Below are 72,089 nucleotides of genomic sequence, written 5' to 3'. Positions count from 1 at the left end.
TTTGAACGAGAATAATACGGTCTGAGGGACTCCAACCTTAAAAAAGTTCAGACTAATAAACTCAAGGAAGTATTTTCTTTAGATTTACGTTTAATAAGTATATATGTTATTTAAATGAGTTTATATAGGCAAAGGAAGAGGTATATGTGATGATCAAACCTTGTTGAATTTCTGGTTGATGTTGATGAGATATTCTTGCATGAACAAAGATAAAAAAGGATAGAATCAGTGTGGTACCAGCTAAATACACTCCAATGATGAAGTAGTGAAGTATAGATGATGGTGTTTGGGCAATAACAAGCAAGAACAAATGATGAACTTCAAAGAATATGGAAGAACAAAGTAAGATCTTCTGAGTTATTCTCAAGTATTTGTGTGTAGTTTGTAGGGTTTTTGTGAATCCTTTCTTTGTGCATATAAATGAGTTTATATAGGCAAAGGAAGAGGTAAGGGCTAAGTTACATGCATAAGAATGAACGAATTAAGAGATGTCACGTCATCAGTCAGGAATAGTAGCATACACAGCTACCTAGTGCCTTTGCATTGAATGCAAGCATGGCTTGTTCTAGTGGGATGGCCTAATAGTCATGGCTAAGGGCTGGGTTGTCAAGTCTGTCAGGAGTAGATGATACATCTCTTTTTCCTTCTGCAATATTGTTGTTGCTCTTAAAGCTAAATGTGGTATGAATAGTATTATTCTTTGATGATAGTATATATTATTCTCTATCATCTTTTTTGTCCTTTTTATTTTTTATATAGGAACTTCACCAAAATTTTGAATTATGTTGTAAAAGTATGTAGAAAATAGGATTTGTGGAAAAGAGAGGCATAGAGAATATGACATGTGTCTATTTCATTCATCTTATAAATATCTTTATATAGAGTTAGAGTTTACTAGGGTTTTGAACATTTACTAGTATGCCCCTACAACTAATTACAGAAATAGCCACACATAATAATATATTTACAACACTTCCCCTTGGATATTTCATGTCATTAGTGTTGTCTCTGCTATGTGCTTCTAAGTTGTCTCGTTAAAACCTTGCCAGGTAATAAAAATCCTGTAGGAACAAAAACAACTCTGGTCGAAGGAAAAAGAGTACAACGCGCGTGAGTGTGGAGTAGTCGCATCAAAACCTCGAAAGTACGTAAAGTCATATCTTCTGGATCATAAGCAGATAGTATGTCAATGGGAGCAGGGTGCATTAGAACTGCTACACCAAAACCTTACCCGGTAAACCCAATGAGAAAAACCCGTGGTCGAAGGGAAAAGATGAGCATATGGATATATATCAGATCAACACATCTTCAGGATGTAGTATGAATAGGGTGACCATGCCAAGATGTGCCTCATTAAAACTTTGCTAGGTAACAAAACCCAGTGGGACAAAATAACCCTGGACGAAGGACAAAAGAGTACACGATGGTCAAGTGAGAATGCTTCGGGATACTCCCCTTGATGTCGACTCTTTCTGAAGACTACATACTAGGTAAATCAGCCAATCTACGTAAACCAATACCTCGAACATGCATCAAGAATGTGGACTTTGACAGTGACTTGGTGAAGAGGTCTGTATGGTTGTCTTGAGATCGGATCTGATTGACTTCAATCATCTGATGCTCTTGTTGTTGTTGATTGAAGAAGAATTTCGGTGCAATATGTTTAGTGTTGTCTCCTTTGATGAAACTCGTCTTCATCTGCTGGATGCAAGTGACATTATCCTCATAGATAATCGTTGGTTCATCAGTGGTGGAATGCAGCCCACACGTACTTCGAACATGTTTGGAAACTGCTCTTAGCCATATACATTCACGAATTGCTTTGTGAAGGGCTAGAATCTCAGCATGATTCGAAGAGGTAGCAACAAGGGTCTGTTTCGTAGACCTCCAAGATATTGCTATATTCCCAATGGTAAAGACATAACCAATTTGGGAACGCGCCTTGTGCAAGTCTGATAGATACCCTGCGTCAGCATATCTAACAAGGCGGGCATCATTCCGAGGATCGAGGGGTTCGATCCATTCCTTGATGCGTAGCTAGGGATAGAATAAGTCCATATCTGTCGTACCTCTAAGGTAGCGGAAAATTTCTTTTATACCATTCCAGTGGCGGCGTGTTGGCGCACAGCTATATCTAGCTAACAAGTTCACGGCGAATGAGATGTCTGGTCTAATACATTGAGCCAAGTACAATAATGCGCTTATTGCACTTAGATATGAGACTTATGGTGCCAATATCTCTTCATTATCATATGCAGGACGAAACAGATCCTTCTTAGGATCTAGACTACCGACGATCATGAGCGTGCTAGAAGGCTTTGCTTTATCCTCATTAAAGCGCCTTAACATCTTTTGGATGTAATTCGATTGACGGATCAAAATTCCATCTGTACAGTGCTCGAGCTCTAGGCTGAGACATAAATTCGTTCTCCCAAGATCTTTCATCTCAAATTCCAACTTCAGCTGTTTAGCTGTTTCCTTGATCTCTTCAGAAGTACCAATTAGATTCATGTTAATGACATAAACAGCTATAATCGCAAAATCGGAACTTGTTTTCTTAATAAACACGCAAGGGCATAGATCATTATTCACATATCTCATCTGATCAAATACTCACTTAGAAGGTTATATCACCTCCGTCCGGATTGTTTTAATACATAAAGTGAACACATCAAACTAATGGAGAGTGTGTTCCGTGGTCTGGAACTATGTGCATTGGGTGTCTTAAGTCTTTCGGGAACTATCTGTATCAAGATCCCTATAGAGATAATCAGTGACCACATCCATAAGCTGCATACTCAGTTTTTTGGAAACTACCAAACTGATAAGGTAGCGGAACGTTATGATGTCCATTACAGAAGAATACGTTTCCTCGTAATCAATCACAGGGAGTTGAAAAAATCCTTGCGCCACTAGACGAGCCTTGTATCTCACAATCTCGTTTTTCTCATTACGCTTCCTTACAAATACTCATTTAAATTCTACAGGTTTAACATGGGGAAGGTGTAAGAACGACAGGCCCAAACACCTTTCCCTTTGTCAAGGAATCTAATTCGACCTAGATTGTTTCTTTCTATTTTGGCCAGTCGTCTCGACTTTGACATGCATAAACGGAGCGAGGTTCGATGTCATCGCCAGTTATAATTTTGGTAGCTACTGCGAATACAAATATATCATCGATGATAATCTCATTTCGATTCCAGAGCTCACTTAAGCATGCATAATTTACAGAGATCTCTACGTTCTCGGGAGTGGATTTAAACGTTGGAGTGTCCCCCAACGTCGTCTCTTCTGGGACAGACCTATAATCCGAAACTATTTCATGAGATGGATCGATTGAGATCGCGATGTCAAGGGAACTCATTTGTGCCAAATTTATCCTCTTCTAGGGATAAGAGTCCTTCGAACCTAGTGGTCTACCTCGCTTCTGGACAGAGACATATGACTGGTTAGCCGCTATAGCCGTACCTCATCCATCTGGGACGAAACGTCCTTCGGGGACGGATATCCTTGCAGGCACATTTGCAGCAGGTATATGTGATCTCGTCACTTTAACTAGATCAGAGAATGCGTCTAGCATATTATGGGCTATATTCTGTAGATCTAGAATTCTCCGCACTTTGCTATCACATTGTGCGGTTTGGGGATTGAGATGAGACATAGTGGGGACATTCCACGTTAATTCACGTTGTTCTTTAGGAACGGTGACGTTCTTTTCTCCCTCTAACGGCGGGAAGATTGTTTCATCAAAATGACAATTCACAAATCTGGCGGTAAAGAGATCGCCTGTCAAGGGATTTAAACAGGGTATAATGGATGGAGATTCATAATCGACATATATGCCCATCTTTCGTTGAGAACCCATTTAGTACGTTGTGGCGGCGTAACTGGCACGTAAAATGCATACCCAGATACGCGTAAGTACGAAACATCAGGTTCGTACCCAATTACCGGCTGTAACGTGGAGTAAGGTTAAGTAGCAGTAGGTCTTAACCGGACCAACATGGCTGCATACAAGATTGCATAGCCCCACGCAGAAATTGGAAGTGATAAGACGAATATTATACTACATGTATATACCTCTTTCACTTAGTTTTTGTGCCATTTTGTTAGAAGATTTTAAGTGTTTTTGATACTTTTTCACATTTTCTGTCTCAAGAGCAGCATAATGGCATTTGATGAAAATATATGCAAACAGAGGAAATTTTGAGTAAAGTCGGCTGGAGATGAAAGAACACATCTTGAAGTTCATTGTGTGATTTTTGTAGATTTTTCCACCCAGCCAATTGATACAGTTTTTCAAGCGAAGTCAGCCCAAATTCCAGACTGGACAGATTGGACCTCCAAAGCTTGCAGGTGAAGAAAATCCACTCTAAAAGCATTATTCAAAGAAACGTTCTTCTTGACTTTGGAAGCTGACGTCCATACCTTTCTAACGCCATCTTATTCGTCCAATTCTAAGATGATTTGGTCATCCAACAATCAAAGGCGGTGCACTGCTATGATTTCCAACCAAGAATAGGAAAGTTTAAATTAGTAATTTATTATTTTAAGTTTCGCTCACCGCCAAGGACTGCTTGGACGGTCTTGAGGTCCCTTTGAATTTAAGATTCTGTTTTCAAAAACCTATAAGAGGGATGCTATAGTAAAAAGGAAAGGGGGGAGAGACGAAGGGAAGAAAGAAATTCTGGGAGCTGCGTGCAACAGGGGACATTCAACCTCTGTATTTTCTGTCAAGCGTGTCTTTACTTTTTTATGTTTATTTTTGTTTAATATGACTATGCAGAACTAATTCCTTTGCTAGGGTGAGGCCGTGAGCCTTAACATGAATACGTAGAGTTTTCTTTTGGTTGCTTAAGTGTGGTCTATGTTTACTTTGATATTTTCAATCACTAAGTTTATACTACCTTTGTGTCTTGATGATTGATCATCATTAGGGTGTTTAGAAATGTAATTTGATGCAATTTTGAATGAATGTCACATTAAAATGTTTAGAAATGTAATTTGATGCAATTTTGAATGAATGTCACATTAAAATTGGCCATAGCTTCTTGTGATTGAGAATTGTAATTCTTCTTAAGGTGAATGTCACGCTCTTAAGGATTGCATGGGTTATCAAAAGGTTTTCACAGAGTTTAATGAATCACTAATGTTAAAATTTGATCTAAATGTCATGGATGAATTGCATGTTGTGGTATACGTTTTAGCTTGAATGTCGCGAGTAAAGCTTACATAAGGGAAACTAACCTTCAAAGTGGCTTGTGTTCCATCACTTAAGTAATTGAGAGAGATACGTAGGATTTTTAATGGTGAAGGTTGAACCTTAGTGCTTCGTCAATTTGATTTTCTTAAGTTGTTCTCGCTACCTCTTGTTGCTACTTTAGCTTGTTTTGTTAGGTCATTAGTCTATAAATCAATTCCCCATTTTAGATACTTTGTCTACATCACGTAGATTAGGACTTTAGTCTTGTTAATTTAGTCTAGTTTATAGAGTTAACTAAGTTGAATATCCCAAAACTCATCAACTATTTATACCAGTCCCTGAGGAGATCGACCTTGCTTGAGCCGTTCTATACTACAATAACCTTGTTCTCTTGCAAGTATTTTGTATGGTTTGATCCTTGTTTTACGGGTGGTAAAATCATTATCAAGAAATTGGCGCCGTTGCCGGGGACTGTGCCAACAGTTCCCGAGTTTTTGTGTTTATTTTTCTTAGTTAGCTAATTACTTGTTACATTCTTAAAAAAAAAAAAAAAAAATTTTGCTGTTTAGTTGGTTCCTTTATTATTGTATTTTGTGTTCTTTATTTGTGATATATTATTTTGGTTGTATCTTTAGGTTATAGGTAGTATATGGTGATTCGAACAAGGTCCCAGAATCAAGCTCTTGCTGCCTACGACCCTGAACCAGACAGAACTGCAAGGAAGTTAGCTAGAGAAAGATATTTAGCACAAGATTCCAGCCTACGTGATATTTCTCTTGCCGATCTGTTTCGTGAATCTGAGAATAGTACATATATTGTCAAACCATCTTCATTGCCATTGTCACAGAGACCACTTGTCTTAGCCATGGCTCTTGCTCTACCTGTGGCAGGACAACCTTTGAGGAATTCATTGGCAGCAAGAGCCAATGCGCTGCCAAGATGCATCACCTATCCAGCTGTGGAGGACGGCACCACCTTTGAAATCAAGCCTCACATCCTCAACATCTTGTCCTCATTCTATGGTTTGCCAAACATCGACCCTAACATGCATCTGGCTGACTTCCTTGAAGCTTGGGACAATACCATAATCAGGGGTTTCTCTTCTGAAGCTATCAAGTTACGCCTTTTTCCGTTCTCCTTAAAGGACAAAGCCAAGACATGGCTACATTCACTCCCTGCAAATAGTATTACAACATGGGCACAACTGCAAGACAAGTTTCTTAACAAGTTTTTCCCTTCTTCCAAGACTCTTGCGCTTAAGAAAGAAATATTAGCCTTTGCCCAAAAACCAAATGAGTCGTTCCATGAAGCATGGGAAAGGTACAATGAACTCTACGTCAAATGCTCTCATGCTGGGTTTGATGCCGACCTTCATATGAACATCTTTTATGACGGTTTCAATGTGATCACCAAGAGTCAAGTGAATGCATCCGCTGGAGGGTCTTTAATGTCTAAATCAGCAAGGGAAGCTTTTGAGTTGTATGATATGATGGCATCTGAATCCCAACAATGGACAGAAGAACAAACCCAAAAGAGAGGAGTTTTCGAAATGTCTCAAGGTTTTCCTCATGTTTCTGCCCAAATTGCTAAGTTAGAAAAGACGTTCAACACAAAGATTGATGCTTTATTGCAGGCTTCTTCAATACCAAGTCCACAACAGTCATGTGCCATATGTAGTGAACCAACTCATAACATTACACAGTGCCCCAACAAAGACAGCTTCCCAGAGCTCGTGCAAGAGCATGTCCATATGATGAATAATTACAATAGGCCTAGGAACTACCCCTTCTCCAATACATATAACCCTGGGTGGAAGAACCATCCCAATTTTGGTTGGGGTTGCAACCAACAAGGCCGGACATATCATCAACAACCATATCAACAAGCAGCCGTGCCTCCCAAGCCTTCCATTGAAGATCAATTGTCAAAATTCATGGAGGCTACTCAAAAATATATAGAGAGCAATGCACAAGATATGCAAAATGTGAAGGCATCCATTAAAAACCTGGAGCAGCAGGTTGGGCAGCTAGCCCACCAAAACAGTGAGAGAGAAAAGGGACGGTTTCCTAGCCAACCCGTGCCAAATCCGAGAGGCCAAGAGCACTGTAAAGTCATCAAGACATTAACGAATGGGAAGTGCTATGACAACAGACCTAGGGACTTGAATAATGAAGATTCAAAAGAGGAGGAACTCTTGGAAGAAGTGCCAGTTAGCTTGCCAAACCCACTGCCATGCCGAATCAAGAACTTAGTGACAGCAGTGATATCCCAACCTGACCAGCAGCAGGGTATGCCAAAGCCCAGGCACGGCCAGGCCACATTCCGCAAGTTTCTAGCCCCCTTTTTGTACCAAGTGACAGCCCAGTTTACGTGCCACCACTGCCATTTCCTCAAAGGCAGCAACAACATTCCAAGGACCAACAAGCCATAGAGTTCATGAAGACTTTAGCTAAGGTCCAGATCAATTTACCCCTGCTGGATGCAATAAAAGAAATTTCATCTTATGCCAAGTTCCTCAAGGAGTTGTGTGCCAACAAAAAGAAATTTTTAGAATATGAGAAGGTGATTTTGACAGAGCAATGCAGTGCAGTCCTTCTTCATAAGCTTCCACCTAAGAAGAAAGACCCAGGGAGTTTCACTATATCTTCCACAATTTGTAATCTTGAACTTCAAAAAGTTCTAATTGATCATGGCGCTAGCATTAACCTTATGCCTTACTATGTATTTCAAAAGCTAGGGAAAGGAGAGCTGAAACCTTCCTCAGTTAGTTTGCAATTAGCGGACAGATCTGCCACTTACCCAATGGGCATAATCGAAGATCTCATTATCAAGGTGGATAAATTCTATATCGCAGCTGACTTTATAGTGCTTGACATGGTAGAGGATGATGACATTCCTCTCATTCATGGCCACTGCCCGGACACTTATTGATGTTGAAGCGGGCACTTTGACATTCAGAATACAAGACCAGTCAGTTGTATATAAATTGTATGAGGCTGCCAAACTCTCATCTGAGCTTGAAGAGTGTTTTCGTGTTGATGTCTTGGATGAGATAGTACATGCCCATTTTGTTTCAAGATCTTCTCAAGATGAGTTACAAAACTGCCTTACCAACCATGATGCTAGTTTAAACATGGAAGACGAAATCGTGGACCTCATTGCTGCCCTAGACAAAGCACCACTTCAGTACCCAAAGTGGCGACATGTGTATGAGAGTCTTGGAGCACCTAAGCCGGCCCTCCCTCCTTCCATTGAGCAAGCTCCCAAACTGGAGTTCAAACCATTGCCATGTCATCTCAAGTACGCTCACTTAGGGATGAATGAGACTTTACTTGTCATTATTGCTGCTGATCTTAATGATACTGAGGAAGAAAAATTGCTAAGGGTGCTGCGCAAGTATCAAGGTGCGATTGGGTGGACTATCGCTGACATTAAGGGCATTAGTTTGTCCATGTGTATGCATAGGATTTTGATGGAGGACGAAACCAAGCCCACTATTGAAGCTCAAAGACGTCTGAATCCTATTATGAAGGAAGTTGTCAGGGCTGAGGTGATGAAACTACTGGATGCAGGCCTTATTTATCCTATATCTGACAGCAGGTGGGTGAGCCCTACCCAAGTGGTGCCGAAGAAATCTGGCATTACTGTGATCAAGAATGACAACAATGAGCTCGTGCCTACAAGAATGACCACCGGATGGCGAGTTTGTATTGATTATAGGAAGCTCAACGCTACTACTAGGAAGGATCATTTTCCTTTGCCTTTTATTGATCAGATGCTCGAAAGGTTAGCTGGGCATTCACATTATTGTTTTCTTGATGGTTATTCAGTTTATAATCAAATTCCCTTTTGGCACCTTTGCTTATAGGCCTATGTCTTTTGGTTTGTGCAACGCCCCGGCCACTTTTCAACGGTGTATGACGAGTATCTTCTTAGACATGATTGAGAGAATCATTGAGGTTTTATGGATGATTTTTCAGTATTTGGCGATTCTTTTGATATATGCTTAGATAATTTATCTTTGGTTTTGGCAAGATGTAGGGACACTAAGTTTTGAACTGAGAGAAGTGTCATTTTATGGTTAAACAGGGTATCGTGTTAGGGCATTTAGTCTCAAGTAAGGGAGTTGAGGTGGACAAAGCCAAGGTTGATGTGATAGCCAAACTGCCGCCACCTGCCTCTGTGAAGGATGTGAGATCCTTTCTTGGACATGCTGGGTTCTATAGGAGGTTTATTAAGGACTTCTTCAAGCTCAGCCAGCCTTTATGCAACCTCCTTGCAAAAGACGTCCCATTTGTGTTTGACGGAGCATGCCTTAACGCCTTTAATGCATTGAAACAACTTTTTATTTCAGCCCCCATCATTACAGCCCCGGATTGGAGTTTGCCTTTTGAGCTTATGTGCGATGCCTCCGACTATGCTGTAGGTGCTGTCCTTGGTCAGCGACGAGACAAGCTCCCCCATGTTATATATTATGCCAGCCACACCTTGAATGATGCTCAGCTAAAGTATGCTACTACGGAGAAAGAATTACTTGCGGTGATTTTTGCTCTTGAGAAGTTTAGATCTTACCTAATTGGTGCTAAGGTCATCGTATATTCCGATCATTATGCTCTTAAGTATCTATTGTCTAAAAAGGATACCAAGCCAAGATTGATTAGATGGGTCCTACTTCTGCAAGAATTTGACTTGGAGATCTGAGATAAAAAGGGTAGTGAAAATGTGGTGGCAGATCACCTCCCTCGAATTGTCAATCCCAGCAATGAAGAGGAGGATTTACTTCCACTCCATGAAAGTTTTCCGGATGAGCAGCTTTTCAATATCTCCCACCATGTTCCATGGTATGCAGACATTGTAAATTATTTGGCTTGTGGAGTTGTTCTTCAAGAATTCAGTTCTCAACAGAAAAAGAAGTTCATTTCCACAGTCAAATTCTATTATTGGGATGAGCTCTATCTCTATAAGCATTGTTCAGATCAAATCATTAGAAGATGTGTACCCATGGAGGAGCAAGAGAGTATTTTGAAGTTTGCGCATCACTATGCATGTGGGGGGCATTTCGGCCCAAGAAGGACAGCAGCCAAAATATTGCAGAGTGGTTTCTTTTGGCCTTCTCTTTTTAAGGATGCATATACTTGGTGTCGTGCATGTGATAAGTGTCAAAGAGTTGGCAATTTATCTCAAAGAAATGAGATGCCCCAGCAGAGTATTTTGGTGATTGAATTGTTCGATGTGTGGGGCATTGATTTCATGGGGCCTTTCCCCTCTTCACATGGCAATCTGTACATTTTGGTCGATGTGGACTACGTCTCTAAGTGGGTAGAGGCAATAGCCTCTCCAACATGCAAAAGTTCTGTGGTGTTGGGTTTCCTGCAGAACACCATTTTCCCATGGTTTGGAGTCCCTCGCGCTGTCATTAGTGATGAGGGGAAGCATTTTTTAAACCGCACCATCGCTGCCCTTTTTGCCAAATATCATATAACTCATCGAGTCGCCACTGCTTACCATCCACAGACATCTGGACAAGCTGAGGTATCTAATAGAGAGCTCAAGAGAATTCTCGAGAAAACTGTGAGTTCATCTCGAAAAGACTGGAGTTTAAAGCTCAATGATGCTTTGTGGGCCTACAGGACAGCATATAAGACACCAATTGGGATGTCTCCTTTTCGTTTGGTGTATGGGAAAGCCTGCCATCTGCCTATGGAACTTGAGCACAAGGCATATTGGGCTATTAAGCAGCTAAATTTTGACTCCCAAGCAGCAGGAGAGAAGAGGAAGTTGCAGTTGAATGAACTTGAAGAAATAAGGAATGAGGCCTATGAGAATGCAAAGATTTACAAGGATAAGACCAAGAAGTTTCATGATGCTCACATCCTTCGTAAAGAGTTTCATCCAGGCCAGAAAGTTTTGCTTTTTAATTCAAGGTTAAAGCTTTTTCTTGGAAAGCTCAAATCACGTTGGAATGGTTCATACCTTGTCACTCAAATCTATCCTCATGGAGTTCTAGATATACAAAATATGCATACTGGTTTTGTGTTCAAAGTTAATGGACACCGCCTGAAGCTTTACAAGGAATCCCCATATGATCTTGCCAAGGAATCAATCTCTTTGAAAGAACCTAATAACTGAGCCACAGTGCCTTCAACAATGTCTAGCTGTAGACATTAAATCAAGCGCTTCTTGGGAGGCAACCCAAGCACCTTTCTTTTCTTTTTATTTTTAGTGATTTTCTGCTTATTTTACGTATTCTTTTGCATCTAAGTTCTAATTCTGGTATCTTGCTGTAAGTATAGTTGTTACAAGCTCTCCAGCAGGTTCCTAAGTCTTCTTGTGGAATGGAGAAGTGACTTTCATACTCACATGACCGAGAAAAATGTTAAGTACCAGCTGAGAAGCCAAAAGCCTACACTTGGGGGTTGAAGTACCCAGATTTTGCATTGAGGCCTTTAGAGTAGCCTCCCCCCTACCATGAGCTTCTATACTTCCAATATGATGTGTAAGAGTGAATTTTGCAAGGAACATCATAGAGGAAGTCCATCTTGGGCAGCTGTTTCAATTAGAAGTAGTTTTGAAGTTTCCATGTGCACAAGTTCAATTTCTCTGTTATTTTCGGCTAAGGAATGGTTCCTCCAGGTCAGTTGTGACCCTACGAAGCTGTTTTGGACTAGAGCACATGGCACTACAATTTTGCCTTTTTGGCCTCATTTTGGTCATTTTCAAATTCTGAGCTTTATGTGAATTGTGGTGTTTTTTGTGGGAATCTGCTGCTAGAGACATGTTCAATGTGGGCACTATGATGTTTATGAGAAAGTTTGGGGGTGCCTTCGACCCTACATTGTGAATTGGGGTGCTGAGAAGTTCATTTTTTGGCAAAAACTGTTGTTGCTGTGTTTTTCAAGTGTTCTTCAGCTTCCGTCACTAAAGACCTTCCGCAGGGGCTGTTCATCAGATTTTTCATTGCAAAAAGGATTCTGCCACTCTTTAGCAGCGGTTTTCTGGAAAAAAACACCGTCACTAAAGGCTCTCACAAAAAAAAAAAAACAAAAATGCTGCTGCCTACATTCCTCCTAGTCTCGGGTTTGGGCATCCTTTTGCTTCATCTCACCTCCACTTTTTGCAGCTCTTTGTCCCACACATATCCACCATCATTCTCCACTTTCTCATTCAATTCCTCCACACGCTGGAGCCATAATGGGTGTGTCCTCTTCCTTTTGCTTATTTTCCTTTTCATGCCCTCTCTATAATTTGCATTATTTGTTTTTCTTCTTTTTATCATTGAGGACAATGCTTGGATTTAGTTTGGGGGTGGAGAATATTGGTTGTTACATGTGTTTTCAATTTTCTTTTACTTAGAGACAAAATTAATTTTATAAATCATATAACTAAAGCAAGAAATTGATGAGTTAAATAAGGTTTAATTGTTACATACATATTTGTGGAGACTTTTAATACCCTGTGAGCTTTTGCAACCATTCTTTATTTCTGAGGGATTACAAATCAACTCTATTTTTCTGTCTGTGCTCATTACTGATATATAGATGATCTCATTATCTTTCTTTTGATCAATTGCTATGAATACCATCAATATGGACCTTTGCATGTTAACAAGGCTTTTCATGAAATTAATTATCATTTTGCTTTTAGGAAAGGATAGTAGGCAATTTTTTGAACATTAGCTAACCTTTCAAGCCAACCTTGATACAATTTTATCCTTAGTCACCCAGTTGAGCCTAAAAATAAAGCCTTTTCTTTGTTGAACGTACCTTATTATCCATGCCAACCCTCAAGTTTGGGGGAATCACTATCCTACCCTATCTAAGGAGTTGTAGAGACTCGCTATGGTTAAAAGAAAAGAAAGAGAATTTGCGCAAGGCTTTAAAAGAAAAATGTGTTGTGAAAGATCAAGAAGTCAAAGAATACATCTATGCCATACCCCCCCCCCCCTTAAAAAAAGAAAAAAAAAAGAAAAAAAAAAGAAAAAAGAGAAGAAGTAGGGGTGTATGTGTGTGAAATTCATAAAGTTGAAAGTTTAAAAAGCTAGTCTTTGCCGCAAAGTTCAAAAATACCAAAGAACCATGAGTTTGTTTTCTATCACTTCCTTAGATCTTTGTGTTTCCTTTATCCTTCATTCCTTTAACCTTCACCCTCAGCCGTACATTACAACCTAAAAGAAAAAAAAAAGTCCTAACTTGATCTTAAGAGCAATATGGTATGATTACGGGGAGTTAGTTGAGATCTGGTTCAAATTCTTGGTAATTGGTATCCTTTCATGAGATCATAATTTTAATTTTTACTTTAGTTCGTTTTTCATGATATATATGTGAGATTTAGTTTTTCTTATCTACATCAATCTACTTACGTATGTTTGAGAGAGATATTTAACCAACTTCTGAGTTGTTTTATTCTGAGAGAAATACTTGTGAGAATTCGAAGTTGAAGCTAAGAGTTATATGACATTTTGATTCTTATTTGGCTTTGAAATGGATTGTGGAAGTTGTTGGTTCATTCTTTATAAAACCTCTGAGTTGGGAATTGAAGCAAGCTAATCTCTAATTGTTTTAAAGGTGACATAAGTTCCTGAGACTAATGAAGGCGTAAAAAAATAAAATAAAAAATTTGTTTTCTAAAGCTTGTGTTTCTGTTCTTTGCTTTTTGTTTTGCTTGAGGATCAGCAAAAATCTAAGTTTGGGGGTATTTGATAAGATGAATATTATACTACATGTATATACCTCTTTCACTTAGTTTTTGTGCCATTTTGTTAGAAGATTTTAAGTGTTTTTGATACTTTTTCACATTTTCTGTCTCAGGAGCAGCATAATGGCATTTGATGAAAATATATGCAAACAGAGGAATTTTTGAGTAAAATCGGTTGGAGATGAAAGAACACATCTTGAAGTTCATTGTGTAATTTTTGTAGATTTTTCCACCAAGCCAATTGATACAGTTTTTCAAGCGAAGTCAGCCCAAATTCCAGACTGGACAGATTGGACCTCCGAAGCTTGCGGATGAAGAAAGTCCACTCTAAAAGCATTATTCAAAGAAACTTTCTTCTTGACTTTGGAAGCTGACGTCCATACCTTTCTAACGCCATCTTATTCATCCAATTCTAAGATGATATGGTCATCCAACGATCAAAGGCGGTGCACTGCTGTGATTTCCAACCAATAATAAGAAAGTTTAAATTAGTAATTTATTATTTTAAGTTTCCCTCACCGCCAAGGACTGCTTGGACGGTCTTGAGGTCCCTTTGAAGTTAGGATTATGTTTTCAAAAACCTATAAGAGGGATGCTATAGTGAAAAGGAAAAGGGGGGAGAGACGAAAGGAAGAAAGAAATTCTGGGAGCTGCGTGCAACAGGGGACATTCAGCCTCTGTATTTTCTGTCAGGGGTGTCTTTACTTTCTTATGTTTATTTTTGTTTAATATGACTATGCAGAACTAATTCCTTTGCTAGGGTGAGGCCGTGAGCCTTAACATGAATACGTAGAGTTTTCTTTCGGTTGCTTAAGTGTGGTCCATGTTTACTTTGATATTTTCAATCACTAAGTTTATACTACCTTTGTGTCTTGATGATTGATCATCATTAGGGTATTTAGAAAAGTAATTTGATGCAATTTTGAATGAATGTCACATTAAAATTGGCCATAGCTTCTTGTGATTGAGAATTGTAATTCCTCTTAAGGTGAATGTCACTCTCTTAAGGATTGCATGGGTTATCAAAAGGTTTTCACAGAGTTTAATGAATCACTCATGTTAAAATTTGATCTAAATGTCATGGACGAATTGCATGTTGTGGTATACGTTTTAGCTTGAATGTCACGAGTAAAGCTTACATAAGGGAAACCTAACCTTCAAAGTGGCTTGTGTTCCATCACTTAAGTAATTGAGAGAGATACGTAGGATTTTTAATGGTGAAGGTTGAACCTTAGTGCTTCGTCAATTTGATTTTCTTAAGCTGTTCTCGTTACCTCTTGTTGCTACTTTAGCGTGTTTTGTTAGGTCATTAGTCTATAAATCAATTCCTCATTTTAGATACTTTGTCTACATCACGTAGATTAGGACTTTAGTCTTGTTAATTTAGTCTAGTTTATAGAGTTAACTAAGTTGAATATCCCAAAACTCATCAACTGTTTATACCAGTCCCTGAGGAGATCGACCTTGCTTGAGCCGTTCTATACTACAATAACCTTGTTCTCTTGCAAGTATTTTGTATGGTTTGATCCTTGTTTTGCAGGTGGTAAAATCATTATCAGGATGCTTGGTGCGCATAATCAAGGTTCGTGCAATCATTTGTAATCTTTTAATGAACGCTTCTACGTGACCATTATGGGTGTGAACATGGAGAACTGGATGTTCAACATCAATCCCAAGGGACATGCAATAATCATCGAAAGTTTTCGATGTAAACTCTCCGGCATTATCAAATCTTCTGGGCTTTATAGGATAATCCGTGTGGTGAGCTCTCAATTTAATGATCTAGGCGAGAAGTTTAGCAAAAGCAGCGTTTCTTGTGAACAATAGTATAATATGTGATCACCTTGTCGATGCATCAACTAAACCATGAAATATTTAAATGGTCCGCATGGTGGTTGGATAGGTCCACAAATATCTCATTGTATCCTTTACAAGAAAAGGGTGGAGTCTTTACTAGTCTTTGCATATGATGGTCTAGTATTCAACTTTCTGAGCGAGCAAGTTTGGCATAGTGTGTCACCAAACACAAGATCCTTATTAGTAAGGGGATGCCTGCGTGATGAATTAAGGATACGACACATCATACTTTGACCTGGGTATCCCAACCGGTCATGCCATAGCAAGAAACTGCTTGAATTGGTTAACTTCTGGTTAACTATGTAATTTGCCTCAATCGATCTAATGGTGGTCATGTAGAGACCGCTCGAGAGGCATTTCAATTTCTCCAATGTACGCTTCTGGCCATACAAATTGGAGGTTATGCAAAGATATTTCACTCCATTTTCCTCAGTGGTTTCAACATGATAACCGTTGGCTCGAATATCCTTAAAGCTCAACAACGTTCTTCTAGAACATGTAGAATATAAGGCCTCATTAATGGTAATTCAGTACCATTGGACAACATAAAAATGAGCTTTGTCATGGCCCTTTATCAGGTTGGATTGGCTTGATATGGTTGTCACAGAGGTATGCGTAAGTAATAAGTTTGAAAAATTCTTCTGATCTTGGAGTATGGTGTGCGTAGTAGCACTATCTGCCAGACAACAAATTTCCTCACTAAACATGCTTATTCATAAATTTAATTCAATGGATCACATGTTTGAATAACATTATTGAATTAAATCATATTCGAGTATAACCAAATTTCCAGAACAAATAATCTAAGTCATAAATCACCAACATAATTCTAATAAGAAACATTATCCAGAAAATAAATACGGCACAAGTGTCGATCATATCCATGTCATCGAGTTTCTAGTCCTCGAAGTGTCCAGTTTCATCCTGGAAATCAGTGACCTTTAGGGTGGTATCCATATGAAATGATCCCTCAACGAGGTTGGTCTCTCGAGTTCCACGACTCGTGTGATACTCTACAGCTTGCGCTGATGCACGGCAAGTGCGGGACCAGTGATCAGTTCCTCCACATCGGTAACATAGATCATTCTGATTTTGATTCTAGTGGGGACTGGCCAGACTAGTGTTCCTCTCATTTCGAGTTCTTGGGGCCGAGGGACCGTGGTTCCTACCACATGGGCCTTGGCCACGAGAATTCGAGTTTCGCGGGCCATGACCGCGTGGGCCTTAGCTGCGTTGACCTTGGTCATACAGGCCATTCCTCTGAGAACCTTTCATTCCATATCTCGGGCGGTCGGACTTTGCGCCCTTTCCATGACCTCAGTATCCTCTTTCGCGGTTTGAATCGCGCTGAGCAACAACGTTTGCTTCAAACAATGGTGCTGCTTTAGTACCGACAAGTCGGACTTGATCATTTCTCATTTCTCATTAATAAGTTGTTGTTCTTTTCAGCAAGCAACATAGTAGTGATCAATGCCGAGAACTTGGTAAAATTCCTCTCCTTGTATTATTGCTGCAGGACCAAACATGAGGTAGAGAATAGGGGTGGGCATTTAAACCGTGCACTGGAAAAACCGTCCGGACCGCACTGGTAAAAAATCGAAAAAAACCGTGTTGACCAAAAAGAGTCAATATTGGGACCAAACTGGACTGGACCAGTTCAATTCGGTTCCGGTTCCAGTTTCACACTTTACAAAATCGGATTGGACCAAACCGGACCGGATAATTAATATATATTAGTTTTTTATACATATTTAATATTTATACAATTTTTATACACATTTTTACATACATTTTAGATAATAAAATTAATATTAACCTAGCTATATTTTAGACCCTAAAATATATTTTATATACCCTAAACCCTATAATTAACCCCAATTGAAAGTTGAAAACTTGAAACCCCAATTAAGTCACATAGTCAACTATAACCCTATACCCTAATATAATTATAACCATATACCCTAAACTATATTAATTACTATATACATATACAAGTAATAAGTATATAACATATATAACTATATAAGTATATAACCCCAATTGAAAGTTGAAACCCTAACTAGACTCATAATCAACTATAACCCTATATCCTAATACAATTATAATCATATACCCTAAACTATATTAATTACTCTATACATATATAAGTATATAACCCCAATTGAAAGTTGAAAACTTGAAACCCCAATTAGACTCATAGTCAATCAGACTCATAGTCAACTATACTCTAATACAATTATAACCATATAGCATAAATTATATTAATTTCTCTTTACATATATAAGTAATAAGTATATAATCCCAATTGAAAGTTGAAAACTTGAAACCCCAATTAAAACCCCAATTAAACAAATTACAATTACAATTTACAATTAGTCAATTACACATAAACTGTTAAATCAAACACACAATGCCACAAACAAATTACAATTACACACAAACACAAACACAAACACAAATAGTCAAACACGGTCAAACTCAAATAGACAAACACCCAACCCACCCAGCCACTCTCTCAGACTTCTTAGTTCTCACTTTCTCATCTCAGACTTCTTCTCAGGTCTCACCCAGTCATTCAGTTAGCTCTCGATATGCTCATTCACCAACCCAGACTTTAGTTCTCACTCACTCAGAGAATCATACTTCTCATTTTCTCACTTTCTCACCGACCCAGCCAGCTCTCGATCTTTCACTTTCTCAGCGCCTCTCGATCTCTCACTCTCTCAGTGTCTCTCAATCTAGGTCTCGATCTCTCACTCTCTCAGCACCTCTCGATCTCCCCTCTCGATCTCGATTTTGGAGGAAGACGAAGAGAGGTTCGATCCATGAGCTATGGGTTTGTGAGAACCGCCAATTTCACATAGTCGCAGACTCTCATCTCTCGTCTCTCATATCTCACTCTATTACAGTATTATTGATTTTGGGTTAGGGGTTTGATTTAGTGTTTGATTTGGGGCTTGATTTAAGGATTTAGGGTGTGATTTGGGGTTAGGAATTTACTGATTTTGGGTTAGGGCAGGGATTTACTAATTTTACAGTAAAATCAACCGATTGTTGTTGTCAAATCCAATTTGGGTTTTTTTTTTTTTCATTAGAAATTTTTCTCTGGGATGTATTTATTCAATCAAATGGTGTTCAATGTCGAATTTAACAATGGTTTGTTTCTTCATTTCTTGGTTGATTTGAGGTTGTGAATTGTAATTGTGATTGTGAATCTGTTTGGTGGCTTGGTATAGTGCAATTTTTGGTCCAACCCCAAACAGTGTAGCAGACCAAACTGGAACTGTTACAGTTCAGTTTGGTCCAGTTCTGATGCAAAACGTACAGTTCTCAGCACCGGACCGGACTGAATAACCTCTACCAGTCCAGTGCACGGTTTGGGGGGAGAACTAGACTGGATTGGACCGTGCCCACCTCTAGCAGGGAAGGTGGAGAAAGTCTTCTCCAATAGGTCAACTTTGGTGAGTTTATCCCCACAAAATTTGAGGAGTGACCGAATCCGGCAAATTTCTGAATTATACTCATTCACGGATTTGAAATCCTAGAAACGGATGTTCTGCCAGTCATATCTTGCTTCAGGCAAGAAAATGGTCTTCTGATGGTTAAACCGCTCTTCCAGAGCGACCTAAAGAGCTCATGGATCCTCTTCAGCGAGGTACTCAACTTGGAGTGCTTCCTTCATATGTTTCCTAATGAAGATCATGGCACTTGCCTTAAGGGACTCTGCGACAACATTATCAGCATTGATTGTCGACCTCATCTTCTTGGCAGTCAAATGAAGCTTGACATCTTGAGTCTACTTTAGATAGTTTCTTCCGAAAACTTCCAAAGCGACAAAATCAAGCTTGTTGAGATTTGACATTCTTTGGTTGAAAGGAACAAATAATCATAAATAGTGCTTTGGACAATAACATCCATAAGTAACAAATAAGAACTTCAAGTTCTATAACATGGTATAAAAATGTAAAATTTGCTGGTTTTATCATGTATGGTGAAGTTATGAAGTAAACTTTAGGTTCTTTATATGGCATCATTGAAGCTTCAGGTTCAATATTTATGTATGAACTACAGGTTTATTAATTACCTGCAATTTCTACACATATACTCTAGTGCAAAAATTTAAACGAGTAAAATATTCATATACCCAAGTAGAACAGAAAAATATCACAAAATTTTTTGAATAAAGGTTTCTGGCATTTAGAGTATATATATTAAATAGTTTGTATACTAATAAGAAACCATCAGTAGCACAGTGGTCAAGGCACCAAGGTGGTGCACAAGAGGTCCTAGGTTCAAACCCTAGACATGGCGAGGATTCAAATCTTCTTTTTACAAGGTTTCAGAAGGCTCGCCACGTGTGGCGGGCCAAGGCTGCCTGCGTGGCGTCCACGTGGCACTTGGTGTCGGCCCACATGGCGACTGCGGGCCGCGCGGGGTGGTTTCCAATCACCCCAATAAATGTCTTTTTTTTATTATTTAATCATTCAATTCAAGAAAGCATGTATAAAATATATAATCCCAAATAAATCAGTCACATAAATTTATGGTTCATGCTTCATAGAGATTTTTTCAATCAATCAAGGTTTTAAAACATGGACATAAAATTGTTTTATAAAACCTACTTGGTTGAAGAACAGATTGAATGATGATCCTCTTTAGTTTGGCGATTCACAATCCAAAGAGCTTTTCGTGCTGATAACGTGTTGTAAAAGTATGTAGAAAATAAGGTTTGTGGAACAGAGAGGCAGAAAGAATATGATATGTGTCTATTTTATTCATCTTATAAATATCCTTATATAGAGGTAGGGTTTACTAGAGTTTTGAACATTTACTAATATGCCTGACAGGACCACCCCCGGATTTCCACCCTGAAACCCGAAAAGGTCCTGCAGGAATCCAAATTCAAGGAAAATCCTACCGAAAATTCGGCAGAACCTCCCCTGAAAATGGACTAACCCAGAATTTTAAAACCTGTTAAAAAGCACTTCTAAACAGCAACCACCTCTACCACAACCAGAATAAGGTCTTAGACCCAACAATTTCACAGAAATCCAACTTAAAATTTGTAAAGTAGTTATCAGAGCTTCTATTCTATTACAAGGAATTTCTACAAAAATTAAATGGCGCCTACAGGGTCCCGACTAGGAGATGGATGTAACTGCCTCGACGTATTTGGCTCGACCTCCACCAAAGCTACTACCTGGGGGGACAATTTAAGACGAAACAAGAAAACAGTGAGATAGGCTCAGTGAGTGGACAAATTTATGGAAACAAAAACAAAAGTAAATTCCTTTTTCAGAAAATCCTTCAAAACCGCGTGTAGTTCAAAGACCTCACGTCACTCTTTGAAATCCCCCAGTTTTAAAATCATTTCCAAACTTTAAGAGTGTTATAAACTATTGGAACTCAAATAAAAGACAAATCAAGACACATTTCTCTATGGCCAACATCTAAATTAACAAAGTCATAAAAATAATAAAGATCGAAATCATTATAAAACTCGAAAGGTATTTCTCATTTAAAATTCATACTTAAACCCTTGAAAATACCAATTTCATTTCCCACCATGCTATATACCCTGAATAACCTGGCCATACACCTGTGCGGAATTCCTGCATCGCACAGGCAGGCAATATCCTGGCCATACACACGCATGGAATGAATCCAACACGTGCAGGCAATATCCTGGCCATACACACGTGTGAATAAAATCAGCACGTGCAGGCAATCCTGGTCATACGTGCATGCAGAGCGGCCCCCAAAGGGCAAAGCATCCCGACACACGGCCGAAAGCCTATATGTGTGCCGTGATGGGTCCCAAAGACCTATGTATCTGAAAATCCGGAGGGTACTGCAAAGGGTGGTTTGAAAACCATCTTTCATAACCAAATCATAAAATCATTTTCTTATCGAAATAAAATATTATTGAAACCTTCCTTCAAAACTTAAATCAATACGCCAAAGTATATTATTTCAAATAAATTTAGTATACATAAAACCATGCATAATATCTCAATGCCGCGCAAGATAATTTCTTAAAAATGAAGAATTACAATAAAATCATCACACATTTTGCTATCAACTCCAAGCTTACTCAAAACTTTGAAAACGATTTATTTCCAGTAAACTCTTGTATTAATCAAGTATGAAATCGTATAAATCTTTTATTTCCAGTAAACTCTTGTATCATCATAGGGGTGGATAATGTCCAACAATTCTCCAAAAATAATCCCCAAAACCAGATTTCAAAACAAACCCGAAAATAGCCTTAAATCCCATAAATTCAAGTTCCAAAATTTCAGGATTTCTGATCTACAAAACCAGAAAATGAAAGCCCAAAGAAAGAGGAACAAAACCCACCTAAGATGGAAGTGATTGGCGTCGGAAAACTGGTCGGAGAAGGGAGAGAAGCCGGCGGCCAGTGGAGCTCTTCTGACAGCAACCGCGCGCAAGGGGTGGCTGGGTTGGCTGGAGGAGGGCCGGGCCGGGCTGATCGGCCGACGGGGAAGGTCGCCGGTGGTCGGGGTCGATGGAAACGCCGCCGAAAGTGGCTGGGTTGGCTAGGTTGGCCGCGCGCAGAGGAGAGAGAGAGATGTGCAGGAGAGAGAGAGAGAGAGAGAGAGAGAGAGAGAGGTCGGCGTCGCGAAGGGGGGTCTCGCCGGTGAAGCTGGGTCGGCAAGGGGTGGTCGGTGCCTGGGGCGTTGGCCGGTGACGGTGAGGGGTGGTGGCTGGGTGATGGCGCAGGGGAGAGGGTGCGGGGGAGAGGAAAACCGAGAGAGAGAGTGCGGGGAAAGAGAGAGATAAAGGGAGAGGGAGAAGTGTGTAGAATTTTCTGGAGAAAGAGGGAAATCAGAAAATTTTTCTGATTTTGGGTATTTAAAAACCCACTTTTATAAATTTACAAAATTACCCCTCACTTCACATGTTCGTATCTTCCAAACCGTAACTCGGATCGACGCGTGCTACGTGTCTATGAAATCGTGGGCTCGAAACCTATCTAACGGACCCGAAGTCAAAATCAAAAGCCCTTTTATTTTAAAAGTCAATTTTTTGGTCAAGCTTAAATTAAAACAAAAATAAATAAATAAATGAAACCCCTTTTTATTTTCCAGATAAATCTCAAAATGTTTAAAATGAAATTCCACACCTTAAAAAAATCTCTTAAAAAAAACATAGTTGAATAAAAATTTAAATTTCTAGTGAAAATTTGGGTCGGGTCGTTACAATGCCCGTACAACTAATTATAGCAATAGTCACACATAATAATAGATTTACAACAAATTCATGATAATAACATTGTGCATTCTTATTTTATTGAATTATTTAGAAGAATATATATGGTGGCACATGTGACATTCAGGGGGAAGACATATATGGCATGGGCACAAGGCACTCTTATTTAACCAAACGTGCGCAAGGAACACTCTTATCTACCCAAAGGTGAGCTGGTACTTGGGCTGTTTGTTAGGAGAGAAAATCCCAAAATGCTTCTCAACTTCTTTCCCATCCTTGAGATTTTCATCAAACATGGCGAAAAGATAGGCTTCAATAGCTCGGTCAGGCCTCTTGGGAGTCCCACTCTTTACATGGTTGATCAAATTTTTGTAATAGGTGCCTGCATTATCAACAGTTGCAGCATCACCACCTTCAGAAGGCCAACCACTCTCTGATACAACGATCTCCAAATTGGGTGCACCTGATTTCTCAAGAGCCGAGTAGTGAGAATCCAACAGAGCATCAAAGAGGTTCTGGTACCCATTACTACCATCTTGTACTACAACCCCTGGTGAAGTGAAAAGGGCATAGGCAAGGTCTATTTCTGCAGGGTTATCAGTGTAGCTGAAATAGGGGTACACATTGACTAGAAGTGGTGCTCCATTGTTGGCTAGGAAGGTGATGATTGGGTTGATGAATGAGTTTGCAGGATCACTAAATGCCCCAGCTGAAGGAGGGTATGAAACGCCCAAAAGGGTTGTGTCTATTGCTGTTGATACTTTGATTTGGTCCTGTAAATTGGCTGCTGTAATTGCATTCTGAATGTTTTGTATGGCAGGCAGAAGGTACTGGGCCTCTGCATCCCCGGGGTGTACTTCGTTCCCCACGGCGATGTACCGGAACTTGACATCAGGCAAGTAGGCTTGTACGTTCTTCTGGACCCAATCTGTTGCAGCTGCTGCATCAGTGAGAGCTTGGAGGTTGTTGTTGAGGATGGTGACTGTGAGTTCTATGTTGGAACCTTTAAGGGCTTGATAAGTTGCATCATTTGGTTCATATATCCTCATCCGTCCAATGCCATTGGATTTGTACAAATCAATGACTTCTCCTTCAGCAGGTAAATCGTTGCCGTTTCGTCCATAGCAAACACCAACAGATTGTGCACCTGAATAAGTATATGAATCAAACATTTGATGAGGAGCAATTCTTTCCATGAACTGGTTGAGATGTTTCAACCATCATGTGTACGGTAAAGTTTGTGTAAGAAAAGTTTTAGAGGATGATCGATCCTCCAAATTAGATACATGAAAAGGAAAGCCATATATTTGACCAAAAAAAGAAAAGAAAAGCCATATATAGCTCTCAATATATAAGGCTCTCAAAAAAATTGTTTTTTTATATATTATTGTGATTTAACATAAGAGGAAATTACAGATTTAGTCCAGTTATTTTATACCTAGTTCAATTTTGGTCCACAATCTTTTTTAAGTTCTGTTTTGGTCCACTAATTGTTTCACTTGTTCAATAAAGGTCCAGATTTGTTTTCTCAAATTTGGCCTGCTTTTTACCCTATCAAATCTCACCCAAATTCAGCAAATATATACTTGTTTTAAAGCTATGCATTTCTTCTTTACAACCATATAAAGATCATTCAAATTGGAGTTCTAAAACTCAAGATAATTGACCCTAAAGTAGGGTACCCAAAACTGCCAATTTTTCAAATTTCACCAAATCTCAATTCTTTTAGATTATAATACTCCAAATTTGTTTTTATGACTAAGAAATGATGAAATATAACTTATACTTCAATTATAATTGAAGAAAACACAACCCAAAAGATTTAAAGTCACAAATCTGGACCTTTATTGAACAAATGAAACAATTAGTGGACCAAAACAGAACTTAAAAAAGATCGTGGACCAAAATTGAACTAGGTATAAAATAAGTGGACCAAATCTGTAATTTTCTCTTAACATAATATATGAGGGTCTATAAAATTTAGAGGCTCTCAATATTTGAGGGTGGGTCCAAAATAGTTGCCTCACTTGACTCTGCTGCCCAAGACCGGAGTAACTTGGAAACATGGTTGAAGCAATAACCTTGGTGACATCCTCACATCAGTCTCAACACAAAGCTAGATATATATAATAGTTTTTGATTAATTGCATTAATCTACCAAATCAATGATCTAAATTTACAATCTAACAACACATATAACATATTTTCCCAATTATATTCTCCAAGCCATAAAAAGAAAACATATAACAAAATCATAATCTGTGGTTTAATAATGGCATAGAAATGTAGAGACAGAATGAAAGAGGGACCTGTTATTTGCAAGGCAGGCATCAACAGTACAAGTAGCAGCAATATGGAAGCCATAGAGGTTTTTCTAAATGATGTGTAGGAAAAGTCCATGTAGAGGATTTAAGTAAGAAAGTCTATCTCTCAATAAATCTTTACTACACAAACACACCCTTACACCATATTCATATATATAGGCAGGGGGGGTATTGTATGTAGAGTGTAGAGAAAGGTGCCAAACCAACCATTGTTAATTTCCAATTACTCATTATCCCGTCAATCACTCCATGGACTAATAACATTAATGACAGTCAATATGACTGCCTGTTGCATCAAAATCTGATACCCAAGACACCTGAGCCACACACGTATAAAATTAGGACAGGTGTCAAAATCTTTCTATTATAAATTTTAAATACTAAACTTGAAGTCCAAAATGTTTAATCCTTAAATTTCAAAACCAAGTTGTTCTTTTCAATGGAAACACAAAATTAGTACTAAAGAGATGGGAGATGGGTAGAGGATCCTATTTTGCATGCTAAGTACTTCATTGTCTACAATTCGAATTTGCTTGTTGAAAATTAGATGGGTTCATATGCATCCAATTTAGTAGGCTTAGACTGAACCAGATGGTCCAGAACTAGAAGTTTACTGCTGGAGGTCCATGTGCGTATATTAAAAGTCTTGGATTGTAATCCAGCAAATGGGCTAAGTTTGAGGGATTGGTCCAGATCAATAATTAGTCAATTGAATGAGACGACCCGTTTCTCCCTATAAGTGGGTTAAAATTGACCCAGCCAATTGTAATATATATATATCTTCAATTTCCACAAAGTCATGTAGACGTGTATATGTATCTTCAAGTACTTACAATTAGTGGACTAGGATTTTGGCCTCTGGCCTAATTACAGGAGGCTGCTAGAAACTGTTAAATAAGTTTGAACCTTCAATCAAATTGTCAGTTTAAAAGACAATCATTTGAAAGTGGTCTGATTCTAGATGGCTTAATTTAGAGTATAATGCAACTCTCTTTATTATATCCATTTGATCTGAGCCATATATAATCTTTCATGCATGGTACCGTTTGATTTGGGGCATTTCAAATCTGTTCATATTGTTTCATTTCATATTTGGATTGACTAAGGATTTATCGGACAATATTTTTGGACGACTTTGTTAAGAGAAAAATCTCACATTGAAAATGTAAGGTCTTGTATAGTGGTTTATAATGGTTTGAACTACTTCTCTCATTGCCAATTGATTTTAGGATAAATGCCTAGATTCCTTTATGGTATCAGAGTTAGGTTATCCACGTGTTATGTCCAACAGTCACACGTGCATCCACGTCACTCAATATGAATTGTCCATGTGTTAGGCTTAAGTGATGCCACACGTGTGAGGACGTGTTAAAAGAAATATCTCAGATTGAAAATGTAAGGCCTTACATAGTTACTTATAAGGGATTGGACTACTCATCCTATTACCAATTAGTTTTAAAATGGATATGCTTAGATTTCTTCAGACTTAATAATATTTTTAGTTAGTTAAAAGCATCTTTACTTGTATTTGGAAAAAAAAGTTAAATGTACTGTTGGTAAACTTGTTGAGTACTTCTCTAATAAAAGTATGACTTATTTATGTGAGACATATCTAAGTGCTATGTCAATAGTCCAAATAAAATAACTCATAATTATCATTCATTTTATCTACTAAATTCTTAATTATTGCATGTGCCATTTTATCAATTGACTAATCATTACTTGTATAGTTGTATACGATGGTGATCGGTGAGTCTTTAAAAATTAATAATGAAATAAAATTAGAGCAGACTTTTTTCTATATTTTATCAATATATATTTTATAGACTTTTTTCTAAAAATTAATAATGAAATAAAATTAGAGCCGACTTTTTTTTCTATGTTTTATCAATATATATTTTATAGACTTTTTTCTAAAAATTAATAATGAAATAAAATTAGAGCAGACTTAGTAAATGGTGATCGGTGACTAAGCATTTGATCAATACTTTATCTATATGAAGGAGAAGGAGACTTTTTTCTTTGTGTGGCCAAAATAAAAGTTTAGTCCTTATAATTAGATCATTATTTCACTTTTACTCTTATGTTTTTGGTTTTTTAAATAATACTCTATTGACTAATAATATTAACCAATTTAAGGACAAAGTTTCAATTTATTTTTTCCTAGAAGAGGGAGATGAGAGCTTAGCTTAAATATATATATATATATATAGTCCACTTAACCATTGAGCCCCAGCAAATCTGGAGCGTTTGCTTCAGTTGAAGCCTAGTGAATTTGACGGAGTATGAACCCAATGACTTTTCATCAAGAAATTTTGAAGCACAAACAAATGAACTCATGACGAGTAGCAAGGAAATTAAGGTACAATTCTGTTATACGTGTCTGACTCAACTACTCAGCTCAAGTATCAGTTTTTTGTTGCAGCTGTCAGTTTTTAATTGTCATTATTGGAGTGATTGACGGGGTAATGGATAATTGAACCCAAATCCGCAACTGATATATTTTTTTTAAGGCTAAATAACACTTTTGGTCTATGTACTTTCACAAAACTTTTACATTGATCCTGTATATTTGTTTTTTTGCAATTTTGATCATGTACTTTCTAGAGTGGGTACAGTACGGGGACGATTTAGTATGGACCACTTACCGACCCCAAAACCGAAATAGGAAGCCAGAATGGGACATGACGGTATTTCAATTTTTAAGATTTGAATATGAAACCACCGAGATCGGTTTGATTCAGTAACAGTTTCAGAATGATATGAAAAATCAAAATTCAATGACAATATGGCTTTTCAAATCAAAATTCTATAAATTATACAGTCCAAAACAAAAAAAATAAAAAAATTGCAACAATAACAAATTGGTAATTTGAAGTTTTTGAACACAAAAATTGGAAAGGAATGAAACTTTTTGTTGATATGCGAGAAGGAAAGACATGGAGATCAAAGAACTAAGAAAGTGGCTCATGAACTGAAGGATCATGAGGTGGCGACGCAGTGAAGGTGGTGGGGGGGCTACTTCGTCGAAGGTTGAGGTATAAAGTGAGAGAGAGAGAGAGAGAGAGAGACAGAGACAGAGACAGAGAGAGAGAGATAAAGATAGAAAGAGAGGAAAAACTAATCAAGAAGAAAAGAAAGTTATCGGGTTTTAATGTACATCCCATCATCTAATATATTACAAGTATTAATTTCAGTTTATTATGTAGTATTATTATAAATATATTTATTTGAACATCTATTACGTAAGCAGTTAGTGATCTAGTGGTGAAGGTGTTTATGTTTGCTCTTCTATCTTGTGGGCTGTGTTTGAAATTTATTTTACGATATAAAATTATTGTTCTAAACCCTAAACCCTAAATTTAACCAAACCCTATTAAATACCCTATACCCTAAACATAATCAATACCCTAACCCTTTATATATTAATACCCTAAACCCTATACCCTATCCTAAACCCTATACATATACCCTATACTTTAAACCCTTATACTAGTATATATACTTTATACCCTATACTAGTATACTCTATACCCTATATCATATACTAGTATACTCTAAAGTCTAAACTCTATGCTACTATACTCTATACCCTATACCATATATTAGTATACTCTAAATTCTAAACCTATACTAGTATACTCTGTACCCTAGCCTATACCATATAGTATTATAAACTATATAAAGTTATAAACTATATAGTATTATAAACTACAATAAACATATACAAACTATAACATGGGGTCTATAATAGGTATTAAAATCATATGACTAGGGTTAGGTATAAAAGTACTTATATTTGTTGGACTAAAGTAAGTGAAACCTTATAAATATATTATATGTCACTTTGAGCATGTGCAATGCAAGGTCAATAGGGGAGGTCAATTCAATATATTGACACTGTGGAAGAAAAAATGTTTGCAATGGAGGGTCAATAATTGACTATTAAACTGACTTATCAATAGCCAAGTTAAAAAATTGACACATGAATTTCCAAATGACCTCCCTAGAACCGAAACACTGTGAGACCGGGTAGGAACCGCTTTGAAATTTAATTGGCAAGCGCCTACGCGAGCACACCTTTTAGCCGAGCGATCCCTACCTTGCCGAGCGATCCCTACCAATTTTGCAACAGCACATTGCAACGGTCTGAATTTTGACTGTTGGTGCCAACCCTTTTTTTGTTTTTTACACTTTAACATTTTTACAAATCCTATATATATATATATATGCACTCTCTCATGTTATTTTCACCACATTTCATCCCTTACATTTGTGTATTACCCCTATTGAGCTTAGTGTAGTATTCATTTCTTTCTCCACAAATTGTGAATTGTTTTTGCATCAAAGATGAGTAAAAAAGGGCCACATTTTTCCAATGATAAAAAAGTAGCCCTATGTCATGCTTTTGTTCATATCTCCAAAGATCTGATCATTGGTGGCAATCAAACTCGGAAAGTATTTTGGGTCCGAATACATGAAAAGTATGTTGAGCTTACTGGTGAGGTGTTAGGTGAACGTTCAACCGAGAGTGTCAAGCGCAAATGGCACCGAATCAAGAAGATAGTTACGTATTATCATTCTTGTCTTAAGCAAGTTGAAAAACGTAGGCAAAGTGGGCTCTCTGAGGTCGACCGAGTAAGCTTATTAATGTTTTATTGTTAATAATTACAAAATATATATTTTATCATTATAATTTATAATGTTAATGTCTTAATCTTATCAATTATATTTGAAGGTCCGAGAAACAATAATTTTGTTTAAAGAAAAAGAGCTAGCAGGATTTACAAAGGACCATTGCATGTTATGAGGTTTTAAAAGATTTTTTCTTTGTGGGTGTCACCGATTCGCAACCTATCGAACTCACCGATCTTGAGCCACAATCATAACCAATGGAGGACGTCGATCTTAATTGCGACACTGATCCGGTTGAAGCTTCTCCTTCCCAAAATACATTCAAAGAGCCAATTGGAAGAAAATAATTCAAGCAAGCATGCAAGAAGATGGCCCAAGATAACATCGCCAAACAACGCTTGAGCGAGGCGTTAGAGACAATGTCCCAACAAATGGCGAAGTTGGCGGACGCATGTGAAGAGTACAATTAATAAGATTACAATGTACTCCGAAGACATGAAAATAATGCAAATGGATATATCTCACCTAGATGAATTTTCAAAGGCATTTTTTTTTAGTAAAAAGAGTGAGATTGTGGTTCAATACCCATCGGGATCATCCGGACCAAACACATTGGATCGAAACCCTATCATCCTTCGATGTCCCCCGTCTATTTGTGGGAGTGATTATGTTTATTTTATTTTGTGTGTGTTTGTCCACAAATTATGTATGTGTGTTTTATTTTATGCAATGAATTAATAGACTCTTTAATTAATAGATTATTTTATGCAATGGATTATTTTATGTAAAGGTGACTATAATTATCATGCAAATTTTCATAAACAATGACATGACTAATGCATGCAAGATTTCATGCAATGGATTTATGTAACTTATCATGCATAAAATCTCATGGGTGTACAAATTTTCTATGCAAGATTCCCACGGGTAATGTATGCTTGCTTGGTCCAATTAATGGTTACAATGCTAACTTGCTCTACTCAATGGCCACATGGCTAGTCCTATATAATGTACGAGAAGTGGCGAGTCTAGTTACCTGCATGCTCGTGCATTGATTCACTGTGCACGAGAAGTGGCGAGCATTCCTGCCTGCTCGTGCATCGATTCGCTCTGCACCAGAAGTGGCGAGCATCCCGGCCTGCCCGTGCATTGATTTGCTCTGCACGGGAAGTGGCGAGCATACCTGCCTGCCCGTGCATCGATTCGCTCTACACGAGAAGTGGCGAGCTTATCTGTCTGCTTGTGCCTATGCACGGGATGTGGCGAGCTTAGTTACCTCAGTATCTGACCAGTAGTTCTCTGGGTACTAGTGTGGCGCGAAGTTTCAGTTGTGGAGTATTTTGAGAGTATTAATTTTTCTTCAAAGGTCGATTTACAGTTTTGGAGATGATTAAAAAATGGATTTAAGAAAAGGTTTTAAAGCTGGATGATTTCAAAAAGCGATGTGAGTGAAATTAGATAGATGTTCGTTTGTACTGTGTGCTTGTATTACATTTGTTTGCTAGAATTTGGTTTGGCTAGGATTTGGTAAAGTCTAGGCTTGAATCCTGAGGATGGACAAAAATGGTGATTATGCATTGAGGTTATTAATTAGGATGTGAATGATTAAGGTTGAGATTAATAGTTGACGACTAGGCAATTGATTAGTCAGAATGCTTATTATTATTATCAGTGGGATTTGATTGTGAATACGAGGGATTTTGATTATCTTGATGCCTAAATCATTGGTAAATTAATATTATGTGATTGGATATTTATAATTTACGTTTTGATGTTATTTTGGATTATTTTTTGAGTATGGAAATTGAGGAATTTATTGAGGTTAGTTAATTAAGTCTTTTTATAAGACCCCGTATTTTTCAAGGAGTTATTTTAAATATTTTGCGAATTTATTTTAAGGATTTTGAGAATTTATTTAGAAATTTAAAAGGTTTTGGTTTAATTTTTAATTTTTGTTTTAAATTGGTCTTGACCCAAAAGTTGACTTTTAAAACTAATGGACTTTCGTCTTTGACTTTGGGCAAGTTGGAAAGGTCTTGAGTCCACGAGTTCGTAGACACGCGGCACGCGTCAATCGGAGTTACGGTTTGAAAGATACGGACATGTGAAGTGAGTGGCACACTTGTAATTTTACGAAAGGGGGTTTTAAATACCCAAAAATCAGATTTCTCTCTCTCTCTCTCTCTCTCTCTCTCTCTCTCTCTCTCTCTCTCTCTCTCTCTCTCTCCTCGCGCGTCTGTCTCTCTCGCTTCTCACTCTCGCCGTCCCTGCCACCGGCGCGTGGCGGCGCGTCCGGCGGTGGCTGGGCTGGGTGTTTAGCCCACAGTGCTCGCCTCCCTCCTCTCTCTCTCCCTGTGGCCTCCATTTTTCGGGCCGATCACCCACGACGAAGAAACGGCGCGGAACAGCTGAGCCTCCCCTCGCCGGCGATTTGCATTTTCCGGCCAAATCGCGGCGCTAGACCACCTGGGTTCTCTTCCCCAGGCCACGGCGAGTCTCCCAGTGGTTACCCCATGCTCCGATGACCTCAAACGGCGGCGGATCGAAGATTGTTGTCCGATCGTCTTCTCCGGCCATTTCCGGCGAGAATTGGCCGTCGACCCAGGTATCATTTTGGCTCCTCTCGACGTCTCCTTCGTGTCTGTGTTCTTAGCTTGAGCCATTTGTGATTCAATTTCGATTCCCCTATTTTGCAGCCACGGCCACTGTAGCTCCGCCTTGTGTGGCGGCGATTTGGGTGGTCTTCTTCGTCGGTATGCCTCTTCGGAACCTCCAGAAACCATAATTCAAGGTTTGTTGTTGTTTTGAATTGTTTTAGGTGCTGTTCTTGGCCTGGCAGCCACCGTGTAGGGTGGCGGCCGCCCGTTACAGTCGTTCAGTGGCGTAATTGTGAATTCTGTGTGTATTTATTTGGTTGTCTGGTCTTAACAGGTACACGGGCTCGGGAAATCGCATTCCCGATGCCGTAATGCTGCCGGATTTGTTATCCTAGTGTGTTGTCGTCCAAGGGCTTTATAGTCTTTTCACGCAGTTAAACTGTGAGTGAAACTTATCTGCTTATATTGTTGAGTACCGTGGTTTAATTGTTTGTTTTATAGATTTGCTGCTTTACGTTAGAGAAGACTAGGTGTAGGATTTGAATTAGAAGAATGAATTGACGAGGATTTGAGGCGAAGAAATTAATTGGGAATTATAGAGTTGCTTAGAGGAGAGTCACCAAATTAGAGAAGGATTGTTTATAGTCGAGGTTAATGATTGATGATTAGGCAATTATTATATACAAAATTATTGAATTAATTATTGAGGAAATGTCGGTATGTTTCGAGTGACAGACAAGTGATGGTTTATGAGCGAAAACCAATTTCGGAAGGATTCGGCATAGTTCGGAGTAAATTTTGGGTGGAATGTTGTGAGTTGGAAATGCGAGTACTGATTGGACGAGCCTGCTCGTGCGGAGTGACCCCTCCGTACGAGATTGTGGCCAGGATACGAGCCTGCTCGTGCAGAGTGACTCCTCCGTACGAGATTGTGGCCAGGATTTGAGCCTGCCCGTGAGTGGGATTGTGGCCAGGACATTGTCTACAGTATGGGTATAAGTATGGTGTGAGTTTAAAGTACAAGTGTTTTGGTATATCAGTTATAAAGATAATTTCAGTTCAGATTGGTTATTTCTCCGCTTGGAAGTTTCATTGCTTTTTCAGTATATCGAGGTTTATTTGAGATGATTTTCAAAAATGGATTTGTGAAAAGGTTTTAAAGCTAGGGGATTCCAAAGAGTGAGATTAGGGGGATTTCAAAGAGCGACGTGAGTGAAATTAGATAGTTTGTTTTGTTGCTTTGTGTGCTTGCGTTCTTATGTTTGCTAGGATTTGGTTTGGCTAGGACTTGGTAAAGTCTAGGCTTAAATCTTGAGGATGGAAAATGATGAATGGATTATGCATTGAGGTTATGAGTTAGGATGTGAATGATTCGAAATTGAGGTTAATAGTTGACGTTTAGGCAATTGATTTGTCAGAATGATGATTATTATTTATTGATGAGATTTGATTTGAATACGAGGATTTATGATTTATCTTGAGATTTGGATGATTGGTGATGAAATCATTATGTGATTGAGCATTTATGGATTTTATTGTGGATTATTATTGATTATGGAAATAGAAGAATTATTGAGATTATTATTTAAGTTACTTGACTCATACGAGCTCTAGTGAGCTTACCGGGTTGTTTATTTGAATGACCCGGTGTACCATGGATATGGTGCAGTGTGGTTATTGGTGTTTTGCAGGTTAAGCAGGCTGATGAGGCAGTGAAGAGAAGACGAAGCAGTGGGACCCATTTTAATTTGATTTAACTGATTTTATACAGTAAATTTTACATAAATGTTTTCGGCTCACACTCTGATTTATTTAACGTATTTATTTATTATATTAAGTGCATGGCTCATTCTTTGAAAAATGGTTAAATGACAAGGTTTTCATATTGTTTATGGGCTCAAGATTCGGGGCGTTACACTTTTCACTCATACGAGCTCTAGTGAGCTTACCGGATTGTTTGTTTGAATGACCCGGTGTACCATGGATATGGTGCAGTGTGGTTAATGTTTTGCAGGTTAAGCAAGCTGAGGAGGCAATGGGGAGAAGACGAGGCAGTGGAACTCTTTTTGATTTATGTGATTGTTTTTATATAGTGATTTTATATAAATGTTTTTGGGCTCACACTCTGATTTATTAAACGTATTTATTTATTATGTTAAGTGCATGACTAATTCTTTGAAAAGGGGTTTAAATTGAAAAGTTTCAGTGTGTTATGGGCTCGAGGTTCGGGGCGTTACACAATAGCCCGCCAAAATAACTTAAAATCCAAATAAATAACCAAAATCACTTTCAAGGTCCAAAAAACATTCTATAAAATCCCATAAACTCATCTTGATTAATCTTATTTTCTATGATCTCAAATTCATGTATTTACTCTCGAAATGTCTCAGATAAATTCTATTGTCTCCAAATTAACAAGATAATTATCAATAAACCACAATTACTCCAAAATAAATTATAAACCAATTTCTGGGATCTCACATGGGCTGCAACTTTGGTCACCGCAAATGAGCCATTTCTCTCTTCTTTTATTCTTCTTTTTGGGCTTTCCTTTTTCGTTTTTTTTTCTTTTGGGCTAGTTGATTCTTTCATTCTCTCTTTTGGGCTAAAAAAATAAAATAAACTAATTAATAATAAAGACAATAAAATTTAGGAAAAATTAGAGTTTAGTCACTCTAACATTTTTTATTTGAAAAAAAAAAAAAAAAAAAAAAGCCCTTTGACCATTGCCTTGTCAAAGAAATGTCATTATTTTTTTATTTTTTGAGAGTATAGGGTATGTGTTCACCTCATCTCTTCCTATGATATATAATGAGGTTTGTGGAGGCAACATGTTAGGTTTTAACTCTGAGATCATATATATAATATAAAAAATATATATAATAATTAATTACTATTTTTCTTTTGTTTTGGGTGGGAGGAAAAAAGGGAGAGTAGAGCCACTATACTATCACGGTCAACTATACTTAATGCTTTATCTATTAAATTAAATACTTAAATATATAAATATAGATAATTTAATATATCATATTTATCCATTATCCTGGGCGGATAGCGAGAATCGAATCCACATCTTCTCCTTGGCAAAGAGAAATTTTACCATTCGACTATATCCGCATTATATATATATTAATATAATTTATATATAAATTATAAATAAAACCTAATATAAAGCTGATAAACCAGCGTTTGAGGAATAAGTAAAAATGCACTACTAAACACTCGAAAATGGTTGCCGAGTGCTCGGCGCCTGTTATGTGTGAAAAAAAAATAAAAACTAATGGACCAATATTATGTATAGAAAATTAGGATTAAATACCAAATATCAATAGTTTTTCAATAAAGCAGCAAGACACTAATTTTTTTTAGTTTGGGTACTAACCTAGAGTAAGACATTTTGGATTAGGTCACAAATCAGTTTGTTATATAGTTGTGACTGTCGAACAGTCACAATTATGATTGAACTGTGACTGTTTCAAATTTATAAAAATTAAAAATTTTTAAGAGTTTAATACTTTTGATTTAGGTTTGTGGGATGAAGTCATATAACTCAAAGACTAAATATTAAAGTTTAAGCCTTGCAAATACTGAAAAAACAACAAATCAATAAAAAAGTTATGACTGTTAGACAATCACAGCTCGATATAACTATGTTTTTTAAAATTGGTACCTAAACTGAAATTTAGTATCTAAAGTAAAATGACATAAATGTTTTGGTAGTTAAAATGAAAAAACATTATAATTTGGTACCTAAAATCAACGGACCTTATTATGTATCATGGAATGGTTAGAATATTATTGGATTTTAGTTAGAATTTCAAAATTCATAAGGTTTTAGCCAGTAAATTGTAAAATTAAAGAACATGGATGAAAGTCTCCCTAAAATTTATCTAATCTAAAGAAATACATAAAACCTAATAAAATCTAGGAAAACACAATTATTAACTAAATAATTAAAATAGAAATAAATCACTAAAAATGCTTAAAAGCAAGGATTAAAGTGCAAGATTTAGAGGTAAAATAAATGCTATAAAATGAGTTCAACAATAGCATTGTTCACCGAGTGCTCAGCGTGTTGTTGTTATTTTTTTTTTTAACGTACTAGATAGAATGCCACTGTCAAACAATGACAATGTAAAAGCTATTATTACTATTAAAATTATGGTAAATATGACTCCATAAACTTGAATTCATTGTTTTACGTTAGTTTATTACTTTCACATGTTTATGTACCAAAAAGGCAAAAGCTACATCTATAAGTATCATTTTATAATATTATATCTTCTCAATATCTAAATTATAAAATACCCCCTATTATGGAAAATACAATTATGTAAAAGAAAAAAATGAATTAATATTGTAACAGTGACACTAATATATTATTAATGTTTGATTATTTATTTTATTTGTTCAAGTTCATAGTGTGTAGAAACTTCATAAATCTGAAGAACTCTATTATGATCCAATTCCTCCCAGATCAACCCTATCAATTACTTTTGAAACCATCACAGCTTCTTATATATGTGCTTTTTGTACATAGTACAGAAACGGATGTAGATATAGCTTTGACTTAGGCCTTTACATAAGCCAAAAATAAAAAATTCCGACACCAAAAATATAAATTACAGTCAATAAATTGTAATGAATTGAAAAAATAAAAATAATAACAATCCTTTCGACTTTCCCACACAAAAATATTGACTGTACATTGAAAAATCTCTCCCCTCGTGTATCAATCTATGTAGTAGCACTAGTTTCCTCAAACTCAATTATTGTTCAAGCAAGCTCCAAAACACACAAGTACAAAAAACAACAAAATTCCATCACTTCTATTTTCATTTTGGTAGGAATTACCATGACTAGCAAACTGGGAGGACCACTTTCTGGTTTGCGTCTATACATATCATCTCATCTGCAACATCCTCCCTCCTCTCTCTCTCAAACACACACATCACATAGAAGGCATCTCCAATCATTTGGCATTTCAGACTACACCATCCACAACAAAGCTTTATGATCATCTGTCAAATTTCCAAGGAAACTACAGCCTTTTTTGTTCTCCTCCCACTGTAATGCTATCCCAATTTCTCAGTCCTAGTACAATCACAATGTCATTCAAGCTGTTGACCATCTGGAGACCACTACCCTTCAAGATGCTGACTGAACCAATTGCACATATTGGTGGATCCATGAAATTTTTTTTGGTGAAAAGGGTTAAATTGAAGCTACATATAGAATGTAGCAACTAAATAAATCCATCTTCCAAACACGTTCCATCTAAAACCTCATCTGAAAATTCAAGATTCTAAGCAGGCATGTCTGAATGGTGTTTTCATGAATATCTACTTGACCATGTCGCTTCTGACCCTCTAGAAGGTGAGTTCCCGTATGATCTCCAAATGTCTCTCCATTGTCGCCTACTGCTACTTCTTTCATACGGATAATTTTGAGCATCTGCAGGCATTCTAGATGTGCTGCTTCCATTGCGTTTCTTTTGTGCATTCCTCATCTCCTCTTCAGCGTCATATCGTGAACGCTGCAAAAGGATAGTGGCCAAATAAAACCAAAATTTCTTGTAAAGATTATCAAAGAAATAAAAACATTTGAAAACATTAATGTAATTACATGATATACATATAGAAAAGACATGAGAGTGTTGGGGAAAAAGAAAATCTATATATTACATATGAAAACTCTCCTTAGGAATTGAATTCCAGTTGACTACTGAAGCAACCCCTTCTTTTTGGTAAATACTGAAACAACCCGGATAACTAAAGAGTGAATTTTCACGCAATGTCATGAATGCCATCTCATCAATAAGTTCCCTTGAGAAAAACTCGTCCTCCACAAGTTTCACTTATTGAATGCTTACCACCAATGTAAAAATAATTACTAACCAAAGAGAGAAAATATAAAATGAGAGCACATGCCTGTTGTAATTTTAATTCAAACATGTTTCACATTTTAACTTTTGCTTCATACTACCTGTTTTAAGCCAACTCTGTGAAACATAATACAAAGTTATAAATGATTAAGTTAAAGGAATTTTCAGCAATTTGAACTGGTTTCAATATTTGATTTGGTCGGTAATAGTACCTTTATCTATTTATTTATTTATTTTGTTATAGCTATTAGAACTGCATAAGATGGGCGTCCATAAGAGTTTAAAAACCATGGTATATCAATATCTAACAGGAAAATAGTTCTCTAATAACTCAATCAAGAAAGAGGATGGCAAGGAACTAAAGTTTTGAGAACCTATGCCACTCATGCATCTATTAAATTTGATCTTTAGTTAAGAAAATTAAAACATTCAAAGATCTGAAATGATAGTATATTATTTCGGTGTGAAAAAATTGAAGGTAGGCAAAACAAGCTACGCTTGAAGAAATTGAACAAAGAATCAAATAATATTAAACTATCAACAAAGCACCCAGGTAGTTCTGTATTATTAGTTAGTTTTTTTTTTTTTTTCCAGTGACTAAAGCACCAGGGAAGAATCAAAGATTATGTTCCCTTTAGAGGAAAGCTGCAAAGCTTCACCTTTCAGTAATTTATTACTCTTTTCTACCAAGAAATTAAGAATTATTAATTCCTCTTATTCAATTTTAATTTTTGTTAGGATGGTGCGAAACAGAAAAGAACAGATAAACAAAAAGCTTCTGCTCAGAATCTTGTTTATTTGAGACATAATTAAGGCATTATAAGTGTGTTGAGACCTTGGTAGAGTCTGAAACTACTGCATATGCCTCCCCAATCATTTTAAAAAGCCTGTCAGCATCCTTGTACACTTCTTCTGCTATCTCCTTCCAAAGCCTATCATCACCATTATCACTCCTTGAAAAGAATTGACCAGCCTACCAAAAAAGAGCATGTTAAATGAATAACAGTCAGCAAGCAAATAAAGCAGAAATATTAGATACCTTGTCAGGATGATGTCTAAGTGCAGCTTTCCGATAGGCCTTCTTAATTTCCGATGCTGAAATAGATGGTTCGACTCCCCTGCCATTATAATAAAAATAGCAAAAATTTTACTCAGCATTAATTATCTGGATTACAAAGCTACACACTTTAAAGAGAAGCATAAAATGCATAAATTTCCTTTATCTATTAGATTACATGGATTCTTCACTACCAACCAAAGGTCCATCATCTGAAGCATTACCAAAGATCTTGCTACACATAATTATTAAACAGCGAAGAATAATTAGAAAGCAGCTTTACATGAAGAGCTTGGTTCAACTTTTATACTAGTCACAAATTTGACGCCAAATATTTATCCAGTGTTCTGAAGGCTTCTAGCAGGCCTTTCTGATAGGAGTTGGTGTTCTCAACTTCCCCTTAAAGCATCTTTTCTATAGTTCATTTTTAAAATTTCTTATACTACCATCTGCAGAAGGTTTTGATGAATTTTTGTTGTGTTTTCTACATGGTAAAGAGCTTAGGTTCCAATAGCAGTAGATTCTATCATAAACAAGCTGCAATCTGTGCACTCTCTCTGGATGAAAGGCATTTATTATTTCTTTAGAACATCATTTTATTCTGAATATTGTAGATTTGTTGCATTATTTTTATTTATCGCCTTAAGCAGTTCTTTTTTTCCTATCCCTTTTATACTTGGGCTGGAGTCCTCGGCAAAATACTTCTCACATGAAATCAAAGTAGAATACAGGAAAAGTAAATCGTTTTATTTGTTGCTTTTGATTTCATCTGAGAAAAAGAGGTTCATCTTAATTGGTAGGGACGAAGTAGTCCCCAGACGTTTGTTCATTTTAAAAAGATATATTAATCTAAGGGTAAAATTGAAAAAAAGGTTAATTTCTTTATTTCATTCCAATCGTTATCAAACACTAAATGGGAATAGTAAACCGTTTTTCAGTCTCCATTCCTAACTTGTTCCAAATGTTGGAATGGAAAGTTTAAAGCCAATCCATTCTGGAATAGTCAAGTAATCCAGTCAAACAAACAGGGCTTAAATGCAATATACTTGGCAGGGCCTGAAATCATTAAAACTTCAAGCAACCTGCGCAAGAATCTTTGTGCAGATAATATCCCAACACTTTTCGAAAGAATTACAAAGTAAGACATACAATAGATTACAGACCTACAGACAACAAGATCAGCATCCATCAACATATTTCATGAACATGGAAGACACAGAGCAATATTTAAAAGGAAATAAAAAAATTAAAAGTAACGAAAGGTATGCAAAAAATAATACATGCTGAGATTTTCTGTGTGAAAGTAACCCATCGAAGAAATAAACGCTGATGTTTTCTTTGTGTTAAAGTCTCTACCACAGCACAATATTCACTTAGTAAAACCAAGCAAAAGTAGCTATTTTGCATCCCAATCTAAACAAATATAGGAGGTCACCAGCATAAGAGTTCAATTAACCTTACACCAAAACATGTCTATGAGTGAGGTTCTGTTCATTGATGAACCAGCATTTGATAATTACTCCAATCACAAAATGTATCGAGTTACCACAGGTATTACTTTGAAGTGAAGGCCTCAAGCTTACATGCCAAATTAATTAACATATATATCTATATATATAGAAGAAAATATTCTCGTCAGATAGTGTGACATGTTATGTTGTTAGAGCACTAATATGGACCATTGGTTAGGTGGCATCTCATTTGAATGTGTGGTGTCAGAGTACCAATACGGACAATTGATTAGGTGGACTCTTTTTTGAACGTGTGGTGCCAGCTTAACGGCCTAGCAACTTAGCATGCCAGGTATCTGGTAAGAGAACATTATCCAATATAACTACTCAGCCTCCGCATAATATTTAATGGTATAATGCATCAAAAAGTCTGGCACCAATCATCCTATTTTCGATATGAGCACACATCCTAAAGAGGATAAATTCACAGTCATATGCTGGAAAGACATGGACAGATAAACTTACAGAATAAGGTACATATCCAAAGGGATGTCCTTTCTGGCTTCTTCTTCTATTTCAGCAAGACGAAGACGAGCTTGTCTCAAATCATTTGTGCAGCTAATGGATCTGTCAGATGTCCCACATTGATTAGCTTTTTCCTCTACCTGCTTAGTGAGAATAGATACAAGTCTCTGAAGATCTCTAGCTGCTTGCCCATAATCTCTGATCATCTCATATAATGTAGCTCGTCTAGAAATAGCCTGTAAAAGTATAAATGCAATTAAAGCACCAGCATTACAAGCAAGGTTACTAAACTCCAGATAACAATATATCAGTGAACCCTGTGTATGGGGTGTCGTTTCAAAGTTGCACCCCTCCCACACCCCACCCCCGTGTATCAGGTGTTTGCAACTCTCAGAAGTTCAAATATCTTATGATATGACTGAACTTGACCAAACCAAACTGGCAGGTTGACACAGCAATAAATGAGCATTTTTTATATTTGCACCTCTCAACATGTATTTATGTATTAGAAAAGAAAACTCAAAGAAAGTTCCTGTGAGGAGGAGAAAAAGAAACCCAACCATTAAAATTTCTCCATACCACAAACCCATACAGAATTTCCATTAGAAGTAAATAAAGGTATGTCTATATAGAATTAGGATGAGTTCACCTGCTTTCCTCATATCCACAAATAATAGAAAAGCTTAAAATTTCAATAAAAGACTCCCCCCTGGCCCCCCTGTATTTTCTTTCAACGACCCAAACAAGATTACTAACCAGTGTGTCCAGCCCATGTGAAAAATACCAAAGAGTGTTCTTGACCAAACAAAATACAAACCCACCCCTCTTTTTACCAAAAAAAAAAAACTATATAAATAAATAAATAGAAGATATCAGCTTTGAGCAAACCTTTAGATAATTTCCATCAAGAGCTATAGCTAGGCTGCAATCAGCAATAGCATCAGTAATCTGACCCAATGCTTTGTATGCAGCAGCACGATTGCAAAAACAAACAGCTGCGAAAGGACGTGATTCCACATTGCATGACAAAGCAGTAGTATAATGCTCAACAGCTTCTGTATGCCTTCCTGCCTGAAATGCTTCATTCCCTGCAGCCTGTGATGAATAAGTGTAATGATGAATAAATGAACGCATCAAACATCGGAGAAACAAACAAGTAGATACTAAAGAACGTCGAGAATAAAATAGAGTAAAAATCCTCACTACCCTCACACTAGTCAAAAAATATTTGTTAGAAATACAAATGTGCATTGTGAATATTTCTTCAATTCAATGACTAGAAACTACTACATATCTTAAGAACAAACAGCTTTAGCATGCATCATAGCAACTTCTAAGAATGCGAAAAACTTATCCGACAAGCATAACCAATATAGGTTTGCCATTAGGTTTGAGAAAAGATATTCTGAGTGGAAATGGAAGTATTTATCTATAGGAGGAACATGGCATTGGTTAAATGCGTGTAGTCTTCAACATACTTCAAATCTCCATTTGTAATAACATGTTATGTTGCATGACGGTTAGAGAGGATCCTGCAAAACCTTCTTTAGTCTGGGATGGGGGATGAGTTCAAATATCACTTATTTGATTGTGATATTACTTGTGCAGCTTCAAAAGATGGTAGTTGCAAGGATGAAAATATCAGTGGAAATATCAGTAGTCTGGACTTCCGAAATTATCGATAGAAATATCAATATTGGTGGAAACATTGGTAAAAATGACAAAAAATTAATTATTTGAATGAAAATTTAGGAAATGCGCAATCCACCAATAAAGCATCACTTAAACATGTACAGTTTTCAAACATTATGTAGAGTGAAAACAGTGTGCACCAGTTGTGTGTATTCCTGAAAACCCAAATGTGATGGTAATTACACCAAATCTTTTGTATATGTAAGAAATAGAATCATATAAACTTTATAATAACTTTAATATTTACTTAACACAAAAATTAATAAATCATTTGTTTATCTGTATTAAAGAATAATTCATTTGATTTATGAGTATCAAATCTTCTTTTTCCTTGTAATTCCCAACAGAAGTCCCAAATACTTCATAGGCCATGTCCCCACCTCAGAACTAGGGCTGGGTCGGTTTGACCAAAAAACAGAGACCGGACCCGAAACCAGCCCAACTGATGCCGAGAATAACCGTACCGAAGAAGAACTGAACCGGGAAATCGAATTGCCAACCGAACCGGTATTTCCGGTTTTCAGATCTTAGAATCGCTGGTTTACCGAACCGGACCGAGTATATATTACATTTTTATACATTTCTATAATTTGTATAAAAAATATATAAATTTATAAACCCTAAACCCTATCATTAATAATTTATATGTTTTTTAATTTATATAATACATTTCTATATAAAAACTAATTAAAAATACCCTAAACCCTAATATTATAACATATCCTAAACAATTTATACCATATAACTATAAACTAAATCCTAAACCCTATATCCTATTCCTATATCCCATACCCTAAACCCTAAATCCTATTGTCAATTTTAAAAATTTTAAATCCTATACCTTATAAGGCTTATATCCTATACCGATATACCATATACCCTAAGACTATAATTGATAATAATTCAATAATTCATAGTTGGTATATAACTAATAACTATAGTCTATAGAAATGTTTAGTATGGTAAATATGATAAACTCTATAACTAATAACTATAGCCTATAATCTATATAAATGTTTAGTCTATAACTAATAACTATAGTCTATAGAAATGTTTTATATAAATTATAGATATGTATAGAAAATATATTATACAAATTATATAGAAAGGTATTTTAAATTTAGGGTATAGAAATGTATTATATAAATTATAAAATATGTTTTAAACATATGTAGTATATTAAAAACTTAAAAAGTAAAAACTCCAAACCCCACCCAAACCCCAAAATACCCTAAACCCCAAACCCCAAAGTCCTAACCCCAAACCAAACCCCACAATACCCTAATGTCTAAATTTAAAAATAAAAAAAAATAAAAAAATAAAAAAGACTTCAAGTCTTAAACAAAACACTCTCCCCAATTCTCTCTCCTATGCCCCTGATTCTCTCTTCTCTCTCATCTCTCTCTCATGCCGTGAGTTTTCTCCAGACACTCTCCCTCCGTCCAGCGGCTGATGATGATGAAAACATCATCATCTTCATCCTCTCTTCTTCCTCCCTCTCCCCATACCTGTGAATCACCCAGAACCCGATTGGAGATTAGTGGTGGCGAACCGTCATTCCCGGCCGCGACGAGGTGCGGGACCTGCTAAGTTCTGCTCATCATTTCTCTCTGAGTGCAAGGGTGCCATCGGATTTCTCATCCGAACAACGACGGAGGAAAACCAAGGTTTTCTGGAGTTTCCTTTGATTCCGACGGCGTCTCGATCATCCACCACCCCAGTCAGCTTCCTCTTGACTTCCTAAACATGATGGTGGTCTCCGATTGTTCATCGGACCACCACAACTACCGAATCGAAACTCTAAAGGTTGGCGGATCCTCCTTTTTTGTCTACCGAATCCAGTGGTGATTTTGGGCAATTAAGGGTATAATTTCAATCCTCTTAACCTCCTCTTTCTTTTGTGTGGATTGAATTTAGTCAATTTTGCAGGAATTGAAAATCACAGTTTGTTGATGTGGACTGAATTCTGAGTAACCAATTCTTCCTCTCCCCAGTCAAGCCCATTCTGAACCGAACCGAGCCGACACCTCCAGTATATCGACCACCGGTTTACCAAACTTCCAGTCTTGATCTCGGTAGCGATTGAGGCTGAACCGGGTGACTTGGTTTGGTATCTGGTTTGAGCTTCTCAGCTCGGTAACCAGACCGAATCCACTCCTACTCAGAACCCAATGAAGCTGCTAAACCCTCCACCTTATTTGCCTCCAAATTTATTCCAATTTTAACCTTAAAACTGCACAAACAAAATCAAAGACAGATAACAAATTCTGCCACTTCTGCTCATTTCCCAACACAAAAAAGATTGTGTCATCTGCAATTTGGAGATGTGGCACTTCCACTCCCTCTCAGCCAACTTTCAGCCAGTGGCCACTCCGTTGCCCTTAACTAGTATGCTAAGTACATCGCTCTAGATACAACTGTTGTGTTCTACTAAGTTTTGACTATTTGGATAGGAATCCTGACTCCAGCAAATTTCTTCTCCATGTCATTTGATTTTTTTTATTGAGGAAAAGACTTTCTTTATATGAAAATAAAGGAGTACATAGTATGAAACAAAGGACAGGATGCCCACTTTCCTAAAAGAACCTAGATAACAAGCTCTAGGATATTAAAAGCAAACAGAGTACAACAGTGTAGCAAAAACAGCAATAACCAAACCAGAAGTGACAACAGCCTCCCAATTAGACATAATTGCAAAAAAAAACGGAAAATCCCTAAAAACAGGAGTTACCGAAGCCCATAATGAAGCCCAAAACTCAACTCTCGCCCAAAAATTATCCACCTCTTCCCCCACCCCCCCGGACATCATAAAAAAAAACAAAAAAACTCTTTTATTTCTCTCCATTCAAACTACCCACAAAAAATCCATCACGGCACACTTCGCTAACACCCAACCCCTCTCCATAAAACTTAAATCTTTCAGAAGTCATTTGAAACTATGATCCTATTGCTTCATGATCTCCCATCCTAAGCCTTCTAAATCCATAGGATCTATGAGGATCATGAAGGATCTCTAAAGCTTATTAACTGAATAAGAAAAACTTAGAAATTAGACCCGCATAAGGGGGCACACCAATGGGATCAAAGAGGGTGTTCATACAAATTTACCTGTAAAATGCAAAAGTATATGGTGAACCACTTAAACAGAAAATTCTGGAGATCTGAGATTGAACCATATGAAGTATTCCACCCTCTTATGATTGAAATGTTGAAATGTCAACCAAAGTAATTTAAACTTTTCAAAACATGTGATTGTTTCCTTTTCGTCTATTAAAATTTTTGACACCTGAGCAGTGTGTACATCAGATAAGATCTACCTATATTAAAACTCTACTCTTCACAGGCAGGACATGTTCTTCAGCTTTCTCTTGTTGTATTCATTAAGTAGGAATTTTTTTTTTTTTTTCTTTTTTTGCAGCAAAGCTAGTGTTTGCTAGTTCCACATTTTGCAAATTTATGAAATATATTCTACTCTCAGTTTGCTGGACCGGGCACAATTGAATTTTCAACATGTCAAAAATTTATCCTTCGATTACGTGCTTATTAAATGGAACATGTTTCTTTCATACAGTATATTTTGTTTGTTATTTGATAAACATAATAGAAACGCCACTAAAGTCTGCTATGCTGAAACATTCACATATATAATTATTGATATCAAGTCTTTGAACTGTTTTCCTGTTAACTGGAATTAATTTCCTCTTGTTCTTTGCTGGACACAGGTTCTGAAGAATACATATTAGAAACTGTGCACATCAGACACATCTTCTACATAACCACGCCCACACCTATGTCATCATGACTCATGATGATGTCATTATCAACACATGGCTTCGGACATTTCATGCTCTTTTCAAAAACAAAAAATATAGAAATTCATAATTTGAGAGCGTAGAATAGAAATATAGCTCCGATTGACCATACCTTATGACATAAAAGCTCACGTACAATGAGAACAAGGGGTATTGATGATTTCAGAGTTTTTCTCCAATTCCTGAATATTCTAATTATCATTAGGAACTTCATACACCAAAGCAATACTCTTTAACATAACTGAACATGTAAAAGTCTGGTCTATAAGTTACCTATATGTGGTAGACACCTTTTCCTCATGTTTCTCTAGGAAAGCGAGTCCCTCCTCAAGTTTTCCTAGATGAAAATAGGATTTAAAAATCACACGACACCGCCAGAGTCTGAAGTATAAGTACTTTGAGAGTTCTGAACCATCTGAAGAAACGGCCTGGTCATTAGAATCCATTGAAGGGGAGTTCTTTTCAGCAGAACCTAAGGTCTGCTCACACAGCTCGATCACCTCTTCATACCTCCGCATCTGCTAGAGAATACAGAAGTCAACCCATGACTGACTAAAACTAATTCTAATGAATGCTTAAAGTAGCCAATATAATTGACTTTAATTCACTTAATAAAAAACCAACGTATCACACGAAAAGAAAAATAAATAAATAACTAACCAAGAAAAGTGCCTCTGCTTTCATTTCAAATAATCGTTCTGAGTTGGGGCTTATTAACAAAGCCTCAGCAATAAGATCCAAAGCACTCTCTGCACTGGTAGATGTCTTCCTTTGCAAAAGTTCGGCAGAAAGATTCAGGCATTCAGACACTTTCTGCCAGAATAAAAAAAATCAAATTAGTCTGGATACATAAAAACACTTCATGTGCATAAGGCACAATTTGAAATTGATTATTTTATTGTTTCAAGTGATGTTAGACAAAGTCCATGGATAAACCTGATGGAAAGAACTATGATAAGTACCGACTTAGATATGATATAAAGTAAAATACATTACACACCTGTGCCTTTTGTAAACCATCAGAGGCTTCTACTGCAATCTTCCGGTCCACACTGACATCATTTGCCAATTGCAGGCACCTCCTAAAATGTTGTGAAGCATCTTGAACCTCCCCAAGGGCAAGATAACAGCTTGAAGAATTTTAACAAGAAATAAAATTAGGGAATATTGTGTTATATGAATAAAAAACACAATTAAGACTGAGGAATACCCCATGCCAGAGCTCAAAAGGCAAAGCACCAATGTGCATTTCATTAAAAAAGCAAATAAGCCTAACTGTAAAACTAGCAGAACAGATGCGGATGGAAGTTATGAGTGCAAACTTGAGTAGCAGTAGAATATTTTACTTAAAATTAGACAATCCAAGAAAAACTGCACAAGATTGCTTAAAACTTGAGGTTTAAGGCATTTTCATTTTAGACTCCACACTTCTAGATTTTATAATCCAACTGCTTGAGGTTTTCATATGCCTTCTCAATTCCTTCTGTTAGTTCATACTGACATAAGCAAAAAAGCATTTGTGAATGACAAATTAACCTTGAACAACAACCACAACCAACATTAAGTTATCATACTTGTTTAAACATCCAAACACATCAAAGTCAGAGCTAATCCCTAGCTTTTTGGGTTCGCAAAAAAATCTAAAAGGAGGCCCTTTGTATATCCTCAAAATTCTACAAGAAAAAAGGTAGAAAATTAATATACAATCATTTTGATTTCTTTCTGCTGCAAAGCCCTAAGTTTATCACTATATTATATGACTTTTTGCTGTCCTCCATTTTGAATTTCTATGAATATAATATGCCTTCTTGGCAAAACCCTCACTGCCAGACATTTGATTTAATTTCCAAACTCTGTTGCAGATGTCATTGCTTTTCAAATTCTAATTTTGTAAAGTTTCCGTAAAAATTAAAATCAACTAGCCTCTTGACATGCACAGGAGCAAGTGTCAATGGGCTTTTCTTTTGAACATTAAAAGAAAAAGATTACAACGTTGTTTGTCAGGAAAGAAATGTTAGTTTTTAATTTTATTAACTGTTTTATTTTACTATTACATTGTAAGAGTGGTAACTGCAAAGTAGAGAGTGGACAGTCGGGGTTGTTTAACTGTTGCCTGCATTTTCTCTCTTTTTATTTTACAATTTTGTCTTTAATAATGTAATTATGTTGTGTTAATTATTTTTATTAAATGAGGTCATTTCAGGCAATCCCATTTTCGGTGAAGCCTATAACACCAAAACTCTCTTTCCAGCTTTATAATAGTACAGATTCTGAGTCTTCCCCTTTTTTCTTTCTACTGTTTTTTCATGCAGGGGGTTTAATAACATATTTCAATTTTCTACAACCCTTCCAAATGAAAGAAACAATTTGCCTTTTTTGTGTGTTCTGGATAAGAAGAATTTTGACCTTTTTATTATAATTTATTTCTTTCTAGGTTTCATGAAAGGCGCTCTGCAAATTCTCTGCTTTGTTGACATGAAAAAATTCTGGATTATCTTGGTATATCCATTCTCTTTCAGGCTTGTGGATGGACTCTTGAGTATTCTGCTTCTTGTCTGGGGCAAGCTTCCTCTTCTTGATTTCAAGAAGAGTCACTCTGATTTTCAATGGCACTGCCATCATCCCAATTTTTCCACAGACCCCATTGCCTTTCATCTCTCATGACTTTCACCCTGTAACCTAGTCCTTAATTTCATACATGTTTCAAGGTTAAAACATTTTTCCAATCCCACGGCAGAGGCAGCAGATTAGATGGAGAAGGCACCCTCTTTTCATTGACCCACCATCAGACATCCACTTTTGGACTGTTATCCCTTGATAGGCCTGTAAAATAGGTTGGACCAGCTGTCCAGGTCCGGGGGAGGGACATCCCAGGCCCTGCCTAGCCCTGGGCCATTCTGGCCCTAGATGTTTGCCGAGCTGAGCCATGATGAAACAGGCTCAACCTAGGCCCTGCCCGTCAGCTAAAACAATTTCAGGCAACTAGGTCGGGTCTATTTTTCATTGCAAGCAGCTTATTTGTTCGCTGGGTCAATTTTATTTAAAAAAATAATAATTGTTTATACGATGGTAGAACCTAGGACCATTTCCTCACCTCACCCAATGCCACTCAAGTTATGGGCTTTGTTTAGTTAAAAGTTAGAACAAGAAATACACGATATAAAAGAAAAATAAAAATAAAACTAGATTCAAGTTAACTTCATTAAATTATAAATTATGTTGATAAATTAAACAACCAACCTTTTAGATAATAAATTAATTTAACCAACATATATAATTTTAAAAAATTAAAAACTGACTTAACAGAAAAGAAGAAAAAAAATCTAACTAATCTGAATAATTAAATTGAAAATTGTTAGAAACAAAAAAAATAGAATGATGAGATTATTTATTTGATGAAAGAATCATGAGATTAAAACAAAGTTTGACTACAAATTGTAATGAGTGCACCATAACATTCTTCTATGGTGAGGGGTACATATATACTTTTAAAAAATTAAAAATTGATTGAAAGAGAAAAAACAAAAAATAACTGACTAACTAATCTGAATAATTAAACGGAAAATTGTTAGAAACAAAAAAAAAATTAGAATCATGAGATTATTTATTTGATGAAAGACTCATGAGATTAAAACAAAGTTTGACTATAAAATTGTGATGAGTGCACCATAGTATTCTTCTATGGTAAGGGGATGCATCAGTTGAGTGCACCATAGCATTCTTCTACGCCTTCTTCTTAGCATTCGTCTTTTCTTGTATAATCGAATCGCTAACTCATTTACAAGAAAAGGAAAGAAGAATGCTAAGAAGAAATAAGTCATGGAAGAATAGGAACCATAATAGCCAGAATGATTCGTACCAAAGAATACATATTTTGCTTCAATTATAATTGTTTTTTAAACTGTTTATTTTAAGTAGAGTGGCCCAAAAGATAGACATGTTAGTAGGTGTCAGCCTAGTTGAAATGCACTGAACTTGTAGTGATAGTCCCTCACCCTCTAAATTCATACTTGTAATTTGATCAATATATATTTTAGATGTAATTAATATAATTTTCGTTTTGAAAAGAAAAAAGTTTTATTAAATTTTCATGGAAATGTACAATAGCTGTAGACAAGGTGTCCACTGTTTAAAATGAACAAATCTATCTACACAAGATTTTTTTTTATTTATGAGAAACACACTTTCAATAAATGAAAATAAAGGAGTACATAGTGCAATATAGTGGACAAGATAACTGGCTTATTCGCGCAAATACCCCTTGAAAGTACCTTTCATTCTCACTTTGCCCCTTTAAACTTTAATCTTCTCACTTTGCCCCTCGAACTTTACAAACCCCATATTCTGTCAATGGCTCCGTTAAAAAATCCAACGTGTCGCTTGTGTGAATGAGTGACACGTCAGCTTTTTTGACGGAGTCATTGACGAACTTGAAGGAATATGACTTACTGAAAGGGTTTGTAAAGTTCAGGGGGAAAAGTGAGTAGATTAAACTTTAAGGGGGCAAAGTGAGAATAAAAGTTACTTTCAAAGGCATTTATGTGAATAAGCCTAAAGGAATTATCCTAAAGCTGCCTTCCAAAATTTCATAAAGTTTTCATCAATCTCATTTAATTCTTTTTTTGTTTTTTGTTCTCAAAAATTTCAATCACTTATTCACAATAAGTCAGATATTTTATTTCATTTAATTTAGTTTTTAATTTTCTTAAATTATACGCATTAATTTACTTAATTCATTACCTAAAAGTTTGTATTTAATTTATCTATTCTAATTTACAAATTAGTTAAGTTAACTTTAATTTAGTTGTACTTATAATTTGCTTTTATATTATATATTTCTAATTATATTGGCATTGAACTAAGGTGGGGAAATAATAGAGCCTAGGTAGAATGCTAGATCTACCATTTCCTATAAACAACTTTTTTTTTTTTCAAATATTTTTTTTATAAGAAACCTCTTTTATTAGAAAGAAACAAAATTTACAATACAGTGGATAAGGTATCCACTAATGTTGCTTCAAAAAACCTACATAAAGCAACAAAGACAGCAACCATTCGCGCCACTACAAACAATATCAGCAACCACAAAACATAAACTCTTAAGACACTAAAGCCTTTCCAATCAGTCATGATGGCAGAAAAGGAATAGTCTCTACTCTCTAAACTCCATTGAAACTAAACCCCAAAGAAAAGGAATAGAAATTGGGTTTCCCATTGATTTTGTTAAGTCCATCCGTTGACTTTTGTATGAAGTTATGTTCAGCCATATTTAAACTTCAAGTAGTCGGGTTGTAAATTCCAGAAGTGCATGGTCTAAAGTGAAAACGAGTTAAATTTCCGGAGGTGTTTGTGTAAATAAAACCATACTTTACATTGGAAATTGAGATACAAGACAAATGAAGTTGCAGTATCATAAAAGTTAATCACTGCAAAGCCAAAATAAGATATTAAAAAGCAAAAAGCAAATACTTACTTGGCAGCTCTAACCTGTACCCTGAGGAAGTTGGGATCTATAGCAGCAGCCATCATACAGTCCCCAAGTGCATCTCTCATTCTTCCAAGAGACATACGTGTTGCTGCACGATTGCTATAGCACAGCATCAACGCTCTGAGACAGCTTCTAGATGTCTCACTTCTTGAAACACAATTCACCCCTTGTGTATAGTAGTCCTCAGCTTTAGAAAGATCCCCATTAGAATATGCTTGGTTGCCCCTGACATATATATCATATTCAACAAAAATAAGCTAATCTTTAGCACAGGGCTATATAAGCAGATGTAACAGTCATGTGAACAAACACTTCATACCAAGGTCCAAGTATAACTAAAATAAAAATCATAAAACAAGTTTTAAAAATAAACAAAAATTATTCAAATTGATTATCACCTTAGTCGCCACTTCTCACATGCTTCCTGAGCTACAGCTGCTTCAGCAGGCGAAGAAACAGACTCTTGCTTGATCTCCAGTTCCTTCTGCACCCCAGAATTGTCTCCATATTTGTGTTGTGGAATAGATGGGTCTTGTTTCAGATAGTGTCCAGGTGTCAAAGGTACTAAAGATCCAGAATATGGCAAAAACTGTGCAGATGATGATGTATATGGAACCTTAGCATTCGGAACAAAATTATTGGTATCTTGACCAGCCTTGACCAAATTTTTCTTTCTGTGGGGGCGTTTTGATGCAGATAGTTGACCTTGAGCAGCAGAAGAGGCAGCAAAGGTGAAGTTAGACCCTCTTCTATCTTCTGAACTTGAAGGAAAGCCGACGTGTATCCTGCCATCAGTATCATGTCTCTCCATGCCTGAGCATGAACTGGCTTCAGTTTCTTCCATCGTAATAGGGTTATCACTAATAAAGTCTACCTCCTCAGTTGCAGACTTAAAGCTTTCAGTTTCAGCCCCAGAAACAGACCCTTCTAGAGTGCCTTCAGCATCAACACTTCCATCGAAACGGTACTCAAAAGCTTCATCTTTTGTCTCTCTGCTTGTTGCATCTACTTCATTTATATCTAAACTTCCTGCTGCCATAGTCAGATCTTCAACAATAGGATCATTTGAAACTGTTGATACCGAATCAGTTTCCGGATAGTTGTTGATGATACTAAATGATTCAGCAGATGCCACAGAATTTTGCCTTGAACATTGATTATCAGCCAATGTTTCTTGATACGGAGAAACATCCATCGGTGAATAGGATTCAGAAGCCTCAACGTTTTCTTGAGAATTGCCTTCTCTTGAAACAGAATCATGCACAAGCCCCAGCTGGGCTGAGGTAGAACGTCTTAATTTTCCACTTGTTTTTTTCGTTCTTGTGTCCCTAATTGGTTCCCTCTTCGCGTTGAATTCTAGTTTCTTGGTTAAGCCAGAAAACAGGTTTGCTTTGGGGTTTGGTGTTTTAAATTCTACAGAGGGTGTGCCTAAACCATCTTGTTTGCTTGTAAAGTTAAATTCATCCTTCTTCTTGGGTCTGTCAGCAGCAGGCACTTCAAAACTCCCAACTGTTTGAAAACTAATGCCACTAGATGCAGTGGTTCCACCATAATTTCCAGTTTCCTTGTTCTTCACAAATGCTTGATAGGAAGATGTCCCTACATCAGAACGAGTAGAGTCTCCAGCCCTACCTCCTACATTCAACTTTTCCATCTTTCTCGACAGATGAGTTTCTTTACTTCCATCAAAACTAACGCCAACACTTTTACCACTTGTAAAGGCAGGATTGCTTCTGTCACTGATATCCCCATAGTCCTTTATGTTCAGATTCTTCATCTTATCTGGAAGTGCATTTTCTGAGCTTCCAGAAAATGAATAACCATCCTTTTTACTATATCCAAATACAAACTTACTCACATCACCGGTATTAGGTGCGTCAGTACTGCCATCCAGTTGCACAGTCTCTTTAATGTTCAACTTCTTCAACTCATTTGGGAGTTCGGATTCCACGTTTTGGCCCAAGGAACCACCCACATTGTCATTACTCCCCAACCCAAACTTGGTCTTATCATTTGCACTGAAACTAAACCTCCCATCCTTACCTTTCTCAACAGATTCACCATTCTCGGGACCTTCAATCTTCAACTTTCTCATATTTTCAGGAAGCTTTGATACAATGCTTTCATCGAAACTAGGATTCTTCTTATAACGATTTCCAAATGGAAAGCCATCTTTATCCCACCCTGCAGCTGAACTCGAACTCACCCTACTTCTTGCATTAAAACTAAAAGCACCATCTTTGGTATTCACAAACTCATTGCCACTCCCAATTTTCAAATTCGTTATTTCCTCAATCACTTCTTTCCCCAAATTTCCACTAGAATCCCACTTTCCCCAACTCAAATCTGCATTTGAACCACTCGTATTAGCCCCAAACATTTTTGCCTCATTGCCACTCTTACCCATCCCAAATTCCTCAGAAATTGTATTCCGCATTTCTGACCCGGATGAGACTGAATTCGAATTCTCTGAAATGGCTCGAAATGGGTTGAATCCGGGACCAACCCCGGTGTCTGGGGAAGCTGTGGGTTTCAACATCTGAGAATTCAAGCCTCTTCTCACCTTCACAAACCTCGGCCTCGAAACACCGGACCCCTGTCGCGAAATGGACGGGGAATTGAAGCTAATCTTGGACTTTGATTCATTAGAATCCGAAACCCCAGAGGTTACGTCACCGGCATTTGACGGGTTCATGGTGTGTGGCAAGCTTTGATATTGCTTTGATTGATTTTGCAACAAGAACCCAGAAAAATTGAACGAGAAAGGGAGAGAAATCTGACCCTTTTTGCGGTTTGGATGTTGTTGGGCGAGCGCCGGAGTTCTGGTCTCTAGCAACGACGACGACCACATGTCAACATAGGAGTCATCAAAACGGACGGTTGCGGATTGAGGATGGTGGGTATTGATCAAACCCTGGTTCTGATCAAGGTATTAAATTGAATGCAATATAACTATATACAAAAAATTTGTATTATATGGAAATTGATCAGGTGTATATATGTATGAGATTACAAGAGAAAGCTTTAGGCGTGTATGTATGTAAGGTCTAGTTGCATGCCTTTGGTTTCAAGGAACAAACTGGAAACAGAGATTAGATTTCATAGCTTCACGGGTTATAGGGGTCTTGTATCTATCATCCTCTCATGCCATTTTCAAAAAGTTAACTTTTGTTTTCATTTTCCCTTGAATAATTTATTTTGCACCTTTCATTTTCCCTTTTTTCTTGTTTTTTTTTTCCTGTCAGAATAGGTATTATATTTTTTTTATTTTTGGTCGAATACGTATTATATTGATATAAAAGCCATTACAAGAAAGAGAGGCCCAAAGATCAACTACAATCTCATTCATATGCTAAGTAGGGCCGTACAAAAATACCAAAAAATCGAGTTTCGAATCGAACCAAATTGATCGATTTGAGTAGGTTCAGTTTTTCTTTTTTTTGTGGTTTAAAAACTGAATCAAACTAATCAAGACCGGTTCCATTTTAGTTTTCACTTATAAAATTTTCGGTGTTAACCGAATCGAATCATAAATTATAATATATATTAATTAGTGTATATATAATTTTAATATCTGCTAAAGGCTAAACCAAAGTCTCTATTATAGTTTATATATGTTTATTATAGTTATAGTTTATATTGTTTAATATCTATTATAGACTAAACCAAACCCCCTATACTTTATATATACTATAAACCTTAAACCCTAAACCCTAAATTCTAAACTTTATACCCTATTTCCTATACTATATACCCTAAACTCTATTTAATACTCTAAACCCTAAACCAAACCCCCTATACCCTATACTCTAAACTCTATACCCTATATCCTATATTATATACCCTATACTCTAAATCCTAAATCTAAATTCTAACCTCTATACCCTATATCCTATACTCTATACCCTATACGTTACACTCTATTTGCCCTAAACTCTATTCAATATCTTATACCCTATATACTAGACCATATTGTATAGAGTTTAGGGTTTAGGGTTTAGGGAATAGTTATTGTTTATATAGTTTATAATATTATATAGTTTATAGGTTTAGTCTATAGTTCATAGTTTATATATGTTATAAACTATACTACTAGAGGATGGTATATATATATTAAAACTATTATTGTTATAGGGTATAAGATATAGAGTATGTGGTATAGGGTATATGGTATATGGTTTAAAGTATAGGGTATAGGTTATAGGGTTTAGAGTATTGAGTAATTAATAGAGTTGAAAATTGTATGTTGAAAACTTCGATGAAGAATGAAATATGCATCTTTTGAGAATTGTTGTTGTTGCTTGTTTAATTTTTTTTAATAGCTATTGCTTGTTTAAAATATGATCTTATAAAATTTTAAAAAATTATCCAACTTGTTAGTCCTATACTGCACCAAACATAGAACAATATTATTTTTATTATCCAGGTTATTAGTCCTGCAGTGCACTAAACATAAAGACAGTTCTTTGCTAGTTTAGTCCATGCCAAGACAGTCTTGTGAAACAAATGTGACCTTAAAGTTTAGGGTAGAGGGTATAGTTAAATTTGATATAGTTAATTGTTGGCATAAATTCAATTTAGACACATAACTATATATGCTATTTCAACGGGGTCCACGAACTTTCGAATATTTCAAATATACACCTGATTTATTATGTAAATTGAAAAATGAAATTCCGTCCATCAATTTATTGAGAGATCAGTTAAATGTCAGTTTGGCTTTTGCTAACGGGGATTAATTGGCGATGTGGCACCAACTCAGCATACATTTCTCGCTAAATGAGCAACACATGTCCACTTGACACAGACCCACACACCCATCACCTCTTTCCCGCTCGTCGAACGCTCTTCTGACCATTTAGTCTCCAAAAAATATCTTGTTTCCCCCAAATTCGAATATAAATCTCTCACTTGTGTTCAACGAGCGCGAAAGAGATGATGACTTTGTGGACCCGTGTCAGGGGTTAGGTGGACCTGTGTCGCTCATTTGGTGGGAAATGAGCGACACGGGTCCACCTAACCCCTAGCACAGGCCTACAAACTCTCACTCTCTCTATTATTATTAAATTGTGGGCCCGTGTCACTCATTTGGCGGGAAATGTTTGCTGAAATAGCGTCACGTCGTCAAGTAATCCCGATCAGCAAAAGCCAAACTGTCATTTATCTGATCTCTCAACGAATCAATGGACATAAATTCATTTTTCAATTTAGATAATAGATCGAGTGTGTATTTGAAATATTTTAAAGTTAATGGACTCCATTGAAATAGTTTATATAGTTATATGTCTAAATTGAATTTATGCCTTAATTGTTTATCATTTTAAATTAGTTTTTATATATTTATATATAATTATTTTAAATTAGTACGGTATCATAGACATTTTTAGGGGGAAGATGAGGATATATAAAACTTTAAAAAGACTTGGGGAGAAAGTAGCAATTGTGGTCTCGGCCGTAGGGCAGTACAGTACAATAAGACCTGAAGTAAGTCTGTTGGTCAGCAGGGCACATCATCCTAAGTTTAACTAGGTTGTCAAAAATTATTTTTATTTTCAAACTAATTCATGTCTTCTATAGGATCAAACTCAAATACAATGATCAACTTTGAAGAATGGAATACAATTATCTCAGAAGAAAGCCTTTATAATTGGAAACTCCCAAAGAAAGATTATAAAGATATTTATAGAATATGAACCTTCGAATTCAAATCTGAATACTCTATCAATACCCAACAGCAAGTGATTGCTATTGGATCAGACCCATGAGAATATTCAATTATTTTCATCAAAAGCCATACAAGAACATCTTAAGGGAATACAAATATCTCCATACAGGCCTAGTTCAAATTGGCATTCAACCTTTGACCAGAAATGGTCCAGGAACTTCATTGTTAGCAAGGAATAAAATTTTGAGTTTCGAGGAAATTTTGACGAAAATTTCGAAGATTTTTAAATTTCGACAAAAATTAGACAGAAACAATGAAAATTGCTATTAAAATACGAAAATTTTGAATGAAACTTTACCGTATGTTTATTTAACATATTATCTACTATATTGATAAAAAATATTGAGGAAACCAAATTATATGGTAGGTTTCATGTGATATGTGATGAATATAATGCGCGCTGGAGACAAATACTGTTAAATAAAATTAATATAATGAATAAATAAAATTAGTATATTTTTTATATTCTATAATCTATACACTAAATCATATACTTTATATGTCCTAATATTACACTAAACCCTATATACTCTATATTCTTTAGAATATAGTATAAAATATTAGGATTTATGCCCTTTAGAGTATTTTTAATTATTTTTTTATATAGAAATGTATTATGATTTATGGTTTAAAGATAACTAAATGAAATCCCAAAAGAATCAAACGAAACTTCAAACCCTTTTTTTTCTTTCCAATTGCCCAAAAACCTCAAACCCCAATAAACCCTAAACCTTTTTTTTTTTTTTCCTTTCCTTCCTGGCTTCCACTTCTTCCCGTGACTTTCTTCTTCCCTTTCATGTCTCTCTCTCCCAGGCTCCCAGCCGCCACTGTGTTACAACTTGCATATCAGCATATGGCATATAATTGAATCAATTGATATATCTCCAACGCCAATCTCTCTCTCCCAAGTCCCTCCTCGATCTCCTATCTCTTCTCTCTATTCTCTCTCTTCTCTCTCCTCCCTCCCCAATCATGCCGGTGGCTGGATTTGTAACTACCAGCAAAGAGAAGACAGACAGAGAAAAAATGGCTTGGTTAGTTCCTCTAAATGAAAATTTGGCAAAATTTCAAGAAATTCGATAATTTCAGCAAAATATTGACAAAAAATTCATGAACTAATGGTAAAATTTACATACCCCAAAAAAACGAAATTTAACTCCCTTGAGTGTTAGTAGCCCTTAGGGACTGCCCACGTAGAAATTTTGAACAACAATCTTTAGTTGGACTAGTGGAGTCTAGTCTTTGTCCATTTTGGGACTAATATTTAACGATTTAAAATTTACACTGGATTTCAATTTACACTGGATCTCTCTCTCTCTCTCTCTCTCTCTCTCTACATACTTGGGACTAATATTTTTTAGTGGACAATAATTTTCCCCAACTTAGCATGGCATTCTTACAATATATCACAACAGACTGTTCTTTTGGACTATGGAAGTTTATAATCAAATGGTTACAGAAGAAGACGGCAAAACACAATCAAAATGGTCGGACATTCAGGATGCACTTTTAAAGCCAAATATCCTAAAAACACCTGCAATATTTAAGATAACCAAATAAATGCATCAGTTGAATTTGTTTGTGTTGATGAGTGCTTAGAGGAACAAGTAGCAGCAATTCAATACCTTCATCAGTCTGGTATTTGTTCTTGTCATCCCCAGCGTATGCAAGTAGATTGCCTTTAGGATTCCACTCAACACTGTTCATGGCAGCCCTACATGGAATTTGATGCACTGTCCGCCCGGTTTGAACATTTAACTGTTTGATACAGCAGCAATTTCATTATTACGCTTTTACATAGGTGTAAAGAAAGATATTGAATTCATATGAATGAGTTAGCTACATTAAAAAAGAAAAAAGAAAAAGTAAAATCTAAGCTAGCCAGGTATGATGACAGGTTGCGGCCCTCACAGTCAGACTTTCTCCCATATGGGGAGAATATACTTCTTGAAGAGATAACTGCCAGAGTAAGCCACATAGTATACTTACTATTTCAATGAACAAGTCTTCACTGGCAGATGCAAGATACTCTCCAGTGTGGTTGAAGCTTATTGTCCTCACTGGCGATCTGAGGAAAGTACAAAAAGGGGTCTTTCCAGGGTTAGGGATGCAGATGATTAAAGTTTACACAGCAAACTAAAAAAAAAGTTCACAATGGCTATAAACTGCAGAATTCACACAATTTGTTAAATGATAGGGAACCCAGGGTTGGACTCACTCAAGTTTTGTAAACGTTCGCACACAGAGCATCTCTGAGATATCCCACAGGCTGACCAAGGAATCAGCGCTCCCAACAGCAAAATACCTGTCATGGTACAAAGAACATTACAGAGAGTATAAGGCAAAGTTAAAAGTAGGTCTTAATGAGACAGTTTTCAAGATAGTAGACATGCAGCTTATATATAGGCAGTTCCAACTATTATAGCAAGTCAATAGCCCAAATGAGATCAAACAGAGTTTTTCTTTCTTTGATAAATGAAGAAATAATACAACTTTGTAGCACACACCTTCCAAGTGGGTCAATTGCAATACAGTAGCACCCAGCTGTATGAGCCATGAGAGTGTCCACTAGTTGAAGAGATGGGTATGCTAGTACTTCAACGGTACCTGATCGGAGGAATGTAGAATAAAATTGCTTGCAGAAATTGCTTGAAGAAAAGAGAAATTGCTTGTAGAAAAGAAAAATTTGTTTTCACCATTTCCAGTTGTCAAGAAGAAAATATCACTTGTTGTGCTCCAAGCAATTTCATTAACCTGGGCAAGAAGAATACTCAATAAGCATTTGAGGTATGGAAACACATAATATAAACAGGACTTAGGGGCATCCCTTGGTTTAGGATGGAGCATTTATGTGTAAGGATCAGGCAAATACAAATAAGTTACACATGTTTTCACAACTACGCATCAATCCTACCAACTAATTAGTGGAATCTACTGACAAAAAAAATTTGAACATAAATTATTGGGATATATAATAAACGATCTAATTTTTCTACAAACATTAAGAAGCGTTGATGTTCATTAAAAAAAAAAATTATTAGTTAATAGATTTTATAATTTTACAACTTCAACATGGGAAAGTCACTAAACATATTTCAATTTGAAGTAGAATCAAACTAATTCCTTTCTGAGCTCACACCTGACCAACAAAAGGATATAACACATGGTTTATGAACTTTAAGAGAGAGAGAACAAAAGAGAGATAAATTAACATCAAATATGCTAATAAACCATGTTGTCAATTGTTTTCTACATGCATTCGCTCTTAAGGATAATTTCTAAAGTTCCATTTGCATATTCTACAGAAGAATTGAACGACTTCTCAAGGTAGAGCTTCAAAGGTTTTTTTTTTTTTTTCCCCTAAAGCCTAGTACTATGAAGCTAAGCCTCATACTGAACATGCAATAGACAGGGGGAAACCAAAAGCATCTGTTTTGATAATTACCTCATAATTGAACTTTCGCTTGTGAATCGGCTTAAATTTCCGAACATCCAAAATTGTTAGTTCATCATCCTACATTTAAGGGGAAAAAAGCATAAGAACAACAAATATCCTCTTGTGCTACTGCAAATGGCCACACAATGGAACACCAATACATAGCTAATGACACTCACAAATCAAATTTCAATAAATGAACAGCCAGAAAATCACAAACTCATTGACTACTTAAATGGTATGCACAAGTAAACATACCCTATTGCCAACTGCAACGTGCGTGCCATCAGGTTTATAGGTGATGTTAATGTTCTCCCCGCTAAGTTCCGCTTGCTGCGCACATTTTCCACCTGCAGTACCCAGAAACAGTCTTACACATAGCATCAAATTCCTATCTTTGTACCCAAAAAAAGAAAAAATAATTGAAAGAGCAATGACTTACTACGAGCATCCCATAGACGGACGGTCTTGTCTCCGGAGGCAGTGGCAATCAGATCAGCATGCTTGGGGTCCCAACACAGCTGATCCACACTATCCATGTGCCCCTTCAATTCAATATCTTTAATCTTTCCCTGTAACATATATACATATACATATAATATATATAAATATAAACAACATAATTTACTTCACCATGTTTGAAATAACAATAATTACATAAATTAACAAGAATGAATTTATTAGAGGAGCTGAGCTTACATGTCCGTGGGGCTCAATGTGCCAAACCCTAGCGGTTTGATCTACAGAACCCGATGCGAGCTTCGTGCCTGTGCAGTTCCAAGCCACTGAGTGTACCTTTCCACAATGAAACATAAAATTTTAGCATACAGAAAATGAAGAGCAAGAGATTAGGGTTTTGAGGTTGAGACTGCATAAAAAATATCGAAGAGAGAGAGAGAGAGAGAGAGGGGACCTTCTTCTTGTGGCCTTGGTACTCTCTGCTATGGAGATTCTTAAACGGTATCGTTTCCTCCATCTCTGCCATTCCTTGAATTGTAATGCTAGCAGAGTGTGTGAGAGGTTTACTTGTTATTGCCAGACGGACGGATCCAGGATCTGAAACTTACGAGGAAATTTCATTAATAAACAGAAAATATACCTTACTTCTAGCAATATGCAACTAAGAATTTAAGATTGAAATTTGAAGCTTACCAAACCAACAATAATGAAATATACAACTTGGTTTCCAAACTTCCACTTCCAACAATTAAGATTGAGCTTACTGAACTTGGCACCTGAAATTTACAAGCAACCCCACATCAATCAAGTTGATCACATATGCTTTTACCAATGAAATATGTGTCCATATGCTCGAACATCATATACTCTCTCATACTCTACGGGACCAAACTTGTCTTCTTTTTACTAGAATTCTATGATTGCTTTTATGGCCAATGCCCATGGCTTGTGCTATTCAGCAACTGGAGACTATACATGTACAAGTTAGACTCAACTGGACTAATGGACTTGCTCTTTCTTCCTGCTCCTCACCAGTCAGTCAGCTCCCCCACCCCATAAACATTTACAACCCAAGTATAGAAGCTGATCATTGGTAATGGAGAACCAAAAGCTATATGTTAAAAAAAAAAAAAAAAAATGTGATTTGTTAAGAATTCGGGTAATATTGAAAAGGGTATGGGTCTGGTCATTGAGAATTTGGGCATAAAATCCAACAAAATAATAAAGTCCTAAATTTAATCCCTAAATTCAAATGGGGTTCTCAGTTCTCACATTTAAACCTAACCTGAATACTCAAATTCAATCCTTAAATAGCTAAATTCACACCCAAATAGAATCCCTAAATTCAGCCTCAAACATTTAAACCTAAATTAAATTAGAAACGAAAAAGAAGAGAAGAGATTCAAGATAATACCTGCCCATGCCGAAAATAAAGATTGAAGGCGATGATTTAGATGCCGGATGAGTGATGAGAGATAGTGACAGCTGAGAGTTGAGATAGAGCGAGAGACCACAGAGAGAACGAAGAGTGGTGTCGTTTTGTTTTTCTTTTTCAATCAAGATGAGCTGGGCTTAGTTTTTAATTTTTTATTAACATTTATTTTTTAAAAAGGATAAAAATTGGGATGGGCTTTTGATCAGTAGCGGGAAGACAATCCCTCCATAAGGACCATAACCGAATGCTTCCCAAGTTCACGTTGTTTCCTCACTTTCGACTCGGGCCAAGTTCGGATCTGGGCTTTAGCCCAAAAAGAAGATAGGCCCATTCTTTTGGTTTTGCAAACAATGTGTTTTGGGCATTGGATCAACTTTAAAAAGATCCAACGGCTTTAAAACTAAAAGAGCGTATATCAATTAAAATGCCCGAAAAAGAAACGGGTCATCAATAACCAATTACCAATAGTACCAATAGTACCAAATGTAGGAAGAGAATAGTTCAAATCGACCTACGTTCTAGTATACTCAAATTATTTAAAGTATAGATGAGTGCTCTAAAATTAATTGGTTAGCAAATTAATATAAAATTAATTATGCTTTTGGGACCACTACATAACTAATTTCATAATTCGAACCGTCAATTATTTAGGTCATATTTCAAAGATTGTCATTGTAAAAAATCAACTAAATTGGAAATTATTTAGTCATCTAATTGAGATCAAATAAATTGACGATCAGTGTTTTCGATAAAAGCATATAAATAGTTGTTGTTATAATCAATGCCTAAATGACTTCCGATTTTGAAGATTTTTTACAAGGATGATCTTTAAAGTAGGGTCTAAAAAATAGACGGTTCAGATTTTGAGTTTATATTGTGCGATGGACTCAACATAGTAGTTAGCTTTGTATTAACTTAATAACCAGGTAAAAAATCTCTAAAATCGGAAGTAATTTAGTCATTTGATTATAACAACAACTATTTATATGTTTTTATCGAAAACACTGATCGTCTATTTATTTGATCTCAATTATATGACTAAATGATTTCTGATTTAGTTGATTTTTTGCAATGATAATCTTTGAAGTATAACCTAAATAATTGACGGTTCGGATTATGAAATTAGTTATGTGGTGGTCCTAAAAGCATGGTTAGCTTCGTATTAACTTGATAACCAATTAGTTTTAGAGCACTTATATATATATATATATATAAGCAAAATTGAAAATCAGGACTTAAAATCCCAATATTTAAAACGATTTAGAAAAATTATAACACAAATTGATAAAAATAAACCCAAACTACCATAACCAAAAATTTGCCTTAGTACTACTTTAGACAAATTTAATAGAACTAAAAAAAAATTACACTCCAAGATTTACAACTTGAAGTAAATAATATTAAAACAAAAATCCGATTATTAAAAACTCAAAATATGGATTTAAAAATAGAAAACCTAGCAATCAAACAAGATATTAATATTCTCAAAATAGACAAGACTTTAAAACAGTTTAGTGGAACAACAGAACATGAATGTCATAATAGTTCTCATCATGGTTCTGACAACTCAGAACATGATGATGAAGGTAAAAGTCATTAAAATATTATAAGCATTATAAATCAAATAAAACTTAAAAAATGGTATTCTCAAATTAGAATAGTCATTAAAGATTTCGAGTTAATAACCACTACACTTATTGATTCTGGTGCTGATCTAAATTGCATCCAAGAGGGTATGATACCCACAAAATATTTTAGTAAAACAACTGAAACCTTAAATTCAGCAAATGGTAGTAAAAATGGAACTAAATTATGAAATCCCTAAAGCACATGTGTGTCAAAACAATGTTTGCTTCAAAACATTTTTTGTTTTAATAAAAAATTTAACATATCAAGTTATTTTAGGTTTCTCATTCATCGTGTTGTTATATCCTTTCACAACAGAAAATTATGGAATCACTACCTACCCTATGGGTGAAAAAATAAAATTTAAATTTCTATCACATCCTGAAGTCAAAATATTATCAGCTTTTCAAAAACATTCTATTTCCAAATCCCTTAGTCTAATCAATCAAAAGACTAAACACATAAATTATCTAAAAGAGGAAATCAAATTTAGACGAATTGAAGATCAATTAAATAACCCAATTCTTCAACAAAAGATTAATGAGTTTGAAAACAGAATCCAAAAAGAAGTTTGTTGTGATCTTCCTACTGCCTTCTGGCATAGAAAAAAACAAATAGTAAAAGTTACTTATATTAAAGAATTTAATGAGAAAAAAATCCCAATAAAAGCTCGGCTTATTCAAATGAGTCAAGAAATCATGGAATTCTGTAAAAATGAAATTACTAAATTACTAAACAAAGGAATAATCAAGAAGAGTAAATCTCCTTGGTCTTGTCCTGCTTTCTATATTCAAAAAAACGCTGAATTAGAAAGAGACACACCACGATGAGTCATAAATTATAAATCTCTTAATAATGTCTTAGAATGGATAAGATATCCAATTCCAAATAAAAGAGATCTAATCAACAGACTAAGTCAATCAGTAATTTTTTCAAAATTTGACATGAAAAGTGGATTTTGGCAAATTCAAATCCATGACGATGATAAATATAAAACTGCTTTTGTCACTCCCTTTGGTCACTATGAATGGAATATCATGCCTTTTGGGTTAAAAAATGACCCTAGTGAATTTTAGAATATCATGAATAAAATATTTAATCCTTTCAGTCACTTCTCTATTGTTTAAATAGATGATGTCCTTATCTTTTCTAAATCCATAGAAGAACATTGGAAACATTTACATTTGTTTCTACACATAGTCAAAACCAATGATTGGTGGTCTCTTCCTGAAAAATCAAATTATTCCAAATAAAAATCAGATTTCTTGGATATAATATTCATGAATCCCAAATAAGTCCAATTGATCGAGTAATCCAGTTTGTAGAAAAATTCCCTGATGAAATTCTTGATAAGAATCAACTCCAAAGATTTCTTGGATCACTCAATTATGTTTCTGATTTCTATAAAAATCTCAGAAAACAATGCAAACCTTTGTTTGATAGACTCCAAAGTAATCCTCCTCCATGGACACCCGCTCATACTCTTATAGTCAGAGAAATTAAACGATATGTCAAAACTTTACCTTGTCTTGGTATTCGAACAGTTAATTCATTCAAAATAGTCAAAACTGATGCTTTTGAACTTGGTTATGGAGGTATTCTCAAACAACAAATTACACCTAATGATCCTGAAAAAATTGTTCGTTTCCACTCTGGCGTTTGGACTCAAGCACAAATTAATTATAGTACTATTAAAAAAGAAATTTTATCTATAGTATTATGTATTTCAAAATTTCAAGATGATTTTTTAAACCAAAAATTTTTAGTCCGTGTCGATTGTAAGAGTGCCAAGCATGTTTAGAAAAAGATGTTCAAAACATTGCATTTAAACAAATTTTTGCACGATGGCAAGCTATACTTAGTATTTTTGATTTTGAAATTGAATATATTTAAGGAAGTCAAAATTGTATTCCTGATTTTCTAGCCCGAGAATTCTTGCAGGGCAAAAATGGCAGCTAGAAGGCCTAATAACCTTTCAACCTCTAGTTACAACTCAGTTAAACCTGAACCCATTACTCCTTCAAGTCTAATCCCCTTTAGTCACTCTCCAGTCAATGTTTCCAACAGATTTACTACCATTGGTAGTATCCGTCCTAATTACTAGTCCGCCTTAGTATCCCAATATGATCCTTACCAGTCAACCATCCAATCAGTTCCTCAACCCATTATCCATTACCAGGCAGCCACCTCTGCCTATGTCCCAAAAATCCCTGGCCATTCATTATTCTACATTGAACCCTATTTTAATCATCTCAAGTCTCCAACTTTGCTTGCAAAGACATATTTTCCACTAATGCTACATTATGTTCCCAGTCACGCTACCAAGTCATTAAAATATTATAGAGACATTATTTTTACAACTGAGTCAATCCTAATTAAACCTATCAAGGATAGGAATGATCCAAATAAAATCCTTTATCATTCGCTTTATATTCAAAAAATTCTAAGTCAACTTGATTGGGGTACTCACCCTCATTCTCTTCGGTTCTTGATGAAGAAGTCACATTTAATTACTATGATTACATTGATTCTTGGTACAAAATTTTCCTGCATCAAACAGAAGATTTCAGCCAATCCTGGTTCATTAATTTTGATAAGAAATTCAGGGGAAAATTTCCCTTGTGGTTTCAAAAATGGTGGTCAACCCATGGACCTATTTTTAGTCTTCTACCTAATACTTTGCAAGATTATGTAAAGTATTTCTTAACTGTTTATCAAGTCAATAAATATGAAGCTAAAATCCCAACTCTCCTCCATTTTCTTTCAAAATACAAGGTCCCTTGGATTCTCAAGTGGCACTATGAAATCAATTCTGACATAGTCACAAGACATTTTTCAGTAAAATGGTGGGATAAGTTCAATCATGATCGCATTATCACCCAAGTCAACACTAAATTTCCTCCAACAAAAACCCATCAACTGAAACCCACTGTTTCACAGTCATCCATTTCTTAGGCTCCTTCTATTGAGGTATACCTCAACTTATTTATGTTGAGGTATATCCTATTAGGGCCTACACGAGTTATTTTGTGTCGATCCAAACTGTTCATTTTTTACATCTCCATTGATAGATCATCCTTGTAAAAAATTAGCCAAATCGAAAATCATTTGCCTATCTAACTTTGATCAAATAAATAGACGAACCAAATATTTTCGACTACACTGTCCATTTGTTTTATCAAAGTTAGATAGACAAATGATTTCCGATTTGACTAATTTTTTGCAAGGATGATCTATTAATGAAGATGATCTTTACGAACGGTTCGGATTGTCACAAAACGACTCGTGTGGGCCCGAACAAGGTCATACCTCAACATAAATAAGTTGAGATATACCTCAATAGAAGTAGCCTGTCTATTTCTTCCCTCTCAATTGAAGGAAAGTCCAAATTCGAGTTAAAAGAACTTGCTAAACAGATCATGCTCCAAGTCACTCAAATGGGAGGAGAAGAAGATGAAGTCAAAAAAGAAAATAATTCTCCAACCTCCTCTGAAGCCTCAACATCGAATGATGATAATAAGAAAGCTACTAGTCAAAAGAAGAAACACCTTTGGTCAGATCTATTCTACCAAGATGCTCAAGACCTTTATGACTTAAACAACGACTAATTTCTGTTCACTGATCATAAGTCTAATAGTAAACAAGCACTTCCAAGACAAGTTACTATTCATTGAATAGTGACTTTTTACTATTCATCAGTCGGGCAAATTTGGCTTATCTCAATCAGAAATCTACTTTTTAAAATCATGGATCTACTTTCAGTGCAGACAGGAACAAAGCAGTCCATAAGCATTGTCAATCACAGCACATTTTAGTCATTCATGTTGGGAATCGAATATTTCCAGCTACCTCCAACATGCAGCTCTCCTCTATAAATACCAACCTCATTTGTTGGTCGAGGCAGGCTCAATTCCACCACTTATGAAATTTCTAGTTTAACAAAAGTTGTATTTTGATTTACAAGTATCAATCTGGAACTTCAGATTTAAGTCTGTTTGATTAGTCCTGAGTCATCACATAAACAAAAATTGGGGTCCGATTGCTGACTGTGGTTTTAATCAAGTTAATTAGGTAGATAAATCACCTAATACAAACTTTCATAAATTCATGAAATGATTTAGATTTTATATCTTGAGTTTTGATTGAGATTTCATATCTTGAGTTTTATAACTGTGATTGCGAGTTAGACTTTTGGTTTTCAATTGGTTTAAGAATTTTAATTGATATTTTCCTTACTTAATTGAGTTAGCCATAATTATTCAATTTGAGTTTTATATTCATGAAAAGGATAAATGATTTTATTTATTGTTTTAGAATAACATCCTTGGAAACCTTGATTTATAATTCATGAGATTGAGTATATGAATTTATAATAAGTTAGCTTGACGTTTGAATTATAGATTAATTTTAAGAGCTATTTGTGGGGTTTTGAGTTTCTAGTTGCATTTCATGATTTTCAGATAAATAGTTTATGGAAAATGATTTTGGCATCATATGTTGTAATGACCCGACCCAAATTTCACAAGAAATTTAAATTTTTACTCGTTATGACCATTTAGAGGTTTAGTGAAAAGTTGAGTTGTGTGACCTATTTAAGTTTTTCTAAATTGATTTGGAGACAATAATAAGTTTTGGAATTTATAGAATTTAGGTTATGAGGATTCTGATGAATTCATTTAACTCAATTAAGGTGATTTTGGAGAAATTAAAAGAGAAATGTTTGACCCAAAATTTCTAGACGAGTAAATGGATTTCTAGCTCACGAACACATAGGCCAAAACAGATCTTTTATCCGAGTTTCGTGGAAGGAATTATAGATGTTTATTCTAGAAGGGGCGTTTTGGTAAATTTAAACCCCAAACAAATTTAAATAAAAACTAGCTCACATTTCTCTCTCTCTCTCTCTCTCTCTCTCTCTCTCTCTCTCTCTCTCTCTCTCTCTCTCTCTTCTCACTCATTCTCTCATTCTCTTTGCACTCTCTCCCTCCTGCGACACCACCCAGGCCAGACCAGCCCTTCCGGCTAGTTTCCCTGCGACCTAAGGCCATCGGCGTGACCCCCACAAGTCGGCCATCACCTCCCAGCAACCCATTTGTCGACCAGTCACCATAGACGGCGGATCGATGCGAGGAAATTCGCTGACCCGCCTCCTCCTCTTTGCGATTTCAGCCACCTCCAGCGTCGGTTCGACCCGATTTGAGGTGGCTTTTTCTTCCCTCACTTAGGGCTTCAAAACCCATATGGATTTGTGGATTTATTTATGAAATTTTAGTGAAATCCCATTTTAGGGTTGAGAACCCTTTCGGGTCTCCTCTTTCTGCCAGCCATGGACGCTTATTTATGGTGGTTTTAAGTAATTTTCTACCCTTGAGACCACTGGAAGTCGACATTAACCCAGAAACTTGAGAAATTTGCGAAATTGTGGAATTGGGAATTTGTACAGCCACTTTGGGCAGCAATCGCGGTGGTTTTGACCACCCGACTGTCACACCACAAATGAAGCACTTTTTTGAGACCATTAATAAGTCGATTGTTGGTTTTGGTTAGGTCGAAGGTGCTCGGGGCAGTTAGAACGTGAATTGGATAGTGGTCGGATACTTTTCCGATACCGAAATAACTCTCGGATGAATTCTTGATCGAGGCGATACTACCAAGGCTCAAGATGATCTGGCGATTGAAGCTAGGATTCAAACTGTGAGTGGACTTTCGTTTTAGAAATGTTTTATGATTTTGTGATTTGATATAGTTTGGTTATCTTGAGTTTTATTTGAACAAGAATGATTTGTGAGTTGGATTTTGGTTTTTGAAAGTGTTTTAATAAATTCCATGATTTAAATCCATATTTATATCTTGAGTTTTATTTGAGCTTTGATTTATTTAACTTGAGAAGATTATTTTGGTAGAGGGTAAATGGTTAAATTGGATTTTAATACATACACATTGGAAGCTTTGATTTTATTCATGAGTGTAGCTTCTTGGTTAATTAAATAAGTTTTGATTTGGGCTTTGAGTTTATAAATTAAGTATAAATTTCTCACAAGCACGTTTTAATGATTTTTGTATATATGGAGATGAATCCAAAATTCAAGAGGCATATATATTGTTAAATAGAGATAGTCTTTGAGATGTTTTGAGAACCTTGTGTTTGTATATTCCTTTACTGAAAAATGTTGTTCTAGAGTTTTTACGAGCATACCTGCTTGCCCGTGCATTGATTCAATTTGTACAGGAAGTGGGGAAGTGGTGAGCATACCTGCCTGCCCGTGTGAGACCCCGTATTTTTCAAAGATTTATTTTGAATATTTTGAGAATTTATTTGAGAAATAAAAGTTTTTGGATTAAGTTTTATAATTTTTGTTTTAAATTAGTTTGACCCAAGGTTGACCTTTTTATTTAATGGGCTTTTGAATTTGAGTTTGGGCTTATTGGAAAGGTTTTGATCACATGAGTTCATAGACACGAATCGTGCGTCGATTCGAGTTACTGTTTGAGAGTTACGAATGTGCGATTATACGGTCATTTTTGTAATTTCGCATGGACGGGTTTTAAAACCCAAAATCAGATTTTCTATCTCATTTCTCTCTCCTCACTTCACTATCTCCCCGGTTCTCTCTCTCTCTCTCTCTCTCTCTCTCTCTCTCTCTCTCTCTCTCTTCTCTCTCTCGCCGCCCCTGCCATCGGCGCGTGAGGGCTTGTTAGGAGGCGGCTGGGGTCGGGCTTTGGCTCCCGCCATCACCGCACTCCCGGCCCTCTACCTCCCCTGGTCTTTGTTTCCCCAACAAATACCCAAAACTCTAGAAATCAGCTCAAATCCGATCCGAGCCCTCGCAGTCGATTTGACTTTTTCAGCGAGATTTGAGTGGCCGGATCACTTGGGTCTTGTTCCTCTTGTCATGATGAGTTTAGCCATAGTCTCCAATCGTCCATACGATGCTCCACGACGGAGAAATTAGCTC

At 36.3% G+C, this 72,089-nt stretch overlaps 3 protein-coding genes and 1 non-coding gene across 5 annotated transcripts; all 4 read right to left on the bottom strand.

Annotated features, from left to right (window-relative positions):
• Positions 1-6,455: 6,455 nt before the first annotated feature.
• LOC147299527 (small nucleolar RNA R71) lies at positions 6,456-6,562 on the bottom strand. Its single transcript, XR_015120128.1, has one exon. It is a non-coding gene; the product is annotated as a small nucleolar RNA R71 (small nucleolar RNA).
• A 16,477-nt stretch (positions 6,563-23,039) lies between these two features.
• Positions 23,040-25,460, bottom strand: LOC147299526 (glucan endo-1,3-beta-glucosidase-like). The gene is made up of 2 exons (XM_086234556.1): positions 25,297-25,460; positions 23,040-24,134 (listed from the first exon to the last, which is right to left on the bottom strand). The coding sequence occupies exons 1-2, from the start codon at positions 25,385-25,387 to the stop codon at positions 23,185-23,187; spliced, it is 1,041 nt and encodes a 346-aa protein (XP_086090682.1). The 5' UTR covers positions 25,388-25,460; the 3' UTR covers positions 23,040-23,184.
• Positions 25,461-37,103: 11,643 nt separating this feature from the next.
• Positions 37,104-55,547, bottom strand: TPR16 (Heat shock protein DnaJ with tetratricopeptide repeat-containing protein). 2 transcript variants are annotated; one of them, XM_086228982.1, is made up of 11 exons: positions 52,851-55,547; positions 52,438-52,677; positions 47,965-48,094; positions 47,625-47,777; positions 47,238-47,485; positions 47,077-47,146; positions 42,349-42,555; positions 41,461-41,696; positions 39,467-39,545; positions 39,263-39,400; positions 37,104-38,079 (listed from the first exon to the last, which is right to left on the bottom strand). In XM_086228982.1, the coding sequence occupies exons 1-11, from the start codon at positions 55,301-55,303 to the stop codon at positions 37,876-37,878; spliced, it is 4,158 nt and encodes a 1,385-aa protein (XP_086085108.1). In that variant the 5' UTR covers positions 55,304-55,547; the 3' UTR covers positions 37,104-37,875. The 2 variants fall into 2 exon arrangements, with proteins under 2 accessions (XP_086085108.1, XP_086085109.1); XM_086228983.1 differs by having other exon boundaries at positions 47,238-47,482.
• A 3,713-nt stretch (positions 55,548-59,260) lies between these two features.
• Positions 59,261-63,626, bottom strand: LOC147299524 (THO complex subunit 3-like). Its single transcript, XM_086249780.1, has 13 exons — positions 63,487-63,626; positions 62,766-62,848; positions 62,527-62,669; positions 62,313-62,408; positions 62,056-62,185; positions 61,872-61,963; positions 61,623-61,691; positions 60,874-60,931; positions 60,685-60,784; positions 60,396-60,482; positions 60,167-60,245; positions 59,803-59,935; positions 59,261-59,711 (listed from the first exon to the last, which is right to left on the bottom strand). Exons 3-13 carry the CDS (start codon positions 62,596-62,598, stop codon positions 59,674-59,676), a joined length of 954 nt encoding a protein of 317 aa, XP_086105906.1. The 5' UTR covers positions 62,599-62,669; positions 62,766-62,848; positions 63,487-63,626; the 3' UTR covers positions 59,261-59,673.
• Positions 63,627-72,089: the final 8,463 nt, after the last annotated feature.

This window comes from Dryas octopetala, chromosome 1 (genome assembly GCF_963921425.1).
Source record: "Dryas octopetala chromosome 1, drDryOcto1.1, whole genome shotgun sequence".
In the NCBI taxonomy this organism is placed as follows: Eukaryota; Viridiplantae; Streptophyta; class Magnoliopsida; order Rosales; family Rosaceae; genus Dryas; species Dryas octopetala.
The sequence above is the reverse complement of the archived record's forward strand: the minus strand, read 5'-3'. Positions and strand labels throughout refer to the sequence as shown.

Excerpts from the sequence above, each read along its gene's own strand:
- LOC147299526 (XM_086234556.1), bottom strand. The coding sequence starts at position 25,387 with ATGGACTTTTCCTACACATCATTTAGAAAAACCTCTATGGCTTCCATA. Across the intron at positions 24,135-25,296 it reads GCCTGCCTTGCAAATAACAG|GTGCACAATCTGTTGGTGTT; the intron begins GTCCCTCTTTCA and ends ATACTTATTCAG.
- TPR16 (XM_086228982.1), bottom strand. The coding sequence starts at position 55,303 with ATGTGGTCGTCGTCGTTGCTAGAGACCAGAACTCCGGCGCTCGCCCAA. Across the intron at positions 52,678-52,850 it reads TGTGAGAAGTGGCGACTAAG|GGGCAACCAAGCATATTCTA; the intron begins GTGATAATCAAT and ends TATATATGTCAG. Across the intron at positions 48,095-52,437 it reads GTACAGGTTAGAGCTGCCAA|CTGTTATCTTGCCCTTGGGG; the intron begins GTAAGTATTTGC and ends AAATTCTTCAAG.
- LOC147299524 (XM_086249780.1), bottom strand. The coding sequence starts at position 62,598 with ATGGCAGAGATGGAGGAAACGATACCGTTTAAGAATCTCCATAGCAGA. Across the intron at positions 61,692-61,871 it reads ACGTTGCAGTTGGCAATAGG|GATGATGAACTAACAATTTT; the intron begins GTATGTTTACTT and ends CCTTAAATGTAG. Across the intron at positions 60,246-60,395 it reads CGAACGTTTACAAAACTTGA|ATCGCCAGTGAGGACAATAA; the intron begins GTGAGTCCAACC and ends TACTTTCCTCAG.